The sequence below is a fragment of the Loxodonta africana genome, unplaced genomic scaffold (genome assembly GCF_030014295.1).
Source record: "Loxodonta africana isolate mLoxAfr1 unplaced genomic scaffold, mLoxAfr1.hap2 scaffold_298, whole genome shotgun sequence".
Classification (NCBI taxonomy): domain Eukaryota; kingdom Metazoa; phylum Chordata; class Mammalia; order Proboscidea; family Elephantidae; genus Loxodonta; species Loxodonta africana.
Genome location: NW_026975018.1, coordinates 86,349 through 158,437, shown reverse-complemented (window position 1 = coordinate 158,437; position 72,089 = coordinate 86,349). Strand labels below are relative to the sequence as shown.

The window sequence follows — 72,089 nt, the reverse complement described above, 5'->3', positions numbered from 1 at the left end:
ATCGGTTCCTGATCATTTCCTACCTCTTGAAATGGTTGACCGCTGACTAATTCTTTTTGGTGTAATGACTCTGTGTATTCCTTCCATCTTCTTTTGATGCTTCCTGCATTGCTTAATATTTTCCCCATAGAATCCTTCACTACTGCAACTCGAAGCTTGACTTTTTTCTTCAGTTCTTTCAGCTGGAGTAAAGCTGAGCATGTCCATTCCTTTTAGCTTTCTATCTCCAGCTCTTTCTACAAGCCGCCCTTTGAAGTCTTCTATTCAGTTCTTTTACTTTGTCATTTCTTCTTTTTGCTTTAGCTGCTCGATGTTTGAAAGCAAGTTTCAGAGTCTCCTCTGACATCCATCTTGGTTTTTTCTTTCTTTCCTGTCTTTTCAATGACCTCTTGCTTTCTTCACATATGATGTCCTTCATGTGATTCCACAACTCATCTGTCCCTCGGTCATTAGTGTTTAACGCATCAAATCTATTCTTCAGGTGGTCTGTAAATTCAGGTGGGATGTACTCAAGGTCATATTTTGGCTCTTGTGGATTTGCTCTGATTTTCTTCAGTTTCAACTTGAACTTGCGTGTGAGTAATTGATGGTCTGTTTCAGACTCAGCCCCTGGCCTTGTTCTGACTGATGATATCAAGCTTTTCCATCTTCTTTTTCCACAGATGTGGTCGATTTGATTCCTGTGTATTCCATCTGGTGAAGTTCATGTGTATAGTCACTGTTCATGTTGGTGAAAAAGGTATTTGCAAAGAAGAAGTCGTTGGTCTTGCAAAAACCTACCATTCAGTCTCCAGCATTGTTTCTATCACCAAGGCCATATTTTCCAACTTCCAATCCTTCTTCTTTGTTTCCAACTTTTGCATTCCAATCACCAGTAATTACCCATGCATCCGGATTGCATGTTTGGTCAATTTCAGACTACAGAATTTGGTAAAAATCTTCAACTTCTTCATCTTTGGCCTTAGTGGTTGGTGTATAAATTTGAATAATAGTCATATTAATTGGTCTTCCTTGTAAGCATATGGATATTATCCTATCACTGATAGCATTGTACTTCAGGATAGATCTTAAAATGTTCTTTTCGACGATGAATGCAACACCATGCCTCTTCAAGTTGTCATTCCCGGCATGGTAGACTATATGATTGACCTATTCGATATGGCCAATACCAGTCCATTTCAGCTCACTAACACCTAGAATGTTGATTTTCATTTTTGATGATTTCCAATTTTCCTAGATTCATCCTTCTTACATTCCAGGTTCCCATAATTAATGGATTTTGCAGCTGTGTCTCCTCATTTTGAGTAGTACCATATCAGCAAATGAAGGTCCCGAAAGCTTTACTCCATCCACATCATTAAGGTCGACTCTACTTTGATAAGGAAGCTCTTCCCCAGTCATCTTTTGAGAGCCTTCCATCTTCTGGGGCTCATCTTCTGGCACTATGTCAGACAGTGTTCTGCCACTATTCATAAGGTTCTCACTGGCTAATTCTTTTCAAAAGTAGACCTCCAGGTTCTTCTTCCTAGTCTGGAAGCTCAGCTGAAACCTGTCCTCCATGGGTGATCCTGCTGATACCTGAGTACCGGTGGCATAGCTTCCAGCATCACAGCAACATGCAAGCCCCCACAGTATGACAAACTGACAGACACATGGGTGAATGAGATGGATTAGTGGCAGTTATACTGATGAGATCTACAAGATTAGATAGTGTCTTAAGCCAATCTCTTTTGAGATATAAAAGTAATGAGCGAAGAGACATGGGGACCTCATACCACCAAGTAAGCAGCACAAAGAGCAGAGCACGTCTTGTGTACCTGAAGTTCTTGTGCTGAGAAACTCCTAGACCAAGGGAAGATTGATGACAAGGGCCTGACAGAAAGAGAAGTCCTTCCACTGGAGCCGAAGCCCTGAATTTTTTCTTCCAGCCTAAAGACTATAAGAGAATAAATTTCTCTTTGTTAAAGTCATCCACTTGTGGTATTTCTGTTATAGCAGCACTAGATGTCTAAGACACTCCCCAAATAGAAGCTCTTAGTATATCTGTCTATCATCTATCTATCTATCTATCTATCTATCTATCTATCTATCTATCTATCTATCTGTCTGTCTGTCTGTCTGTCTGTCTGTCTATCTATCTATCATCTATCTTTCTATCATCTATCTATCTATCTGTCACCTATATATCTATATAGATATATAGATAGTTGTAGTTAGGTGCCGTCCAGTCGGTTCTGACTCATAGCGACCCTGTACACAACAGAACAAAACACTGCCTGGTCCTGAGCCATCCTTACAATCATTGTTATGCTTGAGCTCATTGTTGCAGCCACTGTGGCAACCCACCTCATTGAGGGTCTTCCTCTTTTCCATTGACATATATACATATATATTATATATATATATACACACACACACATCTCTCTCTTAACCAATTACAGGTATTTGTCTCTGTAGAAAATCTTTCATATTGTACTCTCACAAATTCAAGATGTTGGTTTTTTTCCAATCATTTTTACACATTTAAACTATAGTTTCTTGATAAAGAATAAATATGAAGGGTTTCGTTTCCCGTATTTTGCATAATAATGTATGCAAGAAGAAATCATTTCCATGGTTTAGAGGACATATGCACAGATTTCTAGATACTTTATTATTTAAAGGTATTTTATTTAATTTCAATTATATAATTAAGTGCTTTCCAAAACATCAGTTATGCCATTTCCCCTGGTTACCATATTAGCATATAATATTTCAACAAAATATTGTTTTTAATTTGAAATTTATTGCTATATAATAAATATTTCATTGTGAGGAGGGTAAAAAAATAGTATATCGGGCCTCAGTAACATATATTATGAGCTAAGTGGTGAAGATTCAGAAGACTAAAGATCATAGACTGTGTTGTCATTAGACAGAGGCCAACATCACTATCTTGATTCTCCTTTTCAAATGGAGAATGAGAGAGCTCTAGTTTCTTCTCTTTGGACCAGTCTCAGCTCAGATACACTGAAAAACTTCAAGTTATAATGTTGTTTTTTTTAGTTGCCCTCCAGTCGGTTCCAACTCTTGGCAGCCCCATGCGGGCAAAATAGAACTGCTATATAGGGTTTTCAAGGCTATTTTCCGAAGTAAATTACCTGATGTATCTACCGAGGTGCCTCTGGATGGGTTCCAATCACCAACCTGTTGGTTAGTAGTCAAGTGCTTAACAGTTTGCACCACCCAAGGTATCCCTTTTAATTCCCACTGTGGGAATTAGACTCCACTTTAACATTTTTTTTAACATTAATGCTTCAGATTTCCCAAGAGATCCCATAAAGATACTTAATGATGTTATTTATTTATTTATTTATTTTAAGTTGATGATAAGGATGGCCAATTAGCATCTTCTCCACAAGAATCTCCAGGGCCTTATGCCAGAGTAAATATCCTCTTTGTTTACTATCCTTAAATCTACTGTGGAGTATTCAAGAGAGATTCAGAAAATCTATTGAAAAAATACTGTTATTGATTCTGTGTAAATAGCTTAATTACTAGGCTGTTAGGATGAACGCATTTGAAGAAACGTCAGAAAAATATCTCTGTAAAAGCCCCCCTGTGTGCTGATTAGAAAGAGAAAGAGATCCAACAAGGCTTACATTTGTTATTAAATGTTCCTGGATTTTAATGTGAGCAAGGTCTCCAATGACATTGAGAAAGCAAAGAAAAATTATGGGTGTGGAAGATACAAGTATTTTATTGCAAAATTCATTCCTATTACCTTTTAGGTTAGTGATACAGAAGAAACAATTCACAATGTGTCTGTAAACAAAACTCTTGTGGAATTCATAGACAGTAATTATTTTTAGTATTCTCTTGTTTTGTGTACAAAGCAATTACTACAGAATCCATTACATTGTGAGTGCTAGACCATAGTATTAAACCAATTAAATTCAGAATTACAGCAAAAGAAAACGTTTGTGTGAGTCATGATAAAGTTTCAATGAACATATCTGAAAGGGCATTTGCGTTTGTCTAATAGAATAACTCCGTGAACAAAAATTCACAGTAATTTTCATTAAAAATTCCACTGGCACACATTCATGCATTTAATAAAGGCTTGGGTACATTATTGGTGCTCTGATGGCACAGTGGTTAAGAGCTCAGCTGCTAACCAAAAGGACAGTGGTTCAAATCCACCAACTGCTCTTAGGAAGCCCCATGAGGCAGTTCTACTGACTCGATTCAGCTCGATTTGATTTGATTTGGGTCTATTCGGCTCGATTTCGCCGTATTTGGTCCTATTCGGCACATTCGGCTCTATTCAACACTTTTCTACTCTATTCATCTCTGTTCGACTCCATTCCACACCATTCTACTCCATTCTACACTATTCTATTCTACAGAACCCTGCCCCACCCTTCCCTATCCTAATCTAGTCTGTTCTTTTCTATTCTGTTGTATTCTATTCTCGTTTTCTATTTTCTCTGTTCCATCCTATGCTACTCTACCATACCCTACACTAAACTAACCTGCCTTGACTTACGCTGTTCTACTCTATTTTCTTCTCTCTGTTCCACCGTATGCTACCCTACCCTATGCTACCCCACCGTACCGTACCCTACTACTCAATAAGGGTACTAATTAAGGGTACTAGTTCGGGCGAAGGGACTACTTAAGGCAAGGGTACTAGTTCAGGCTACTAGTTAAGGCCAGGGTACTAGTTAAGGGTACTAGTTATGTAAGGGTATTAGTTAAGGGTACTAGTTAAGGCATGGGTACTTGTTGAGGGTACTGGTTAAGGCAAGGGTACTAGTTAAGGCAACACTACTAGTTAAGAGTACTAGTTAATGCTAGGGAACTAGTTAAGGCAAGGGTACTAGTTACGACTACTAGTTAAGGCAAGGGTACTAGTTAAGATTACTGGTTAAAGCAAGGTACCAGTTAAGACTACTATTTAAGGCAAGGGTACTAGTTAAAACTACTAGTTAAGGCAAGGGTACTAATTCATTCTACTAGTTAAGGCAAGGATACTAGTTTGGATTACTGATTTAGGGTACTTGTCAAAGCAATGGTACTATTCAAGGCTAGTTGTCTAGGCTACTGATTTATGCCACTACTCTAGCTGACTGGTCCAGCTTACTAGTCTAGGCTACTACTCTAGCCTTGTGTACTCTACTGTAGTCTACTTTCGCCTACCCTATCATAAATTACCCTACCCTAACCTATTCTATTTGATTCGATTCAAAGCATTTTGACGTGATTGGACGTGATTATGCTTGAATCGGCTTGATTCGGCAACATCAGCTCGATTCAGTTCGAATTGCTTCTATTCTGCTGATTTCAACTTGATTTGGCTCGGTTCAGCCTTATTCAGCCCTATTTGGCTCGATTCGACTTTTTTCTACTCTATTTGTCTCTTTTTGACTCCATTTGACTCCATTCTACACTATTCTGTTCTACCCTACCCTACTCTAATGTAATCTATGCTAATCGATTCGATTGGACACGATTAGAAGCAATTCGACGCGATTCATCTCGTTTTGTTTCCATTTGGATCGATTCGGCTAGATGTAGCTCTATTCAGCTATATCCTGCACTATTTGACTCTATTCGTCTCAATTCTACTCTACTCTTCTCTGCTCTACCCTACTGTACTATATTCTATTCTTTCTATTCTGTACTGTTCTTTTCTATTCTAGTCTACCCTCCCCGCTCCTAGCCTACCCTTCTCTAGTCTATTTGATTAGATTCGATTTGACGCATTTCCACGCAATTCAAAGCGATTAGGCTTGAATCAGCTCGATTTGGTTCGAATAGGCTCTATTCGGCTCGATTTGGTTCCATTTCGCTCCATTCGGCTCGATTTGGCTTGAATTGCATCGATTCTACTGGATTCTGCTCGATAAGGCCAAATTTGACACTGTTTGGCCCTATTCTGCTCTATTCAACTCTTTTCTACTCTATTCATCTCCATCCGTCTCTGTTGGACTCCATTCAACTCCATTCCACACCATTCTACACTATTTTCTATTCTACCCTTCCCTACCCTAATCTATTCTAATCCATTTGATTTGATTTGAGCCGATTCGAAGCAATTCGATGCAATTCATCTTCTTTTGTCTCCATTCGGCTCAATTCAGCTATATTCTGCAGTATTTGACTTTTTTCTACTCTACTCTATTCTATTCTGTTGTATTCTTCTATTCTGTCTCTCCTATGCTGTTGTACTCTCTTCTATTCTACCCTACCCAAACCTACTGCACCCCACCCAAACCTACCCTGCTTTAATCTATTTGAATCAATTCGATTCAATTCGACACGATTTGACAGGATTCGACTCTATTTGACGAGATCTGAAGGCATTTGAAGGGATTTGAACAGATTTGACGAGATTCCACGCGATTTGACGTGATTCAGTAGGATTCTATGAGATTTGACGCAATTCGAAGTTATTCAACCTGATACAATGGGATTCGACACGATATGAAGCAATTTGACCTTGTTTGATGCAAAACAATGTGACTCGACTCAATTTGACGTGATTCGATGCGATTAGACACTATTCGGCGACAGTCAGTGTGATTCTGCTTGATTCAGCTCAATTAGGTACGATTCAGCACTATATGGCTCTTTTTGGCTGTATTCTGATCCATTCAGCTCTATTCGTCTCTATTCAGCCTATTCGGCTCTATTTGATTCTACTCTTTTCCCCTCTATTCTATTCTATTCCTTCTGTTCTAATCTCTTCTATCTTACTCTACTCTGTTCTATTCTACCCTCCCAACCCCTACTCTTCTCTAATCTATACGTTTCAATTGGACTTGACCTATTTAACGCGATTCGACGCGATTAAGCTTGAATCAGCTTGATTCGGATGGGTTTGGCTCTATTCGGCTCAGTTAGGATCCATTCACCTCATTTTGGCTTGAATCGCCTTGATTCTGCTTGATTCGGCCTTATTTGGCCCTATTCTGCTCTATTCGACTCTTTTCTACTCTATTCATCTCTATTCGACCCCATTCTATTCCATTCCACACCATTCTACACTATTCTCCTCTATTCTATTCTACCCATCCCTACTCTAATCTATTCTAACTGATTCGACTTAATTGGACCCGATTTGAAGTGATTCAACGCGATTCGTCTCGTTTTGTCTCCATTCGCTACGTTCTACACTGTTTGACTCTTTTCTACTCTACTCTATTCTATTCTGTTGTATTCTTTCTATTCTGTTCTGTTCTCTCCTATTCTGTTGTACTCTATTCTATTCTACCCTATGCAACCCTACTGCACCCACCCAAACCTACCCTAATTTAATCTATTTGATTTAGTTCAACGCGATTTGACAGGATTCGACGAGGTTCGAAGGGATTCAAAGAGATTTGACGAGATTCCATGTGATTCAACGTGATTCAGCAGAATTCTATGAGATTTGATGTAATTTGAAGTTATTTGACGTGATGTGATGTGATTAGCCATGATTCGAAGACGTTCAACACATTTTGACGCGATACGAAGCGATTCGACCTGGTTTGATGCAAAAAGAGGTGATTCGGTGTGATTCGACATGATTCGACTCTATTTGGGGACGGTCAGTGCGAGTCTCCTTGATTCAGCTTGATTAGGTGCAATTCGGCACTATACGTCTCTTTTTGACTGTATGCAGCTCCATTCAGCTCTATTCGTCTCTATTTTCTCTATTCGGCCTATTCGGCTCTATTCGACTCTATTTGACCTTACTTTTTTCCACTCTATTCTATTCTGTTCTAATATCTTCTATTCTACTCTACTCAATCCTACCCTTCTCTAATCTGTACATTTGGATTGGATTTGATGCATTTAACGCTATTCGACGTGATTAAGCTTGAGTTGGCTCGATTCGGATCAATTTGACTCTATTCGGCTCATTTAGGCTCCATTCGGCTCGTTTTGGCTTGAATCACTTCAATTCTACTCGATTCTGCCTTATTCAGCCCTGTTCTGCTCTATTCAACTCTTTTCTACTCTTTTCGTCTCTATTTGACTCCATTCTATTCATTCCACACCATTCTATTCTACTCTACCCTACCCTACACCACTCTAATTTACTCAAATCGATTGGACGCGATTCCTCTCATTTCGTCTCCATTCAGCTCTATTCAGCTCTATTCGACTCTATTATACTCCAGTCTACTCTGTTGTGCTCTAGTCTACTCTTCTCTATGCTATTGTATTTTTTTCTATTCTGTTCTGTTCTATTCTACTCTGTTCTACCCTACCCTATGCTACCCAACTCTAATCAATTCTAATCCATTTGATAGGATTCGATTGAACCCATTTTGACGAGATTTGGCTCGATTTCGCTCTATTTGACTCTGTTCGAATCTATTCTACTCTATTCCCCTCTACTCTACTCTAGCCTATGCTTTTCTGTATTCATTCTGTATTGTTCTTTACTATTCTATTCTGTTCTACTCTATTCTACCCTACCCTACCATACCTGAACCTCCCCTACACTAATCTATTCAATTCCATTCAACGAATTTTGATTCAATTCAGGTTGAATCGGTTCGATTTGTGTCCATTCGACTCCATTTGCCTTGAATAGTGTCGATTCGGTTGATTAGGCTCGATTCGGCTCCATTAAGCTCGATTCACTGGATTCAGCTTGATTTGGTTCAATTCGGCTAGATTCGGCTCTCTTCAGGCTTTTCGGCACTATTCGGCTCTATTCGGCTCTTTTCTACTGTATTTGACTCCATTCGATTCCATTGCACACCATTCTACTCAATTCTACACTATTCTACTCTAAATCTAATTTACAGTAATTGATTCAATGGGATTCGATGCGATTTGTCTCGTTTCGTCTCCATTTGGCTCGATTCAACTCTGTTCTACTCTACTCTATTCTACTCTACACTATTCTGCTCTGCTCTACCCTTTTCTACTTTATACCCTTTTCTATTGTATTCTTTCTATTCTCCTCTACTGTGATCAATTCTATTCTACTCTATTCTATCCTATCCTACTCTAATCTATTCTGTTGGATTCCATTCCATGCATTTAGATGCGATTTAGCTCAAATCAGCTCCATTGCACTCCATTCATTCCCCTTTGGCTCAAAAATGTTCGATTCATCTCTAATCGGCTCCATTCGGCTCTAGTCGGTTCTATTCGGCTCTAATAGGCTCTATTCAGCTCTATTCACTTCTATTAGACTCTACTCAACTCTATTATCTCTTTTCGACTCCATTCAACTCCATTCTACACCATGTTCCTCTACTGTTCTCTATTGTATTGTATTGTACTCTACCCTATTCTAGTCTATTCTAATCGATTGGATTTGATTTGAGTTGCATCGATGGGATTCAATGCAATTCGACGGGATTCGACACGATACGGCACGATTCCGCAGTACTCGGTGCCATTCGTCTTGATTTCTATCGCTTCGGCTCTTTTTGGCTCTATTTGGTTGTATTTGTCTCTATTCGGCAATATTCGACTCCATTCTACTCTACTCATCTATACTCTATTCGACCCTATTCTATTCTTTCAGTTCTGTTCTATCCTGTTCTGCTCTACTGCATTCTATTCTACCCTACCCTACCCTAACTTACTCTAATCTGTTCGATTCTATTGGACACACTTGAACACGATTCGGCCTGATTCGGGTCATATCGGCTCGATTCAGCTCCTTTCCACTCCATTAGACTCGATTCGGTTCTACTCAGCTCTTTTCCACTCTATTCGGCTCTTTTTGGCAGTATTTGACTCTATTTGACTCTAGTGTACTCTATTCTTTCTGTTCTGTTCTAGTCTACTCTATTCTATTCTACCCTACCCTACCCTAACCTTACCTGCCCTACACTAATCTATTTGATTCGATTCGACACATTCCCACGCGATTCGACATGATTCATCTTGATTCACCTCGAATTTGGTCGATTCGGCTATATGCAGCTCTGTTCGGCTCTTTTCGGCTCTATTCAACTCGATTTGACTCTATTCTACTGTACTCGACTCTCCTTAATTCTATTCTTTCTATTGTGTTCTGTTCTGTTCTATTCTAACCTCTCCTACCCTACCCTCCTCTACTCTATTCGATTCGATTCAATGCATTTCGACATGATTCCATGTGATTAGGCTTGAATCGGCTTGATTTAGCTCTATTTGGCTTGAATCAGGTCAATTCGGCTCGATTCTGCTCCATTCAGCATAATTAGGCTCGATCGAACCTTATTTGGCCTTGTTCGGCTCTATTCAACTCTTTTCTACTTTATTCGTTTCTATTAGGATCCATTCGACTCCATTTCACACCATTCTACTCTGTTAGACTCCATTCTACACTATTTTACTCTATTCTATTCTGTTCTACCCTACCCTACTCTAATCTGTTCTAATCGATTCGATTCATTGAGATTTGTCCCGTTTCCTCTCCATTCAACTCAATTCAGCTCGAATTGCATCTATTCATCTATATTCTGCACTACTCGACTCTGACTATTCTACTCTACTCCATTCTACTCTTGTATTCTCTTCTCTTCTACTCTATGCTACTCTATTCTATTCTTCTGTGCCTTACACTACCGAATCCCAGCCTAACCTACACTATTCTAATTGGTTCAATTTAATTCGATTCCATTCAATTCGACCTGATTTGACACAGTTCGACGGGATTCGGTAAGATTCCACGAGATTCAATGGGTTTTGGTGGGATTTGATGGAATTCGATGAGACTCAATGCAATACGATGCTATTAGGTGCGATTTGGCTCGATTTAGCTCAGCTCATTTTGTTTGTCTCTATTTGGCTCGTTTCAGCTCCATTCAGCTCGAATCCACTCGATTCGGCCCGGTTCATCTCTATTCGGCTTGATTCAGCCCTATTTGGCCCTATTCGGCGCTATTCGGCTCTATTCAACGCTTTTCTACTCTATTCATCTCTGTTCGACTCCATTAGACTCCATTCCACACCATTCTACACTATTCTATTCTACAGAACCCTACCCAACCCTACCCTATCATATTGAGTCTGTTCTTTTCTATTCTGTTCTATTCTATTCTCGTTTTCTATTTTCTCTATTCCATCCTACGCTACTCTACCATACCCTACATTAAATTAACCTCCCCGACCTATGCCATTCTATTCTATTTTATTCTTTTTTGTCTGTTCCACCGTATGCTACCCTACACTATGCTACCTCACTGTATCATACCCTATTATTTAGGGGTACTCAATAAGGGTACTAATTAAGGGTACTAGTCCGGCCAAGGGTACAACTTAAGGCAAAGGTACTAGTTCAGGCTACTAGTTAAGGTCAGGGTACTAGTTAAGGCAAAATTTCTAGTTAAGACTACTAGTTAAAGCAAGGGTACTAGTTAAGACTACTAGTTAAGGCAAGGCTCTTAGTTAAGATTCAGCTTGATTTTGCTCGAATCGCTTCGATTCAGCTCGTTTCGACTCGATTCGGCTTGGTTCAGCCTCATTCAGCCCCATTCGGCTCAATTCGACTCTTTTCTACTCTATATTTCTCTATTTGACTGCATTTGACTCTATTCTACTCCTTTCTACTCTATTCTGTTCTACCCTATCCTACTCTAATCTATGCTAATGGATTCGATTCGACGCGATTCGTCTCTTTTTGTTTCCATTAGGCTCAATTCGGCTAGAATTGGCTCTATTCAGCTATATCCTGCACTATTTGACTCTATTCGGCTCATTTCTACTCTACTCTTCTCTACTTTTCTCTGCTCTACTCTACTGTACTATATTCTCTTCTTTCTATTCTGTACTGTTCTATTCTATTCTACTCTCCCCACCCCTCCCCTCCCCTTCTCTAATCTATTTGATTCGATTCGACGCATTTCCACTCGATTCGATGCGACTAGACTTGAGTCAGCTCGATTCGCTTCAAATCGGCTCTATTTGGCTCCATTTCACTCCATTCAGCTATATTTTGCTCGAACTGCATCGATTCTGCTGCATTCTGCTCTATTAGGCCTTATTTGGCCCTATTCTGCCTATTCGACTCTTTCCTATTCTATTCATCTCTATCCGTCTCTATTCGACTCCATTCCACACTATTCTACACTATTCTCCTCTATTCTATCCTACCCTTCCCTATCATAATCTATTCTAATTCATTCCATTTGATTTGACCCGATTCGAAGCGATTCAACGCGATTCGTCTCGTTTTGTCTCCATTTGGCTCATTTCGGCTATGTTCTGCACTATTTGACTCTATTCTACTCTACCGTATTCTATTCTGTTGTATTCTTTCTATTCTGTTCTGTTCTCTCCTATTCTGTTGTACTCTATTCTATTCTACCCTACCCAACCCTACTGCACCTCACCCAAACCTACCCTACTTTAATCTATTTGACTCAATTCAATTCAGTTCGACGTGATTTGACAGAATTCGACGGGATTCCACGAGATCCGAAGGAATTCGACGGGATTCAAAGAGATTTGACCAGATTCTATGCAATTCGACGTGACTCAGCAAAATTCTATGAGATTTGACGCAATTCGAAGTTATTCGACGTGATACAATGCTATTCACCGTGATTCGACAACATTCGACCCAAATTGACGTGATATGAAGCGATTCGACCTGGTTTGACACAAAACGCTGTGATTCGATGTGATTCGATGGTATTCGGTGACAGTCAGTGCGATTCTGCTTGATTCAGCTCGATTAGTTGCGATTCGGCACTATACGGCTCTTTTCAGCTGTATTCAGCTCCATTCAGCTCTATTCGTCTCTATTCGGCCTATTTGGCTCTATTCAACTGTATTCGACCCTACTCTTTTCCACTCTATTCTATTCCTTCTATTCTGTTCTAATCTCTTCTATTCTACTCTATTCTACCCTCCCCTCCCCTCCCCTTCTCTAATCTATACGTTTCTATCGGATTTGATGCATTTAACGCGATTTGACGCAATTAAGCTTGAATCGGCTCGATTTGGATCGGTTTGGCTCTATTCACCTCAATTAGGCTCCATTTGGCTCGTTTTGGCTTGAATCGCTTCGATTCTGCTCGATTCGGCCTTATTTGGGCCTATTCTGCTCTATTCGACTCTTTTCTACTCTATTCGTCTCTGCTTGACTCCATTCCACTCCATTCTACTCACTCCACACCATTGTATGCTATGCTACTCTATTCTGCTCTACCCTACCTACACCACTCTAATTTAATCGATTCTACACGATTCCTCTCATTTCGTCTCTATTCGTCTCTATATACTCTAGTCTACTCTGTTGTACTGTAGTCTACTCTTCTCTATTCCATTGCATGGTTTCTATTCTGTTCTATTTCTATTCTGCCTTGCCATGCTGTGCCATTCCCTGCCATGCCGTGCCCTGCTCTGCCCTGCCTTCCCATCCCCTCCCCTCCCCTCCCCTGCTCTGCCCTGCCCTGCTCTGATTTTCAGCGCGAATTGGCATGAATCAATGCAATTTTACCCAATTTGACGCCATTTGGTGTGATTCGACTTGGTTCGACTAGATTCTATTCTATTTTTCTGATCTCTCTGTTCCACCCTTTGCTACCCTACCCTACCCTGCCCTAATCTAGTCTGTTCTTTTCTATTCTATTCTCTCTATTCCACCCTATGCTACCCCAGCATATGCTACCCTAGCATGCGCTACAACTACCCTACTCTATCATTACCCTACCATACCCTACCTGAGGAGTCAAGTCTACTAGTCAGGGCTAATTTCACTCAGCATAATGCCTTCCAGATTCGTCCATGTTATGAAATGTTTCACAGATTCATCACTGTTCATTATCAATGCATAATCTCCCATTGTGTTACTATGCCATAATTTATTCATCCTTTCATCAGTTGATGGGCACCTTAGTTGCTTCCATCTTTTTGCTATTGTAAACAGAGTTTCAGTGAACATGGGTGTACATATATCTGTTCGTGTAAAGGCTCTTATTTCTCTAGGATATATTCCAAGATGTGGGATTGCTGGATCATACGGTATTTCTATTTCTAGCGTTTTTAAGGAAGCGCCAAATCACTTTCCAAAGTGGTTGTACCATTTTACTTTCGCACCAGAAGTGTATAAGTGTTCCAATATCTGCACAGCCTCCCCAACATTTACTGTTTTGTGTCTTTTGGATTAAACCACCCTTGTTGGAGTGAGGTGAAATCTCATTGTAGTTTTGATTTGCATTTCTCTAGTGACTAATGATCTTGAGCATTTCCTCATGTATCTGTTAGCTACCCTTCTTTAGTGAAGTTTCTGTTCATATCTTTTATCCATTTTTTAAATTGGGTTATTTGTCTTTTTGTAGTTGAGTTTCTGCAGTATCACGTAGATTTTAGAGATCAGGCACTGATCAGAAATTTCATAGCTAAAAACTTTTTCCCAGTCTGTAGGTAATCTTTTTACTCTTTTGATGAGGTCTTTGAACGAGCATAGGTGTTTGATTTTTAGGAGCTCCCAGTTATCTAGTTTTTCATCCGCATTTTTAGTAATGTTTTGTATACTGTTTATGCCATGTATTAGGGGTCTTAACGTTGTCCTTTTTTTCTTCCAGTGGGATGCAGACCCCAAATTCTCATAAAAAGACCAGACGTAACAGTCTGACTGAGACTAAAAGGACCCCAGTGGTCATGGCCCCCAGACCTTCTGTTGGCCCAGGACAGGAACCATTCCCAAAGCCAACTCTTCAGACAGGGATTGGACTGGACAATGGGTTGGAGAGGGATGCTGGAGAGGAGTGAGCTTCTTGGATCTGGTGGACATCGGAGACTATGTTGGCATCTCCTGCCTGGAGGGGAGATGAGAGGGTAGAGAGGGTTAGAAGCTGGAGAAATGGACACAAAAAGAGAGAGTGGAGGGGGGGAACACGCTGTCTCATTAGGGGGAGACCAATTGACAGTATGTAGCAAGGTGTATATAAGTTTTTGTATGAGAGACTGACTTGATTTGTAAACTTTCACTTAAAGCACAATAAAAATTAAAAAAAAAGATTGGAAAAAAATCTGCGAGTGGTCATCTAAGATACTCCATTCGTCTCACCCCTTCAGGAGCAAGGAAGAATGAAGAAAACTAAAAATACAAGGGAAAGATCAGTTCAAAGAACTAATGGACCACATCTACCATGGCCTCCACCAGACTTAGTGCAGTAAAACTACTTGGTGCCTGGCTACCACCACCACTGGCTGCTCTGATAGGGATCGCAATAGAGAGTTTTGGACACTCCTGAAGAAAAATGTAGAAAAATATTCTAACTCACAAAAAATACCAGACTTACTGGCCTGACAGATTGCAGAAACCCCGAGTGTATGGCCCCCAGGCACCCATTTAGCTCAGTAAAGAAGTCACTCTTGAGGTTCACCCTTCAGCCAAAGATTAGACAGACTCACGAAACAAAATGAGACTAAAGGGGCTCAACAGCCAACGGGCAAGGACTGGAAGGCAGGAGGCGGCAGGAAAGGCAGTAATAGGGATCCCAAGTTTGAGATGAGACAGTGTTGACATGTTGTGGTGTTGGTAACCAATGTCATAAAACAATATATGTATTAGCTGTTTAATGAGAAGCTAGATTGTTCTGTAAACCTTCATCTAAAGTACAATAAAAAACAAAGGTGGAAACAATCCAAGTGTCTATCAAAAGATATTGAATATGCAATATGTGACATAGAAATACGTGTGATATGTTGCAGCCATAAAGAGCAATGATGTTCTATTATTTGTAATAAATTGATGGACCTTGAATAGACTCTTCTGAGTGAAATAACTGAAATCCCAAGAACAATTACTGCATGATCCCACTTATACGAAAATCTACAGTAAGCAAAATACACTGTAGATTAAAGGCTAGGATGGCTAGAGGCAAAAAAGCATAGGGAGTAATTGTTAAAAACAAAATAACAGCAACAAAATGAATATTCCTAACCAAATGAAAAGGAACCTGTGAAATATTGTATTTAAACTAGGTGATATATTACTATACAAAGGCAGGCCAACCACCATTCTGCCAACAAAAGAGCACATAAAAACTATAAAACGGAGTCATCATGTTGGAAATAACATACACAGCAGGCTGGTTAGGCTACAAGTAATCCATTTGTACTACAGAGAAGCAGTTACTGGATCATTCCAGAAAGAGGTGGCAGTATACTTTGGGGCAGTAGAATCCACTAAAAGGAAGGAGACTCAACATAAGGCACAGCAATCCTTGGGTGGGTACAAGTGAGGTAGGAGGCCTGTGTGGAGTCAACTGGGGTCCATAATGGTCACCTGATACCCTATGGTGTGTCTGTAGCTGCACATTAAAAAAAATAATCATGGGGGAAAATAAAGAAGGTCAAGTCACCCTATCAGAAAAAACAGAACGATGACATGAGCCTCCCAGTGCCAGCAGCATCCTAATGGCTTCAGAAAAGAAAGGAGTCAGGAAAGTAAGAGTCATTTCTATTCACAGGTGGGCTTCCCCATGCTCTCTAGATCCACCCTCCCCACCCTCTCTCAGGGCCAGTGCTTCCCCATGCCCTCCCTTGTCACTTATCTGACCTTAACCCTTGCCTTGCTTCTTCCACTCCCATTGAACTGGCACCAAGCCTACCAGGGAAAGTGGAGATCAGCACCAAGAGATGAGACACACCACAGAAAGTGAGTACATTCTCTCTTTGGGGTACTAAGGCCTCCTGTGACAGAAGAGACAAGGGGTGTGGCTGGGAAGCCCTACTACAAGAGGGATCTGTCATATTCTTCCAGATTGTTCAAGGAACACACACCCAGTTCCTCATCTCCCTTACCTGTCAGATCCCTGAGCCACCAGAGTGAGGCCCAGCCCCACATACCTGCTCAGGTTTCACTGAGACCTTCACCTGGATCTCAGGTCTCCCAGCACAGGAGCACATCAGAAGGTTCACACTGCCCACAGCCATGGCTGGAGAAATTCTGGCTGTGAAGGTCTGTATCTGGCTGTTTTTCAGCCAACTGAGGTCCCCTCAACTCAGGGTTCTTGGGCCCTCTCTTCCCAGTCCCAGGTACTAACATTATATTTTCCTACCTCCTGGTTACTGGTGCTCTCTGACTCTAGAAAGGCTCCCCAGCTCTGAGGGGCAGCCTTTTGGTGGGACTTCCAAGCCAGGCTTGCCACAGGTGCACCTTTCTTACCAAAGTGACCTCTTTCATTTTTATAACTTTAAGGGAGTCTTTTGCAGCAGATCTGCCCAATACAACACGTCCTTTGATGTCCTGATTGCTGCTTCCTTGGTTACTGAATGTTGATGAAAGAGTCACGAAATCCTTGACAACTTCAAATATGTCTCTATTTCCTTTGTTAGTCCAACTTGACAATTTTCATTTTCTTTATGTACAGGTGTAATTCACATTGAAGCTGTGATCTTTGAACTTCATCAGGTAGTTCTTAAAGTTTTCTTCATTTTCAGCATGCGAGGTTGTGTCGCCTTCATATCCCAGGTTGTAAATGACACTGCTGCAATCTTGATGTCCATTCTTCTTCATATACTCTGGCTTGTCAGATTATTTGTTAATCATAAAAAAAAAAAATCATAGAGATAGCACACATATGCTCCATCTACTATCCCAAGTTAACAGGAACTGATTCCAGCATAACTGATCTACTTTCTTATGAGTATATACACACACTCCACCTGCACCACGAGAAGAACCCTTAACTCCCACCCCTAATATGTAAACCAAATATCGCTATATACATCCAGAACACACAACTCACAACTCCTGAACAAACACATACAAATACTAGCATACCCTGAATATATATACATACCACCTTTTACTGCCTAGAGTTTTACTGAAAATCTATGGTCCGTGAATATTCACAGCCATTCCTACAACTATATATGTGCTCTCCACACTTGCCTGAACAGGCACATGTACAACCAAGAGTACCCATGTATACTCAGTGACCACTGTACACACAATCAAACTATCTATCACCATCAGGGTCAAAATGTCATCTCATAAGCCACCGTAATACAGACGACACAAAATTCCACATCTCTAAAACACATATAATACACAATTCCCAAAAAGCATGCACAATTTATGTAAACCCTCTCAGTTTCCAAATATACATACTTAACCTCCTACATCCTCCAGAATAAACACCCTAGAAAACCAATGGAACCAAATACAAACACAGCCACATACAATATATATAATAAATATATATAAATACACCACACAAACACAGAAAATGCAAATACAAGCTATACCACCAAATTCTGCAAGAATTAGGCCAGAATAGGCACAAAGAGGAACTCTGACTGCTTTCATACAGACAAAACCCACATACACTCACCCAAAACTCAACCATGGGTGTACGCCCCACACATTCAGAGATGCAGATAAAACTCTAAAACACCGCCAATCCTAGCACTGTAGCTAATATACGCACACAACCTACTCCCCTACGTACCCTGGTGTGCACAAATACCAGACGCCACACACATGCACACACACAGACACAAATATCCCCAATTCCTCAAAATATACATGACCCAAAACACTATAGCACATCTCTAGAACATAGGCTCACTTTCCCAACATCCACATATACCCAAACACACATAGACGTACCCTAACATTCTCCAAAGAAATACAGGTAGAATACTCCAAGAATAATTCACGCATCCACTCATGACTTACATACACCAGTATATACTCCCCACTCACAATGAAATAGCTCTTACACATCCTATAGAAATACACTGAAACTCCATTCCAGGTCCCATATCCCATGTTTCTCAAAATCTCACACATAACCATATCAACATGCTTCTAAAAAAAATGTGTAAATACAATTCCCCACTCTCTGTGCAAATACAGAACCCCATCTTTTCGTCATATACACCCATCCTCATTTCCCAGAAAATACCATACTCCCTACTGAAAAATGTTACACATAGCCCTAGAAAATAGTCATCTAAACTGCCATGCCCCTTCATGAAACACACAAACTCATTACATATACAGCTGTCCTCATACCCCAATTATAGCCTAAAGTATCCAGGATACTAAACCTATGCTAAAATATGACCCTGTATCTTCCAGTACTAATGTAACCTCACAATGCCTGCCTATACATAATCCAACAATTCGAAATACTCAAACAGAAATCAATCCCCAATTTTCCAGAATACAGAATCATAGAAACCCCAAAATAAACATGGAAGGATGCATGTGCAACTCCAGAAAAGCACCCAAAGCAACACAACCATACGACATGCCCTGAGTACACACCAGTGACTCTCCCTCATTCCCCAAATATAGAAAAAGAACTGGTCCTACACCCAAACTAATATACACAGGTACACTCCCTCAAATTCCCCAATGGAAAGCAGAGAAACCCATTCCAAACCTGCCATTATGTACACACAAAGACCCAGAATTCATGGCAGAAGAGCCAGACCCAAAGTGTTCCCCTGAGCCACAATTTGTAAACAGCTCACCTCCAAGTCTTTGAGTGCACATGCCTGTATCTCATGTCCTGCACACTCCCACAAAAATACACTCATATTGCACCCCAAATATTCATGTAGACACCACCAATGCACACACTTAATACAAATACAAACTTCCCGAGAACCCATTCAACACATACACAGCCTCCAAACTGTGAATTCATATAGACACATTTCTAACAGAGCCCCTATAGGGGAGTAAAGCATAGTAGCAAAATTACTAAGGATGAGTTTGAGTAGCCTTTACCTTTGTTTGTAAGGGAATTGACAGGAGAAAGTGGAAGAGCAGTACACTGTTGTCTGCAGGGTCTGAGGTCTCGCCCTCGACAGCCCAGCCCAGCCATTAGACCTACCCTTAGGGACCCTGCCATTCCCTGCTCATGCCTGCGTGTCTCCCTGAAGAGGACCTTCTGCAACTGGTGCCTGAGGCCTTTAGAGTGTAGAAGTTCCAGTCTCAGGAGAGGGTGCGCATGTGTGACCTCCTAAAGCAAGGCGGGAATGGGATCACCTGAGCCCTGCTGGTGCATTAGCTAAGTGCTAGGGCTGCTAACCAAAAGGTCACCAGTTTGATTCCACCAGCCATTACTTGGAAACCCTATGGGGTTGTTCTACCCTGTCCTATAGGGTCGCTATGAGTCGCAATCGACTCTAAGGCAATTGGTTTATGGAGAGCAGTGCAGGAGCAGAATACAGAGCATCTGGGGCGCATTCTGAGGCTTCTTGGAAAGTAGACTACACCTCCTCACCCGGAAGCTCCACGTTAGCCCTTCCGCCAAAGGAGGATGTCTGAAGCCACCACTCATGCTTTGTAAAAATAGTGGTCATTGCTGTTTTGTGCCATGGAGTCGATCCCCCCTCACAGAGACCCTATAGGGCAGAGTAGAACTGCCGATTAGGGTTTCCTAGGCTGTAATCTTTAGGGGAGCAGATTCCCTGCTCTTTCTTCTCTAAAGCCAGAGCCTCAGTTGCTGGTATTTGGTTAGCAGCCCAGCGCTTAACCTTGCACCATCAGGGCTCCTTACCTAAAGCATAGCCTTTGCCGTGTAGTCCATTCCGAGTTACACCAATCCTATAGGACAGAGTAGAACTGACCCATAGGGTTTCCAAGGAGTGGATAATGGATTTGAACTGCCAAATTTGGGTTAGTAGTCAGGCTCTTAATCACTTGGCACCGCTTAAAATACAGTATCCTCGAATTGGGAATAGTGCTCTTACACATTTAGATACACTTTGGACCACATTTGTTTCTTCTTCTGAATGGACTTTCAAAAAATACTGTTTCTTTTTCCTATTCACTTTGAAAGTTCTTTTACACAACAGCACAGCCAAAGAATTTTAGATCTGGGAAACACTGTAAGATATGCTTTCTTCTGACTCCATTCTTAGGTTTTTCCTACTGTATTTACTGTCACACAGTATTTTTCATGCTGCATTTATTTAATACATAGACATTTCACAATAAATATTGATGTACCAAGGTTTTGTCTGAAATGTACTTGTTACCTTGACTAAGACAGTTGAGGGGCAGATCCCAGAAAGTAGCCCCTGGCCTCGCCTAGGTCCTTGCTCCTCACAAGCTGAATGGCTTAAGATGCATCCTTAGCATATACAAGTCGGATAATAAAATTTATGGAATTTTTATTCCAAAATAAATATTTATGAAGTGAAAACAACTCCATTTACAATAGCATCTAAGAGAATAAAATATATAGGAATAAACGTACCCCGAGATGTAAAAGGCTTCTACAGTGAAATTATAAAATACAGCTGAAAGATACTAAAGAAGACCTAAATAGATGGAAAGACATTCTGTGCTCATGGATTGGAAGACTTAATATAATCAAGATGTCAATACTACACAAAGTGATCTACAGATAGAACAAAACCCTAATCAAAATTCCTAGACCACTCTTTACAGAAATGGAAAAAAAAATTCCTCATTTTTCTATTGAAAGACAAGAGATCCCGGATGGCGAAAGCAATTTTGAAAAAGAATGAAATAGCAGACCTCACATTTCCTGACTTCCAAACATATTACAAAACTACAGTAAATCAAAGCAGCCTGGTACTGGTTAAATGACAGACACACAGACCAAGGCAACAGAATTGAAAACCCAGAAATAAATCCAAACCTCTATGGTCAACTGATTTTCAGCAAGTGAGCCAAATCCATTTAAAGGAAAAAGAGTAGTCTCTTCAACAAATGGTGCTGGCTAAACTGGATTTCCCCAAGCAGAAAAATAAAACAAGAACCATACCTCACACCATACACAAAAATTAAATCAATATGGATCAAAGACCTCAATTTAAGCCTAAAACCATACAGTTCTTGGAAGAAAATATAGGAGTAAACCTTTTGGACCAAACTGATTTTCAGTGATAGATTATCAAACACAATAATGAATGCACAAGCATCAGAAAATATGTAAGTGGAACCTCACAAAAAGTTAAATACTTATGCTCATCAAAAGACAATAAAAATAGGGAAGAGACAGCCTACAGGCTGGGAAAAATTATTTGGGAAAGATATAAGTGACTGGAGTCTAATATCTAAAATACATAGCAAACTTCTACAACTTAATAACAAAAAGACAAATAACCATATAAAAACTGGCCAAAGAACATGAAAAGGCATTTCACCAAAGGGAATATTCAGATGGCCAACAGACACATGAGAAGATGCTCAACTTCATTAGCCATCAGGGAAATGCAAATCAAAACCACAATGAGATACCATTTCACTCCCACTAGGATGACTAAGATTAAAAAAAAAAAAACACTAAAAAATGGAAAATAACAAGTGTTGGAGGTGTCACGGGGAAATCTGAACCCCTCGTCCATTACTGGTGAAAATATAAAATGATACAGCCATTTTGCAAAACAGCCTACTGGTTCCTTAAAAAACCGGAAGTGGAGCTGCTATATGACCCAGCAATTCCACTGCAGATATATGCCCTAGGGATCTGGTAGAAGTGACACAAACAGACAGAACGACACCTTTTTCATCGCAGCACTATTCACAATAGCAAAATGATGGAACAACCCAAGTGATCATCGATCAATTAATGGATAAGTAAACTGTCATACATATGTACAAGGAAATACTACTCAGTAATCCAGGAGTTCCTGAAACACCTTGGAACATGAAGGAACCTGGAGGACATTACCTTGAGTGAAATAAGCCAGGCACAAAAAACAAATATTGTATGTTATTACTTTTTTGAAATATGAACAAATAAAAATATATAGAAAATAATGTTCATTAGTGTTACCAGAGATGGGGTGGGGGAAAATGAAAATTCACTCACTAGATAGTAAACACTTGTTATTTCTGGTGATGGAAAAGGTAACACCAAATGACAGTGAAATGTATACAGCTTGATGAAGGCAAACCATGTCAGTAAAATGTACATAAGGAAAAACTTGTTGGTGATAGCATGTAATACATAATTTTGAAAGATAAGCAAAAACAACCGAAAAATATATATGCAAGTGTGTGTATATATATATACATATATATATATATATGCATGTAGGCATATATGTGTATAAGTAAGTATATATAAGTATACATAAGTGTGTATATAGGTGTAAACATACATGTATATACATCTATTGGATTCTATGCACACATATTAATATATATAATAAATCTCATAGAGGAAATAGTAATAAATATTTCTTAGTTATAATCGAACACTTCATGGAATTGTTTTTCTGGATTTGAAGTGTTAGGACCAGAGTCTCGCAGAACATCTTGGTCCACTGGCATGACATAGCTCATAAAGTTATATTTTACCTCTTAGTTTGCTGAATAGTGTCTGGGATTTCAAAAGCTTGATAGCGGCCTTCTAAGTTACAACTATTGGTCTCTACTACTCCTCTGCAGCAAAACAGAATGTAGGAAGCCAAAGACTCAAAGAAACTTGTCTACAAGACAAATAGTCTACAGAAACCACGGCCTCATCTGCCCTGAGACCAGAAAAACTAGCTAGTGCCCAGCTATCACTATCATTCCTTGTGATTAGGGCCACAATAGATGGATTATGACAGAATGGGAGAAAAATGTGGAACAAAATCTCAAATTCATTTAAAAAAAGAAGTTTACTGGACTGGTTCAGATTTGAGGACTCCCCGAAATTATTGCCCTGAAATACTCTTCAATTTTTGAACTGAATCAAACCCCTGAGGTCACCTTGTACCTGAATAACAGACTGGCTCCCAAAATAATGAACATCACCTGTAAACACTGTGCTCCTTAAAAATCACCTATATGGGACCTAACGGTCAACAATTTAAACAAAGATGAGAATGTCAGAGTCCGGGAAACGAGATTATAGGAAACAGAAAAACCAGAACGTAAATAAGGACAATGTTCAAGAATTGCAAAGAATGTAACCAATGTCACCGAAAAAATTGTGGAGAAATTGTTGAATGGGAATCTAAAACACAGTAAAATATTATTTTTTAAAAAGTAACACACTAAGAAACAGACAGTGGTGGTGCTTGTACAACATGATGAACACAGTGTCACTGAATTGTGCATGTGAAGAAGGTGGGAATCACACGTGTGTTGTTACATATATATTGACCACAATAAAAAGAAAATTTAAAATATTTATGGAATCAAATAAAGCTCCAGGATTCGTTATACTTTCTGATATATAAGACCTAAGCAAATAAAAAAAAAAAATACACTCCCATTTAAGAAATGCACACTTAGTCCAAATCCAAAGATTGTCGCTTAAGAGGCCGTTCCTAAAATGAGAAATAAACTCGATTGAAATGTGAACCCTCTCAAGCTTGCTCTTTGTAAAGCCCCTGATTCCAGATTTAACCTCCCAGCCTTCCTACCAGACAGGGCAGACAGCTGTGCTGCTTCTAAAAAGGAAGAAATCTGTCACCCAAGGGCCAGTTTTGCCTCAGGCAGCCCTGCTGTTCATTCAAACATCCTAGGCTGCCTTGCAATAAGAAATGCTCGATTTTCACATCACCTGCCTTTGGCAATTCCTACTACGTTGTATTAGCATTTTTACATGCACTATATCATACTCTCAGTGTTCCCTGGCTCTACAAATCTTCTAGGAATGAATGAAAGAGATCTCCTAAGGAAAAGGTCCTCAATATATGCCCTTCAGTTTACTTTTTCTTCTGTGTTGTGATTAGGAATACATGACAGCCAGTGTTATTTCCTTAATGCCTACACACTAGGTAATGTGGGAACAACATTTGGTTGCCAAGACAAAGGTGCCGGGAGAGGAGTTGTCACTGAAGAAGCTATCTGGAACTGTCTGACTTTTGAAATAATTATGTACAATTATTGAATTACATTCATTGTCAGAAATACAAACTTAAACACAAATGTAAAATGAAATAACCCGAGAAGCAACAGGAATCTACTTTTGGTCATGGAATTAGAGGCTGCTGGCCTTCCTTTGAGGCAGTGGAGCTTATCCGGAAAGAGGATCATGAGTAAGGCTGGTCAGGCTGGAGCTCCCAGAGCCTTCAGTAGTGGACAGGAATTTTGGGACACAAGGACTGCTTCCTAAACAATGATGTTGTAGGTGAAAACATCACAAAGTTTAGTAAGAGCAAAAAGAAAGTTTTTTTCGGCATACATTCAAAGAGGCAAAAGTTGAAAAGCAGCCAAGCATGCTGGCAGAGCCATGTCTGCCCAAGTCCAAGGAAATATTCCAGAATAAGCAAGAATGGGAAAATGGACAAGCATGCTGCCACAGCCATGCCTATCTGAGTCCAAAGAACATTACAAAGTCATCTGTATATATTAACACTACAACATGGGCAAAACCATTGAAAGCTTCACCTGTTCACAGGTTGGCTAGAAATTGTGATCCTACATTGTGAACTGTCCCTCTCAACAATCATTGGTACAGGTTTCAGTATTGACAGTTAGGCAGGTCTTCATTGGTCCAACAAATTTCTATTCACTGTTTTTTTTTATGTTAATAGAAAACGATAAGAGTGGAAAGTCTTTTCTGTTTTGGCTTTTCCAAAAGTCTCCCTAAAAGATATTTTCCAAGATTATCTTAGCTATTGTCTTCATGCCTCAGGGCACAGTTGATATGTCCTTGTGAGTCCTTGCAAGCCCTTGTGAGCCCAGCTCCAGCTGGGTCACTTTTTCTGTACTCAAGGAGAGGGAATAATGACTCCAATATTATTCCTAAATCAATACACACACTGTGTGCATACACACCTGAAACATAATGGAACTTCTGAGACAATCCTAATTTCAAACACTGAGTTTCCTTGTTGCCATGTGGACCCCAGCCTTCATTAGACAACGTTTCCCAAATTTTGTTCATGAAGTATTGGTGCCCTTGTAATAATGCAAGAATCTACCACCTTGAGCTAAGGAGCAGGGTGAGTTTAGGGGCACAAAAGTAGATACGTTGATAAGAAGTCTAGAGTAGACTTGTGCTGTGGATAAGAAAAAGAACCCAAAAATGGCCCTAAGAGGTTCATACCAGTTGTGTTGGCAATGTAATTTGAAGGAAACAGACGGTAGTGGGTTTTTTTGGTAACATTTTGCCTGTCAGGTCCCCTTCAGGAATGTCTCCTCATCCCAACATGCCCTCCGCCCCTCCCCCACTGTAGAATGTCTTGAGTCCTACTTTCTACTCCTGTCTAGATTGAAACTTCTCCCTCCTTTCCTTGGATTTCTGAGCATCTGTTGGAGCCAGATCATGCTGAGTCCAGGACGTGGCAACTTCACATGCTGAAAGTTGCCAGACAGCTGTGGTCGGTGACCAAACCTGTGGAGATGACTTCAGCAGGAGGTAAGATGGTGGGGAGGGAGTGTGTTATCAGACCCCTGTCACCCCCTCAACCTTTGGAAATTCAAATTTGACACTTCCCTTGGGGACAAGCTCTCTGAGCAGGAGTAAGGAGTAAACCCTTGATACCACCAAGGACATCCCACCAGGGGAGAATGAAGAAGCAGATGGGAAAAATGAAACAGGATGCTGGCAAAAAAGGAAAGGGGTTTTATACCGTGCATCATGAAAAGAAACGCTAGGTAGCAGATGGGGAAACCACTCTTTTGAAGGCTCAGTCCTTCAAGAAAGTCTGGAGGATGTCTTTCACTTTAGAAGGTCCCTTTCCTGCTATTGAGCTTGCTGGGGGCATTTCAGACAGAGTGGATGTCAACCCTGTTCCATGTGTTGGAAAGAGCATATGAGGATGGCAGGGTGTCTGTCAGGGATTCCTGAGACAGGCTCTGAGAGTCAGTGACACCTTGGGTCTTTTATTTCTGGGTACTCAGAGGCCTGGGGGTCTGGTTGAACTGCTCACAAGTTCTCTACTGGGAAACTTCTCAACTGGAGGGAAGGAACATAAAATTCACTGCAGGGACTTTTCCAATATTTACCATTTCCTCCTTCCATACTGCCACTCATCACTTGAGATTCATTGCGCTAATTCCCAGTGACCAGGCAGGGAATTCGGATGACCTAACACCTGGTTGCCTTTCCTCCACCTCCATTTGCACTTTTCCTTTGTCACAACAGCAACTCCAGTGCTGGGACCGAATATGACCATGAATCCTGGTGCCTCCACATCTCCTTTCACTGCACTGCCCTTTCCCCAGCCCACTCTCGCACACCCACACCAAACACCCTGGGAGCAGGACCCACTAACCGTTATGACTTTATCATGCCCTCACCCTGAACTGCATGTCACTGTTCCAGTGTTCCTATTCCCTGTTGACTGTGCTTTTCTAAAGGCAGAAAGAATGTCCTTGTCTTCACTTGGACTAGGACATTTACGCAAAACAACAATAATATTTCTATCTGCTATCATTTGCTGAATATTTCATGCAAGATTTTTCTCAGTGATTGTTAAAGATATAGTTAAATGTCAAAATTATCTAATGATTTAGAGACCATTCCCATTGTACATATGGGGAACAATTCATCCAAGGTCACGAGTCAGTAAGAGGAAGCCAGGTTGGTTCCAAAAGAAAAAAAAAAAAAGCCAGTGTTGTTGGGTTAATTCTGACTCATGGCGATCCCATGCATTTCACAACAGTGTTCCATGGGGTATTTAGTGGTTGAGTTTCTTAAGGAGATCACTGGACATTTGTTTCAGGAAGCCTCTGTGTAGGCTCAAACTACCAACCTTTCGATCGCTAGCCAGCTCCTTATTCTTTTGTGCCGGGGACTCCCCATGTTTTCAAATTGTATAGACTTTTACTGTTACAAATCAGGCATTGACACAGTTAAAAAAAAAGAATTCTTTCCGTTACAATTCATTTCCTCTGAAGTGTAATTTGCGTGCAATGGAACTTGCCCATTTCAATTTATAATTTAGTGAACTTCAGGAATTTTAAATATCATCGTGTAACCATCTTCTCAACCAAGATTTAGAGCATGGATTCAGATTCTGCTTCAACTCCCTGTTGTCTTTCAGGTACTTAGTGAGGAACAGCTTCAGAGTCTGCTGATTTTGGCAGTCACCATTCGGAGGCCACAGGGTAGAGCTGGTGAGAAGCCCCTGAGGACTTCTTATATTTTTGAACAGGAAGGGGATTGACATCTGTCTCTGTGATGAGACCTCTTTACCCAGGGTCTCATTAAATGGCTGTGTGGGGAGTTCTTATTATAAAAAGGCACCTCCACACTATAGATGAGCACTGTGATGTTGGGAAAGTAGCTTCATTCAGAGAACATGCCGGCCCTGCCCATCTCCCAAAACTGTGATGCTATGGACTCTGCTACCTTGACCCTCCTTGTGCCCTTGATGGCAGCCAGGGACATGCCGGCCCTGCCCATCTCCCAAAACTGTGATGCTATGGCCTCTGCTACCTTGACCCTCCTTGTGCCCTTGATGGCAGCCAGGGCACAGCCAAGCATGTTTCACTTTTCTCCATCGTAGGAGGACTTGGTTCTTCAGGGTACATTCTCTCTCCAACCCATGACATAGACCTCACAAAAATGAGCCCCAGATCTCCCAGCTCTGTTCATCACCAGCCCTTCCGGCAATCTCCTTCATGCCATCTTAATGTGGAATTTTCAGTCCTGGGTCGAGATGCTGAGAATCTCCTATTCCTCTCTCCTAAATCCCAGAATTCATGTCTTACCACTTACAAATTCAGTAAAACAGAGAAAAAGAAACACGCAAGAACTCAAAAACATCTACCAAGTCTGTATAACAGAAATATTGCAAACACACAGGGCTCTGAATATACAAAACAATTTTAGAAAAGAAGAAGAAAGTATGGGGCTCACACTTCAAGATTTAAAGTATCACTACAAACACACAGTAAACAAAACAGTTTTGTACTGGCATTAGGATAGACATAGAGACTAAAGGAATAGGGTGCCCAGAAATGAATTCATACATCTTTGCCCAATTTGTTTCAACAATGATGCAAGCCCATTCCATGGGCAAAGAATAGTCCCTTCAACAAATGATGCTGGAACAACTGGATCTCCATATTTAAAAGTATGAAGTTGGACACATACTCTACATCAAATACAAAAATTAACTCTAAAAGGATCGATGACCTGAATATGAGAGCTAAAACCATAAAACCCTTAGAAATATAACCCAGGGTTATATTTTAGGGTTTTTGTCCCACATTTTCGTAGATGTGACACAGGAAACAATAGATAAATTTCTCTCGGTGAAAATTTAAATATTTTGTGCAACAATGAGCATTATCAAGAAAGTGAAGACAACTACTGATTGTGAGAATGTACTCGGAATCTCTACTCTGTTTAAAGGTTTCATATCCAGATACATAGACTGCCTGAGCTAAATACAAAAACACCAACAATCTATCTTAAAAATGGACAAAAGACGTTAAGGCATTATTCCAAAGAAAATATACAAATGGCCAGTAAGCACATGAAAAGATGTTCAACATTATCAGTCAGAGAGGTGTCATTCCTTACCACATCGATGGATGTTGCCAGAATAAAAACGAACAAACAAGGAAAAAAAAAAAAGATTTGGTGAGGACGTGAACAAACTGGGAGTGCATTGCTACTGGGGATATAATGTGCTGCAGCCACTGTAAAATACAGTTTGGTGGATCCTCAAATAATTTAACATAGAATTATCATATGACCTTGTTATTCCACTCCCAGGCATGTACACAAATGAACTGAAAGTAAGGAAACAGGTACTTGGACACTCATGTTCATTGTAGCATTATTCACTGAATGAAAAAGGTGGAAACAACCCAAGTGTCCATCAAAAGATGATTGGATAAGCAAAACATGACAAATAGATACATGCAATATTAAGCAGTGACAAGAGCAGTGGAGTTCTGTTACTTGCAATAAATGGATGAACCTTGAAAACATTGTTCTGTGTGAAATAACTGAAATCCCAAGAACAATTATTGCTTGATCCCGCTTACAGGAAAATCTACAACACACAAAGATATAGAGCAGATTAATGGCTAGGAGAACTGAAGACACAAAGCATAGGGAGTCACTGCTAAAAACAAAGCAACAAGAAAAAGAATATTCAAAACCAAAGGAAAAGAAACCTATGAAACCTAGCATGAATTATTAAATATCGTATTTAAAATACGTGGTATTTTACAATATAAAAGGAGGCCAAGCACCATTCCGCCAAAAAAAGAGTACATAATTACTGCAAAGTACAGTTGTCATGTTGGGAATAATGCTATACTGAACATATAAAGCAGACTGGCCAGGCTACAAGGGATCCATTTGTAGTACAGAGAAGTTACTTGATTATTCCAGGAAAGAGGTGTCAGTACACTTTTAAGCGGTAGAATCCACCAAAAGAAAAGAGAGTCGCCATAAGGTGCAGAAGTCCTTGAGTGGGTACAAGTAAGGTAGGAGGCCTATGTGGAGTCAACTGGGGTCCATCATGGTCACATGACACCCTCTGGTGTGTTTGATGTTGCACACGACATGGGGGAAAATAAAGAAGGTCAGATCACCCTATCAGAAAAAGAGGACACTGAGATGAAACCAGCAGGATTGGCTTTCTGGATTTGAAGTTATTAGGACCAGAGTCTCATAGAACATCTTGGCATGATATGGTTCATAAAGTTATGTTTTATATCCTCATTTGCTGGTAGTGTTTGTGGTTTTCAAAGCTTGTGAGTGGCCTTCTATGATACAACTATTGTTCTCTACTCATCTGCAGCAAAAGACAATGTAGAAAACCAAAGACTCAAAGGAGAAACTTGCCTACAAGACAAACAAAGTCTACACAAACCTCGAGCTAATCTATTCTGAGGCCAGAAGAACTAGATGGTGCCCAGATACCACTACCATCCCTTTTGATCAGGGCCACAATAGATGGATTCTGATAGCATGGGAGATAAATGTGGCACAGAATTTCAACTCATTTAAAAAAAATTGGGGGGGACCAAGATGGCTGACTAGGTGGAAGCTCCAGCTGACCCCTCTTGCAAAAGATTCAGAAAAACAAGTGAAGCAATTACATACATGGCAATCTAGGAACGCTGACCATCAAACTGAGAACTAGGGAATTGACCTGAGTGACAGGGAAGTGAGAATCCACGCGCTGAAGGAAGGAGCAGTCCCGGAGTCAGGCTAGCTCCTCCCCAGCCCTGAGCCCTTAGGGGAATGAGAAACCGCTCGCTGAAGAAGCGACCAGTTCCAGGGCCGGGCAAGCCACGTCCCAGACCTGAACCCTTGCGGAGTCTTGGAAGCAGAGCTATGGAGATGATCGTGGCTTCCTGAGACAAGGCAAGCAAGGTTGCAGCGCTAACCCCCTGGGCAATCTCCGCAGGGACCTAGCCAGCACACACAGGCTACACACTCCTCCGGAATCTCAGATAAAACAGTCCTCATGAAACAAGAGAAGTAAGTTTATCTAATTTTTTTTTTATCTATCTGATCCCTCCCCTCCCTGCCCCAGGCAGCTTCATTAACATTGGAATTCCCTGGGCCAGAGATTGAAGTGCTTTGCAGGTTTTTTTTTTCTTTTCTAACCCATCCTGGCCTGGAAAAGCAGCAACTAACAATCAGGTGAAAAATCCTTTCCTGATTTCTCTAAACTGGAATAGCATTACAGAACAAGCACCATCCAGGTATAAGAGATCCACAGTCTTTGGCTTTCACCCCTACCTGGAACCAGGTGGCTATTTTAATGCAAAGGCAATTCTTTTAGAGATCAGCTGTAATTGTTGTAGCTGACCAGTGGGAAGGCAAGTTTTGGACCACTCTACCTATTAAACAGAGAGCTCACTGATCTGTAGCATGGAACTGAGGGCTGAGGTTCCATCCACACCACCTAACCAGCTGCTAAAGGGGTCAGAGGATAGCAATGCCTACCAATTTTTAGAGGTACAAGCATTGGGTGCCTAAGGTACAGCTGCAGAGCCCACCTACCAAAGTGCTTTAGGAATAGAGACACACCTACCTCACTGGCACTTGGGGGAAGGCTGTCAGCACCCTGCCCTCCTCAGAGTGTGACCCCCTGCTGTTACAAGAAACTGGTACATACAACCATCACCACTACTCCTCTAAGTCAGTAGCAGAGAGCCTACACCACACACTAGCTGACCCACTATCAGAACACCTGAGCTGATTCGATTCAAGAATAGTGAATAGATACATACGCTCATATACTGGGTAACAGCTCAAACCAGCTGGTAACAGGAATAAGCAATTCAAAGGCTCCAATAATTAAGTTAGCTCACTCTAGTAGCCCATCTGTGTGTATTGAAACAAAACGAAACAAGAAGATAAGACACAGTAAGCAAATATAAAATAAATCATTACAATAACTTATAGATGGCTCGGAGACAGCAGTCGATATCAAATCACATAAAGAAGCAGACCATGATTGCTTCTACAAACCCCCAAATCAAAGAATCAAAATCTTTCCCAAATGAAGATACATTCCTGGAGTTGCCAGATATAGAACATAAGAAACGAATGTACAGAATGCTTCAAGACATCAGGGATGACCTCAGAAATGAAATAAGGCAATCTACAGAAAAAGCCAAGGAACACACAGATAAAGCAGTTGAAGAAATCGAAAAGATTATTCAAGAACATAGTGAAAAATTAATAAGCTGCAAGAATCCATAGAGAGACAGCATTCAGAAATCCAAAAGATTACCAATAAAATTACATAATTGGACAACTCAGTAGGAAGTCAGAGGAGCGGAATCGAGGAATTAGTTTGCAGAGTGGGGGAGTTGGAAAATAAGTCAATTGATACCAATATAATTGAAGAAAAATCAGATAAAAGAATTAAAAAAAATGAAGAACCCCTAAGAATCATGTGGGACTCTATCAAGAAGAATAACTTGTATGTGACTGGAGTTCCAGAAAAGGGAGGGATAACAGAAAATACAAAGCGAATAGTTGAAGATCTGTTGGCAGAAAACTTCCCTGGCATTGCGAAAGATGAAAAGATATATATCCAAAAGTTCATCGAACCCCATACAAGACAGATCCCAAAAGAAAATCACCAAGATATATTGTCACCAAATGTGCAAAAACCAAAGATAAACAGAAAATTTTAAAAGCAGCCAGGGATAAACGAAAAGTAACCTACAAAGGGCAATCAATAAGAATAAGTTCAGACTACTCAGCAGAAACCATGCAGGCAACAAGGCAATGGGATGACATATATAGAGCTCTGAAGGAGAAAAACTGCCAGCCAAGAATCATATATCCAGCAAAACTCTCTCTGAAATAAAAAGGTGAAATTAAGACATTTACAGATAAACACAAGCTTAGAGAAGTTGCAAAAACCAAACCAAAGCTATAAGAATTACTAAAGAAAATTATTTGGTCAGAAAATCAATGATATCAGATACCAACACAACACAAGGTCACAAAACAGAACATCCTGATATCAACTCAGATAGGTATATCACAAACACAAAATAAAATTAATTATAAAAAAAGATCAAAACAGGGAACCATTGATGTCATTACGTAAAAGATTACAATAATCAAAAAAGAGGGACTGAATACAGGAGGCATAGATCTTCCATATGGAGAGGAAACCAAGGCGATATAGGATGATTCAAGTTAGGTTTTTACTTACAGACATAGGGGTAAATATTAAGGTAACCACAAAGAGGTCTAACAATTCCATACTTCAAAATAAAAACCAAGATAACCATAAAAACTCAGCAAAAATAAATTCAACTACTATGAAAATGAGGAACACACAATTTACAAAGAAAAACTTCTCAGCACAAAAAAAGGAAGTGGAAAAATGAAATAGTCAACAACATACAGAAAAAAGCATCAAAATGACAGCACTAAACTCACACTTATCTATAATTATGCTGAATGTAAATGGCTTAAGTGCACCAATAAAGAGACAGAGAGCCACAGACTGGATAAAAAAACATGATGCGTCTATATGCTGCCTACAAGAGACATGCCTTAGACTTAGAGACACAAATAAACTAAAACTCAAAGGATGGAAAAAATGTGTCAGGCAAACAACAATCAAAAAAGAGCAGGAGTGGCAATATCAATTCCTGACCAATTAGACTTTAAATTTAAATCCACCACAAACGATAAAAAAGGACACTACATAATGATTAAAGGGACAATTTACCAGGGAGATATAACCATATTAAATATTTATGCACCCAATGACAAGGCTGCAAGATACATAAAACAAACTCTAACAGAATTGACAAGTGAGATTAGACACCTTCACAATTATAGTAGGAGACTTCAAAACACCACTTTCAATGAAGGACAGGACATCGAGTAAGAAGCTGAACAAAAACACCGAAGATCTAATTGCCACAATCAACTAACTGGATCTCATAGACTTATACAGAACACTCCACCCAACAGCTGCAAAGTATACTTTCTTTTCTAGTGTACGTGGAACATTCTCTAGAATAGACCACATATTAGGTCATAAAGCAAACCTGTACAGAATCCAGAACATTGAAATATTACAAAGCATCTTCTCAGAGCATAAGGCCATAAAAGTAGAAATCAATAACAGAAAAACCAGGGAAAAGAAATCAAATATTGGAAACTGAACAATACCCTGCTCAAAAACGGCTGGGTTATACAATACATTAAGGAGGGACTAAAGAAATTCATAGGATACAACGCAACTTAAAACACTTCCTATCAAAACCTTTGGGACACAGCTAAAGCAGTGCTCAGAGGTCAATTTATATCAATTAATGCACACATATAAAGAGAAGAAAGAGCCAAAATCAAAGAACTGTCCCTACAACTTGAACAAATAGAGAGCAACAAAAGAAACCTTCAGGGACCAGGAGAAAAAAATAATAAAAATTATAACATAATTGAATGAATTAGAGAACAGAAAAACAATTGAAAGAGTTAACAAGCCCAAAAGCTGGTTCTTTGAAAAAATCAACAAAATTGAAAACCATTGTCCAGGCTGACTAAAGAAATACAGGAAAGGAAATAAATAACCCAAAAAAGAAATGAGATGGGCCATATCACAACAGATACAACTGAAATTAAAAGAATCCTATCAGATTACTATGAAAAATTGTACTCTAACAAATTTGAAAACCCAGAAGAAATAGATGAATTCCTAGAAACACACTAACTACCTAAGCTAACACAAACAGAAGTAGAACAACTGAATAGATCCATAACAAAAAAGAGATTGAAAATCAAAAAACTCCCCCCCCCCCAAAAAAAAAACCCCTGGTCCTGACGGCTTCACTGCAGAGTTCTACCAAACTTTCAGAGAAGACTTAACACCACTACTACTAAAGGTATTTCAAAGCATAGAAAAGGATGGAATACTCCCTAACTTATTCTATGAAGCCAGCATATCCCTGATACCAAAACCAGCTAAAGACAACACACACAAAAAAAGAAAATTACAGACCTATATCCTTCATGAACATAGATGCAAAATCCTCAACAAAATTCTAGCCAATAGAATTCAACAACAGATCTAAAAAATAATCGACCTCAACCAACTGGGATTTATACCAGTTATGCAAGGATGGATCAATATTAGAAAAACAATTAGTGTAATCCACCATATAAATAAAACAAAATACAAGGACCACTTGATTTTATGAATTGATGCAGAAAAGGCATTTGACAAAGTCCAGCACCCATTCATGATACAAACTTTCAACAAAATAGGAGTAGAAGAAAAACTCCTCAGCATAATAAAGGGCATTTATACAAAACCAACAGCCAACATCATCCTTAATGGAGACATTCTAAAAACATCCCCCTTAAGAATGGGAAACAGACAAGGGTGCCCCTTATCACCACTCTTATTCAACATTGTGCTGGAGGTCCTAGCCAGAGCAATGAGGCTGGATAAAGAAATGAAGGGCACCCAGATTGGTAAGGAAGAAGTAAAAATATGTCTGTTTGCAGATGACATGATCTTATACACAGAAAACCCTAAAGAATCCTCAAGAAAACTACTGAAACTAATAGTTCAGCAGAGTATCAGATTATAAGATAAACATACAAAAATCACTTGGATTCCTCTACATCAACGAAAAGAAGATCAAAGAGGAAATCATCAAATCAATACCATTCACAGTAGCCCCAAAGAAGATAAAATACTTAGGAATAAATCTAACCAGAAAAGTAAAAGGCCTATACAAAGAAAACTACAAGGTACTACTACAAGAAACCAAAAGGGACATAAGTAAGTGGAAAAACATACCTTGCTCATGGATAGGAAGACTTAACATTGTAAAAATGTCTATTCTACCAAAAGCCATCTATATATACAATGCAATTCTGATCCAAATTCCAGCGGCATTTTTTAATGAGATGGAGAAACAAATCACCAACTTCATATGGAAGGGAAAGAAACCCTGGATAAGTAAAGCATTGCTGGAAAAGAAGAAGAAAGTGGGAGGCCTCACTCCACCTGATTTTAGAACCTATTATACAGCCACAGTAGTTAAAAGAGCCTGGTACAACAACAGACACATAGACCAATGGAACAGAATTGAGAACCCAGATATAAATCCATCCACATACGAGCAGTTGATATTTGACAAAGGCCCAGTGTCAGTTAATTGGGGAAAAGACAGTCTTTTTAACAAATGATGCTGGAATGATTCTGGCATAACTGGATATCCACGTGCAAAAAAAGGAAACCAGACCCATACCTCACACCATGCACAAAAACTAACTCCAAATGGATCAAAGACCTAAACATAAAGTCTAAAACGATAAAGATCATGGAAGAAAAAATAGAGACAACGTTAGGAGCCCTAATACATGGCATAAACTGAATACAAAACATTACTAAAAAAACTGAAGAGAAGCCAGATAACTGGGAACTAATAATAATCAAACACCTATGCTCATCTAAAGACTTCACCAAAAGAGTGAAAAGACCACCTAGAGATTGGGAAAGAATTTTCAGCTATGACATCTCCGACCAGAACCTGATCTCTAAAGTCTACATGATTCTGCTAAGACTCAACCACAAAAAGGCAAACAACCCAATTAAAAATGGGAAAACGATATGAAGAGACACTTCACTAAAGACGACATTCAGGCAGCTAACAGATACATGAGGAAGTGCTCTCGATCATTAGCCATTAGAGAAATGCAAATCAAAACTACAATGAGATTCCATCTCACTCCAACAAGGCTGGCATTAATCCAAAAACACAAAATAATAAATGTTGGAGAGGCTGTGGAGAGATTGCAACTCTTATACACTGCTGGGGGGAATGTGAAATTGTACAACCACTTTGGAAATCTATTCGGCGCTTCCTTAAAAAGCTAAAAATAGAACCATGATAGGACCCAGCAATCCCACTCCTCGGAATATATCCTAGAGAAATAAGAGCCTTTACACTAACAGGTATATGCACACCCATGTTTATTGCAGCACTATTTACAATAGCAAAAAAATGGAAGCAACCAAGGTACCCATCAAAGGATGAATGGATAAATAAATTATGGTATATTCACACAATGGAATACTACACATCAATAGAGAACCGTGAGGAATCTGTGAAACATTTCATAACATGGAGGAACCTGGAAGGCATTATGCTGAGTGAAATTAGTCAGTTGCAAAAGGACAAATATTGTATAAGACCACTATTATAAGATCTTGAGAAATAGTTTAAACTGAGAAAATGCATTGTTTAGTGGTTATGAGAGGAGGGAGGGAGGGAGGGTGGGAGAGGGATATTTACTACTTAGATAGTAGATAAGAACTACTTTAGGTGAAGGGAAGGACAACAGTCAATACAGTGGAGGTCAGCACAACTGGACTAAACCAAAAGCAAAGAAGTTTCCTGAATAAACTGAATGCTTCAAAGGTTAGTGAAGCAGGGGCAGGGGTTTGGGGACCATGGTTTCAGGGGACATCTAAGTCCCTGGGCATAATAAAATCCATTAAGAAAACATTCTGCATCCCACTTTGAAGAGTGGCTTCTGGGATCTTAAATGCTAGCAAGCAGCCATCTAAGATGCATCAATGAGTCTCAACCCACCTGGATCAAAGGATAATGAAGAACACCAAGGACAAAAGGTAATTACAAGCCCAAGAGACAGAAAGGGCTACATGAACCAGAGACTACATTATCCTGAGACCAGAAGATCTAGATGGTGCCCGGCCACAACCGATGACTGCCCTGACAGGGAATACAGTGGACGACCCCTGAGGGAGCAGGGGAACAGTGGTATGCAGACCCCAAATTCTCATAAGGGCCCCGATGATCATGGTCCCCAGAACTTCTGTTGGCCCAGGACAGGAACCATTCCAGAAGCCAGCTCGTCGGACATGGATTGGACTGGACAATGGGTAGTAGAGGGATGTTGGTGAGGAGCGAGCTACTTGGATCAGGTGGACACTTGAGACTATGTTGGCACCTCCTGACTGGTGGGGAGATGGGAGGGTAGAGGGGCTTAGAAGCTTGTGAAATGAACACGTAAAAAGAGAGTGGAAGGAGGGAGCAGGCTGTCTCATTAGGGGGGAGAGTAATTGGGGGTATGTAGCAAGGTGTATAGGAAACCCTGGTGGAGTAGTGGTTAAGTGCTACAGCTGCTAACCAAAAGGTCAGTGGGTATTATAAGATCTTGAGAAATAGTATAAACTGAGAAGAACACATACTTTTGTGGTTACGAGGGGGGGAGGGAGGGAGGGAGGGAGGGAGAGGTTTTTTTACTGATTAATTAGCAGATAAGAACTGCTTTAGGTGAAGGGAAGGAGAATACTCAATACATGGAAGGTCAGCTCAGTTGGACTGGACCAAAAGCAAAGAAGTTTCCGGGATAAAATGAAGGCTTCAAAGGTCAGCGGAGCAAGGGCGGGGGTTTGGGAACCATGGTTTAAGGGGACTTCTAAGTCATTTGGCAAAATAATTCTATTATGAAAACATTCTGCATCCCACTTTGAAATGTGGCATCTGGGATCTTAAATGCTAACAAGCGGCCATCTAAGATGCATCAATTGGTCTCGACCCACCTGGATCAAAGGAAAATGAAGAACACCAAGGTCACACGACAACTAAGAGCCCAAGAGACAGAAAGGGCCACATGAACCAGAGACCGACATCATTCTGAGACCAGAAGAACTAGTTGGTGCCCGGCCACAATCGATGACTGCCCTGACAGGGAGCACAACAGAGAACCCCTGAGGGAGCAGGAGATCAGTGGGATGCAGACCCCAAATTCTCATAAAAAGACCATACTTAATGGTCTGACTGAGACTAGAGGAATCCCGGTGGTCATGGTCCCCAAACCTTCTGTTGGCACAGGACAGGAACCATTCCCGAAGGCAACTCATCAGACATGAAAGGGACTGGACAGCGGGTGGGAGAGAGACACTGATGAAGAGGGAGCTAATTATATCAGGTGGACACTTGAGACTGTGTTGGCATCTCCTGTCTGGAGGGGGGATGGGAGGATAGAGAGAGTGGGAAGCTGGCAATATTGTCACGAAAGGAGGGACTGGAAAGGCTGACTCATTAGGGGGAGAGCAAGTGGGAGTGTGGAGTAAGATGTATATAAACATACATGTGACAGTCTGACTTGATTTGTAAACGTTCACTTGAAGCTCAATAAAAGTTAATAAAAAAAAAAAAGGTCAGTGGGTCGAATCCACCTAGGTGCTCCGTGGGAACTCTATGGGGCAGTTCTTCTTTGCCCTATAGGGTCCCTATGAGTCGGAATCGACTCAATGGCAGTGGGTTTGGTTTTGGTAGCAAGGTGTATATAAGTTTTTATGAGAGAGACTGACTTGATTTGTAAACTTTCTCTCAAAGCAAAATAAAAATTAAATAAAATATATATATTTATCATCAAATACAGAAAAAGAGGGGGGCTTACTGGACTGGTTCACACTTGAGGACTCCCTGAAATCACTGCTTTGAGATACTCTTCAAACTTTGAACTGAAACTAATGCCAGTAGCTAAATAACAGATTGCCTCACAAAGTAATGAATACCTCTCATAAGTAATGTGCCGCTTAAAAAAAATCATCTATATGAGAGCAAATGGTAAACAATTACTTTAAAACAAAGATGAGAATGTAAGAGTCAGGGAAATTAGATTATTGGAAGCTTGCAATTGCCTATCTAGGATACAACTGTTGGTCTCTACTCATCCAGAACAAAAGAAAGAAAGAAACCAAAGGCTCAAAGAAGAAACTAGTCTACAAGACAAATAGTCTACACGAGCCATGACCTCATCTACCTTGAAACCAAAAAAAAACTAGATGGTGCCCGGCTACCGCCTCCGACCATTCTGATCAGGGCCACAGTAGATGGACCCTGATAGTATGGGACAAAAATGTGGAATAGAACCTCAAATCCATAAAAAACTAAGCAAAAACCAGACTTACTCGACTGGTTGAGACTGGAGGACTACTGTCCTGAGATACTCTTTAAACCTTGAACTGAAACTAGACCCTGAGGTTATCTTTTAGCTAAATAATAGATAGGCTCCTAAAATAAAGAATACCACCCATGACTGCTGTGATCCTATAAAAAATCGTCTTTATGAGAACAAATAGTCAACAATTACTTTAAAACCAAGGTAAGAATGCAAGGAGGCAGGGCAACTAGATTAATGAAAGTGGAACAATCATAACAGAAATATTGAGAAAGTTCATGAATCATGAAGAATGTACCCAAAGTCACTGAACAATCTGTGCAGAAATTGTTGAATGAGAACCTAAACTGCTATGTAAGCCTTCACTAGAAACATATTATTATACTAAAAAGAGTATTTTCTAATTTCCTTTGTGATTTCTTCCTTGAACCAAGAATTATTTAGAAGTACACTGCTTAATTTTCTACTATTTGGAAAATTTATAGATATTTTATTGTTATTGGTTTCTAATTTCATAGCATTGTGGTCAGATAACATACTCTATGATGCCGATCCTCCTTAATGTATTGAAAGCTGTTCTAGGGCAGTGGCATAGTGGTTAAGGGATGTGGCTGCTAACCAAAAGGTCAGCAGTTTGAATTCACCAGTGGCTCCATGGAAACTTCATGGGGCACTTCTACTCTGTCCGATGGAGTCACTATGAATCAGAATCGACTCAACAGTATAAGGTACTTAAGGTCCCCTGGTGGTACAATGGTTAAGCACTCGGCCGCTAACTGAAGGCTTAGAGGTTCGAATGCACCAGCCACTTTGTAGGAGAAAGATGTGGCAGTATTCTTCCATAAGACTACAGCCTTGGAAACCCTATGAGGCACTTATACCCAGTACTAGGGTTGCTATGAGTCAAAACTGACTCAATAGCAATGGGTATCTAAAGTCCTTAGGTGGCACAAGAGGTTTGCTTTTGTCTACTAACCTAAAGGTTGGTGGTTCAAATCTACCCAGTGGCACCACAGAAGAAAGGCCTGGCAATCTGCTTCCATAAAGATTAGAGCCAAGAAAACCCTTTGAAACAGTTCTACTGTAACACATGGGGTCACTGAGTTAGAATTTGGGTTATACGGTCTAGTTTGATGAATGTTGCATGTATACTTGCAAAGAATTAGACTCTGCAATGGTTAACCTAACCTGCAATTAACCTAATTCCCACTCCATAAATGGCAATTAGGTTAATTTGGTTGATAATGCTATTCAAACCTTTTATAGCCTTACTGATTCATCTATGTGTTCTAACAATTAATAAGGAAGAGGTGTTACTATCTCTTTTTGTTTGACTTTCTGTAATTTGAATATGATATGCCTGGGTGCAGATTTTTTCCTATATATCTTGCTTTGTCGCTATGAGTCGGAATCGGCCCGACAGCAACGGGTTTTGGTTTTGAATTTATCTTGCTTAGTGTTTTCTGGGCCTACTGGATTTGTAGTTTGGTGTCTGTCAACAATTTTGGAAAATTCTCAGTCCTTACTGCTTCAAGTCTTTCTTCTGTTCCTTTCTCTCTTCTCCTCTTAGTATTCCCATTATGCATATGTTACATGTTTTGTGATTGCCCCACAGTTCCTGGATAGTCCTTTTTTTTCCTCCAATCTTTTTTTCTCTTTGACTTCCAGTTTGAGAATTTGCTACTGAAATATCTTCAAGCTCACTGATTCTTCCCTCAGCTATTTCCAGTCTACTAGTAGGTGCATCAAATGCCTTATTCATTTCTGTTGCAAATTTTGATTTCTCACATTTCCTTATTGTTCACAATTTTTTTGGTTAGACTACTCATCTATTCTTGCATGTTGTCCACTTTTTCCATGAGAGCCCTTAACATATTAGTCATAGTTATTTGAAATCCCCAGTCTGATAATTCTAACACCTCTGGCATTGTCTGAGTCTGCTTGTGATACCTGCCCTTTCTCTTCAGATTGTTTTTTGCTTTATAGTATGCCTTGTAATTTTCTGTTGGAAGCCAGCATGATGTATAGGTAAAAGGAACTGTACTCTTTTGGATGTAAAGTTTTGTTAATGTTCATGCAGAGGTAAAGTGTGGTGGAAGGGAATGCTTGTATGGAACATAAGTCATATTATGTCACTCTTCTACTTAAACTTTGCCTTTTCTCTCAAAGGAAAAGTCAAAGTCCTTTAAGTGGCTGACAATTCCTACATGATCTGGCTTCCATTACTACTTTGGTATCACCTCCTACTGCATTCTCCCCTTGCTCCATTACAGCCTCACTGGTTTCCTTACTGTTTCTCAAACACATCAGGCATGCTCTTGCCTCAGGACCTTTGTACTTGTGCCCTCTCCTGAAATGGTCTTCCTTCAGCCATTCCCATGGCCTGTGCTCAACTCATATGTCACCTTATCATAGACACCTTCCCTTCCACCCTACATTAAAAGCAATCCTCCTTCCCCCATCTAACTTCTCACCCTCTCCTAGAATTCCCTTTCCTCTTATGCAGCTTCATGTTTTTCTCCAAAGCACATTTCACCATCTTATTTGTCTGTTTATTTACTATCTGTCTTCCTGACAATAGGAGGTATGTTCCATGAAGGCAGAGTCTTGCCGTTTTTCATTCACTGCTGGATACCTACTGCCTAGAACAGTGCCTGGTACATAGCAGCACTCAATAAACATTTGTTGAATAGAATACTAAAGAACAGACTAATCAATGGAAAGATGCAATTATTGGGCAGCACTGAGAACTGGAAAACCTGCTTTAGAGCCTTGATTCTGACTCCATAAAAACTTTCCCAATGACTTCCCCTTTCTGCTTCCCTAGACCTCCTTGCTACAGCCCCATCTCTTTCATAGCCTTTCCAGCTTTCAACCCAATGCTGGAAGTGGCAGTGCCTGAAGCAGATGGTCCACCGGGCACAGGTAGGACACAAAGTGATGGGGCAAGAGCAGGGAAGGCAGCTGCGATAGCTTATCCATATCCATACCTTAGCTTTGGTTGGCTGCACTGAAAAAGAGCCACGTAAATCCTGTAGGATGGCACTAGACAACATAATAGACAATTTGCCATAAATAAGGAAGAGTTCACTGACTCAGCTGATAAGACATTGAGACTCTTCATCTTGGAGTTGTCCACTCATTCAGGCACTGGGCACAATCTTTAGTTCAGAAAGAGGCCATGGTATAAAAGATCTATCTTTGAAAACAGATTGTCTGGGCTCAGATCCTGACTCTGTCACTTACCAACTATGGTATCTTGGAAAATTTGTGTCATCAAACTGGGTCAGTTAACGGATATAATAATATCAATCACATACAGATTTTGGAAGGATTAAGTAAATGTGAAGTGGTAAGTACAGAAACAGGCACAGAGGGAGGGCCCTATGAAAGAGAGCTATTGTTACAATTATTAAATATTACCACCACCACCCCAGTACATACAAACTGAACTTCAGTATGTTCAAGAGTGGGAAAATGAATATACAGAAAAAAAAATATTTTTAATGCTCTTTTAACACAGATATCATCTAAGTCTTCGTAATTTCACCATGTGATGCAAAAAGACCAAAACTGTCTAAAAACCTTTGATGAAGAAAATCCTCTTAATTTCAGAAAGAATGAAATATCTTTATAGTTTTCTTTGTATAAGTCTTTTATATCCCTGGTTAGATTTATTCTTAAGTATTTTATTTTTTTAGGGAATATTATAAATGGTATTGTTTTCCTGATTTCCTTTTCATCATTCTCTTTATTGGTGTATAGGAATCCAACTGATTTTTGTATGTTTATCTTGTATCCTGTGCCTGTACTGTATCTTTGTATTAGTTCCAGTAGTTTTCTCATGGAGGCTTTTGTGGTTTCTATGTATAGTATTATATCATCTGCAAAGAGGGAGCATTTCACTTCTTCATTACCAATTTGGATGTCCTTTATTTCTTTTTCTTGCCTTATTGCTCTAGCTACAAGTTCCAGCAAAAAGTTAAATATGAGTGGTGATAAAGGGCATCCTTGTCTTGTTCTTTTTCTCAAGGGAAATGTTCTCAGCCTCCCTTCAAGACAACAGGAAGGAAATGAGGCAATATGCAGAACAAGCCAAGGAACACACAGATAAAGTAATTGAGGAAATTAGAAAGATTATTCATGAACATAATGAAAAGTTTAATAAGGTGGAAAAATCCATAGAGAGACAGCAATCAGAAATTCAGAAGATTAACAATAAAATTACAGAATTGGATAACTCAATAGAAAGTCAGAGGAGCAGAATTGAGCAAATAGAAGCTAGAATTTCTGAACTCAAAGATAAATCACTTGGTACTAATATATTTGAAGAAAATCAGATAAAAGAATTTTAAAAAATGAAGAAACCTTAAGACTCATGTGGGACTCTATCAAGAGAAATAACCTACGAGTGATTGGAGTACCAGAACAGGGAGGATAACAGAAAATACAGAGAAAATTGTTGAGGATTTGTTGGCAGAAAACTTCCCTGATATTGTGAAAGATGAGAAGATATCTATCCAAGATGTTCATCGGACTCCACATAAGGTAGATCTTAAAAGGAAGTCACCAAGACATATTATAATCAAGCTTGCCAAAACCAAAGATAGAAACAATTATAAGAGCAGCAAGGGATAAAAGAAAAGTCACCTACAAAGGAGAGCCAATAAGAATAAGCTCGGACTACTCAGCAGAAACCATGCAGGCAAGAAGGTAACGGGATGACATATTTAAAAAATTGAAGGAAAAAAATTGCCTGCCAAGAATCATATGTACATCAAAACTGTCTCTTAAATATGAAGGTGAAATTCAGACATTTCCAGATAAACAGAAGTTTAGGGAATTCGTAAAAACCAAACCAAAACTACAAGAAATACTAAAGGGAGTTCTTTGGTTAGAAAATCAACCAGAAGTCAACCCAGACAGAGAAATCCAAAAAAACAAAGCAAGATCAAAAAAAAAAAAAAAAACAAAGCCCAACACAGGGTAACAGCAATGTCTCATTGAATCAGTTCTGACTCATAGCAACACTATGCACTACAGAATGAAACACTGCCCGGGCCTGAGCCATCCTTAACAGTCGTTGTTATGCTTGAGCTCATTGTTGCAGCCACTGTGTCAGTCTACCTCATCGAGGGTCTTTCTCTTTTCTGCTGACTCCGTGCTTTGCCAAGCATGATGTCCTTCTTCAGGGACTGATCCCTCCTGATAACATGTCCAAAGTACGTAAGACACAGTCTCACCATCCTTGCTTCTAAGGAGCATTCCGGTTGTACTTCTTCTAAGACAGATTTGTTTGTTCTTTTGGCATTCCATGGTATATTCAATATTCTTCACCAACACCACAATTCAAAGGCATCAATTCTTCTTCGGCCTTCCTTATTCATCATCCAGCTTTTGTGTGCATACGATGTGATTGAAAATACCATGGCTTGCGTCAGGTGCACCTTAGTCTTCAAAGTGACATCTTTGTTTTCAACACTTAAAGAGGTCTTTGCAGCAGATTTGCCCAGTGTCTTTTGATTTCCTGACTGCTGCTTCCATGGCCGTTGATTGCGGATCCAAGTAAAATGAAATCCTTGACAACTTCAATCTGCTTGCAGCCAACCCCTTTGTTACCAGTTTCAGGCACCTGTTCAACCCTGTGAAGCCTGCGCGTGGTGGCCAGGAGCCAGACTGACCACGACTCTCAGGATTTTTACCTCCTATAACTCCAACAGAACAGTTTTTTCTTTCCCAGCTAACGCTGGAACCATCAAGGGAACTCTTTTAAAAGCACCTCGCCAGATTGCTTTCATGGGTGTTGGAAACAGGGGTCAGTGTGTGGACATAAGTGGGCTTCAAGTAGCCTTAGCTGAGTGCCAGTCAGAATTGCCAACGCAGAGTAAAGCTAGCTTCCCTAGCATTCTCAGTGACCCAGACCTCAATTCTTCCATTTTTGGATTTGACAGTTTGGTTGCCTCTCAAAACACAGAAGCTTTAGTCAGTGGACCAAAACCACCTATTGAAAGCCATTTTCGGCTAGCGTTTTTCTAACACCTCCACTCCATGTTTGTGAGGATGAGTTGGCATGGCTAAATCCAACGGAGACCGACCATGCAATTCAGTGGGATAAGTCAATGTCTGTTAAGAATAGCACTGGTATAGAGATGAAGCAGATAATGGCCAAAGCCTTCAAACACCCCTTATCTTCTCCTCAACAAACACATTCCTTGGTGAGTTGAAAAAAAATGCAAAACTTGTTTATCATATTGACCTGACTCCAGCCAATCCTCCTGATCTCGTGGAAAACAAGTCTCTAGCTGCTATAGAAATGTTGCTGAAATTAATGCAGTTGAACCAGATAACCGAGTATTTTTAAGTGCTGGTCAATATCGACATGTCCTTACATTCAATGGAAGTTGTAAATCAGTTAACTACAGCTGTTGATCTACCTCTTGAATTTATCCACCTTTATATATCCAATTGCATCTCTACTTGTGAACAATTTAAGGGTCATTTGGTGCACCTTGTCTGTGTCTTCCTCCAATCCTTGATCTGTAACGAAATTATTAACGTGCAGGACTTGTTTATAGAAGTTCAGGCATTCTGTATTGAACCCCTTAGGATATGAGAAGCTGCTGATCTTTTCTGGTTGTTGAAGACGTTGGATACTGGGGAAACCCCTTCTGAGACTAAAATGTCAAAGTAATACCTCATCGAAACTACACCAGTCATTGTTCACTCGTACCGTGGTTTAATTTTTAAAACTGTTAAAACCCTGAGTGGATTGCGTGGTGTAGTGCATATAAACAATACTTTATCTACTTAAAGTTTTACTTTCCTGGATGACTTTTTACCTTTAGATGAACTTTTGGTAAGAAATTGAAAAAAATGTGTCTTTTAGGTGTCTTGTTATCCATGGGAGGATCGGTTATCTCAGAAAACTATTATTGCAAAAGAGCAGATAAGCACTAAAGAGCAAAGTGCCTGTTTTTGTTTAAAAGCCACGTTGCAGACTTCTGATAATTCATGAATCCAGTTTTCCTGAGGTTTCAGTGCTAATGTATTTCATGATAGTAAATTAAGATAGTCTTAAAAATTTGTGATCCTGTCCTTGATGTGACATTAGGTGAGTATTTTGAATCCTCAGAGGACCAAGAGAAATCTGGTTCTTGAGCCCAGTTGCACAGGTAGCTCTTAACTTCTCATTAAACACCATCTGAACCAAGGGCACACTTCTAAATTTATCCCTTCTTATAGTGGGGATTACTAGACAACAGAGGAAATGTATTCCTTGGGACTCTTACAAAAACTTGGGAACTACTAGAAAGCTTTTTCTAGGCTGGAATAGCTGGTACAGTTTTCTGTTTGTTTTTTCTCCCCCTCTCTCAAGACTAGTTCTTCTGTAATTATTGTTAGTATAACATAATCTTTTTTTAAGTTTTATTTTTTATTTGTTTTTTTTTTAAGGAAAAACACCAGTTAGTGCTTTGAGAGGAATACCATTTCAAATAGCTTCCTGAGTGGGTGCTATTATTACCCTCATGTCTGTGGTAGGGTAAATGATGTGTTTGAGAAACATTATAGTGAGGTGGTATCGTGTGGACTTTTACTCTTCATTTAACTCTTGGACAACAGTGCCTTACACTGAAGTTCTTTTTTTAATGAAAAAATAAGTGTGTGTGTATATATATATATATAAAACCTCATATATATATATGGAGCACTTGTGGTACAGTGGTTAAAGCGCTTGGTTGGTAACCAAAGGGTCAGCAGTTGGAACTCACCAGCCGAACCCACCAGCCTCTCCAGAAGAGAAAGATGTGGCAGTCTGCTTCTGTAAATATTTGCAGCCTTGGAAACCCTATGGGGCAGTTCTACTCTGTCCTATAGGGTAGCTATGAGTCGCAATTTACTCAACAGCAATGAGTATGAGTAATGTAGTCAATCATCTGAACATATATAAAACTATATGTCAGGAACAGGTCTCTGGGTAGTGCAAAAGGTTGAGTGCTAGACTTCTACCCGAAAGATTAGGGGTTTGAACGTATTCAGAAAGCTTTGGCCTGGAAATCTGTTTTGAAAAGACCACAGCCTTGAAAACCTCTGCTCTGCACACAGGAGGTAGACATGAGTCAGAATCAACTCAATGGCAACAAACAATACCATGTCATGATTTTTTTTGCTTAGTGTAAAGATCTCAGAAGTTGTAAAGAATGTGTTTTAATGCTTTACTATTGCTATATTATTAAAATAGATTATGCATATTTAAACTTCTTAATTTTAATTCTTTTACATTAATTCCATTAAACTAGACCCTTTCAATCATAAGTATACTTTCCAGAGTTTGTATTCAAAAGTAAATTAATTCAGAAAGGAAAAGAATAAATATAAAGAAAATAGAACAATTATAGGTAGATTTCCTTGGAAAACTTTTATTATGTAATTCATACTGAGGTTTACAAAATGTGTCACCTACAGTTGAATAAATATTGACTCTAGTTCTAGTAGGATGAATTATTCTTTGGGGACCAAAGAGCGTGTAGGAGCTGCTGTTCTTCTCTTGACTGTTTGCTTGGTTGTCTTGGGCATTGAACATGTCATGGATTATAAATAATAGGATTCAGAGTCTGGCGGATGAGTTGTCCCTGACAGATACCTTCCCTGCTAACTGCAGTAACTATGATGGTCAAGGTTGTGTATCAACTTGCCTGGGCCATGATTCTCAGTGGTTTGGCAGTTGTGATGTAGTTTGGCAGTCGTATTATGATGTGATCACTTCCACAGTGAGATCTGACATAATGTGAACACCTCCATAATAGGATCTGCTGTGAGTAAAAGGTTGGTCAGGTGGACTGCATTGAATAGAACTGGACATTCTGGCAAGATTCCTGGTCTTCTGCTGGCTTTATATCCTGCAGCTGGCTCCTGTTTGTCTGACTTCCAGTTCTTCGTGCTCAAGCTAGCAGCTTACCTTTGGTCCTCCCTGCTGATCTTGGAGTCCATCAATCTGTACAGCCTGTGAACAAGAGCTCTGCTCTCTGTCCTGCCAAACTTGGGTTCTCCAGCCCCTGTAGCTCCCTGAATCAGGAGAACCAAGCCTCTATCCTGACCCATGGACCTGGAATGTTCCAGCTTCTATAAACGTGTGAGCCATTTCCTTGATGTAAATTTTCCTCTCTCTATATATTTGTAAGCTTTACTGGTTTTGATTCTCTAGAAAACCCAGCCTAAGACAGTAATTAAAACATCAACTGCAACCATAGGTACAACCTGGGAAGGCACCAATTGCAGTATGCTTACATGGAGGTGGGTGATGGGCTGACTGTTTTTATGTATTATCTCACTTAATTATTACTCCAGCCTTTAGAGTTAGGGTTTACTAAACCAGATTTATAGATGAACAACCTGCAGCTTACAGCAGAGTGTAACAGCTAAGACCACATGCTGGGAAGTGGTAGAGCTGGGATTTGGCTTCTTTACCCAGGTCAGCCTCAATGTCCAGCTTAAAGGTTGTGGACAGACATTCTGAATTTCTCTTTTGAAGCATGCAGGGGAGGTAAATGTTTCACCTGCAATTGGCATAGCAATTGTTAGCATTTGCAAAATGGCACTGATGCAGGTAAAGATTACATTGTAGCTGAAAAAGACAGAAAAGATTAAATGATTCAGAGCTGGCATTTCGTTTGCTAGCAAGAGAGGAAATGTTACCAAATCTGAGAAATACAGTGGCATTATAATTGACTGAACTCACCAAGGTATTTGAGTTTTCTATAGTATTTTCATTTGTGAAAATAAACAAAGGCCACTCAAGTGAGAACAAGCAAAAGCACTTTATTCGAAGCTGGCTATGACAAAGGAGTCAGCCACCATCACGTGTATTTTACAGAGACTCAAAGGCAGGCAGTGGAGAGGGAAAGTTTAATAGTGGAAAAAAAAGGCTGCATAGGGTGTGCTCTTATTGGACATTGTTGGCATGGGAAGTTGGAGGAAGACTAAAGAGAAGCGGGGCAACCTACATAATTGGTCAGGGGAGTATGTTTCTCTGATCCCAAGTTGGGAGTGAAGGCAAAAAATTAAGGAAGCTGGCAGTTATTGACCAAGTCCTAACCATTTGAGGGCTGATTACTGCAGAAACTGTGGTTTGTAGAACTACCTCATAGGGTTTCCAAGGAGCAGCTGGTAGATTCGAACTGCTGAACTTTTGGTTAGCAACCAAGCTCTTAACCAGTCTACCACCAGTTCCAAACTGACTTGACAGGAACTGGTACCTACCTTAAACTTCCATGCAGAGAGGGGTGCTATCTTTCTGTTATTTACATTTCAAAGAGATGGATCCTAGGTTCTTGAGAAAACCTTCCTGGGTTGTAAAACTGGCAAGTTTATTTAGTCCTTTAAAAGAATATAAGAGCTTGGCAGAAAACCAAAATGTCCTTGGCAGTTCAAAGCCACAAGCCACTCCTTGAAAACCCTTTGGGGCAGTTCTACTCTGTCCTTATAGGGTCGCTAAGAATTTCAACTTGCAAGCACTCTAAAGAAATGCTGTTAGAAAAAAAAGAAAAGAAAAAAGAGAGACTGGTACTCTTTTTCTTTTTGCACAAGGGTGGGCAGAAATATATGTGTCTGTTTTTTGTTTTTTTCCTTGTTTTTGGTTTGTATTCACCCCTACAGTTATTAAGCATGATGCAATGTTTAAAAAGCAAAATAAAAATAACTAGGCAAATGTCATTCTTGACTGAATTAATTACTCACGTCTTTCTTATATCTGGTCTATTCCATGTATTTGTACCTTTTGCAGGTCCCAGGCATCGAGGAGAGTCAGTCATTCCACTGAAAGAGGATCTTAGAAGGCAGCAACTCTCTATGCTCCCTAATTTAATTACTGTTAAATAATGTAGGCTCTGTATTCCACTTTCTGGGTCATGTAGCTTAATTTGCGAGCTTAAGATGCACAGAATTTGGTAAATCACCCCCAAAACACTGCATTATATTTTTGCATAGAATTAAGATAATTTTAACTCTTTTCAGTAGATTTCAAAAAGAACTTAGAGCCCTTAGGTCTTGTTTTCAGAACATAAACTGATAGGTCCCTTCGATGGGACTGGATTTGTCTCTTAAAAAGCAACATTACAGTTTGTGGTGTTATAACTTTTCTGCAGCATCTGGTGAAAACAGGATGATAAATCAGATTAAGACTATGTTGCAGTGATTCAAAAAAAAGGGAACTATAAAGCTTCAAGGGCAGAAACTTGGGCCTTTGAATCTGAAATCATAAGGAACAATTGCAGTTTTCAAACATTTGACCTATTAGGAAACTGTTGTTCCATGAAATCTACTGTCAAAGAGAGAAACTGAGAGTAGATATATTGATTTTTAGGATTTTCTAATGCACAAAACTAAATACTCACTATAAGAAAGTTCCTGACCAGGATTGATCATGCCAGCTACTCTTCTTTAACCCAAAGTTGCTAGTCTTTTCTTTCCTGTTCAAAGCCTGGCTTGCTGAATGTGACTTTCAAAAGACATCTTTGGGTGGAGGGCCAGAGACAGCCTTCTTACCTGATGTCAGTTGATCTCAATAAAAGAGGGAGGGAAGGGTTCAGTCACTCATATTAAGATTAGCCAATGGTTGATCTTCTAAATTTCCTCCTCCTCTTTTCTTTTTTAGCCTCATTGTATCTAGCTTCTTTGTACCACTGTTTTTTCTGGAATCAAAATGGTATCCCTATACCAGAACAATTAGGCTAGATAAAGAAATAAAGGGCATCCAGATTGGTAGGGAAGTAGTGAAAGTATCTCTATTTGCAGATGACATGATCTTATATACAGAAAACCCTAAAGAATCTTCAAGAAAACTACTGAAACTAATAGAAGAGTTTAGCAGGGTATGAGGGTAGAAGATAAACATACGAAAATCAGTTAGATTGCTCTATACCAACACAAAAAGAACACTGAAGAGGAAATCACCAAATCAATACCATTTACAGTAGCCCCCAAGAAGACAAAAGACTTAGGAATAACTCTTACCAGAGATGTAAAAGACCTACACAAAGATAACTACAAGACACTACTGTAAGAAACCAAGAGACCTACATAAGTAGAAAAACATACCTTGCTCATGGATAGGAAGACTCAACATTGTAGAAATGTCTGTTCTGCCAAAAGCGATCTATAGATACAACGCAATTCTGATCCAAATTCCAATGACATTTTTTAATGAGATGGAGAAACAAATCACCAACTTCATATGGAAGGGAGAGAGGCCCCAGATAAGTACAGCATTACTGAAAAAGAAGAATAAAGTGGGAGGCCTCGTACTACCTGATTTTAGAACCTATTATACCGCCACAGTAGTCAGAACAGCCTATTACTGGTACAACAACAGATACATAGACCAATGGAACAGAATGGAGAAACCAGACATAAATGCATCTATATATGAGCAGCTGATATTTGACAAAGGCCCAAAGTCAGTTAAATGGGGGAAAGACAGTCTGTTTAACAAATGGTGCTGGCATAACTGGATATCCATCAGCAAAAAAAGACACATAACACATACCTCACACCGTACACAAAAACTAATTCAAAATGGATCAAAGATGTAAATATAAAATCTAAAATGATAAAAACCATGGAAGAAAAAATAGGGACAACATTAGGAGCCTTAATACATAGCATAAACAGCATACAAAATATGACTAACAATGCACAAACACCAGAAGAGAAACTAGATAACTGGGAGCTCCTAAAAATCAAACACCTAGTCTCATCCAAAGACTTCACCAAAAGAGCAAGGAGATTATCTAGAGACTGGGAAAAAGTTTTTCGCTATGACATTTCTGATCAGCATCTGATCTGTAAATTCTACATGATACTACAAAATCTCAAAAACAAAAAGACAATTAACCCAATTAAAACATGGGCAAAGGATATGAGCAGGAGCTTCACTAAAGAAGACACTAGGGTAGCTAATGCGTACATGGGGATATGCTCACAATCATTAGCCATTAGAGAAATGCAAATCAAAAGTACAATGAGATTCCATCTCACTCCAACAAGGACAACATTAATCCAAAAACACAAAATAATAAATGTTGGAGAGGTTATGGAGAGACTGGAACACTTATACACTGCTGGTAGGAATGTAAAATAGTAGAACCATATTGGAAACCGATTTGGCGGTTCCTTAAAAAGCTAGAAATAGAACTGCCATACAATCCAGCAATCCCACTCCTTGGAATATATCCTAGAGAAATAAGAGCCTTTACAAAAACAGATATATGCACACCCAAGTTCATTGAAGCCCTGTTTACAATAGCAAAAGACAGAAGCAACCAACGTGCCTATCAACAGATAATGGACAAATCAATTATGGTATATTCACACAATGGAATACAACACATTGATAAAGAACAATGATGAATCTGTGAAACGTTTCATAACATGGAAGAACCTGGAAGGCATTAAGCTGAGTGAAATTAGTCAGTTGCAAAAGAACAAATAGTGTATGAGACCACTATTGTAAGAACTCAAGAAATCATTTAAACAGAGAAGAAAATATTTTTTGATGGTTATGAGAGTGTAGAGGGAGGGAAGGAAAGAGGTATTCACTAAGTAGATAGTACACAAGAACTATTTTAGGTGAAGGGAAAGACAACACACAATACAGGAGAGGCCAGCACAACTGGGCTAAACCAAAAGCAAGGAAGTTTTCTGAAGAAACCGAAGGCTTTGAACACCACGGTAGCAGGGGCAGGAGTTTGGGGACCATGGTTTCAGAGGACATCTAGGTCAATTGGCATAATAAAATCTATTAAGAAAACATTCTGCACCCCACTTTGGAGAGCGGCGTCTGGGGTCTTAAATGCTAGCAAGTGGCCATCTAAGATGCATCAGTTTGTCTCAACCCACCTGGAGCAAAGGACAATGAAGAATGCCAAGGACACCAGGTAATTATGAGCTCAAGAGACAGAAAGGGCCATATAAATCAGAGACTACCTCAGCCTGAGACCAGAAGAACTAGATGGTGCTTGGCCACAACCGATGACTGCCCTGGCAGGGAGCACAACAGAGAGCCCTTGAAGGAGCAGGAGAGCAGTGGGATGCAGACCTTAAATTCTCATATAAAGACCAGACTTAATAATCTGACTGAGACTAGAAGGACACCGGAGTTCATGATCCCCAGACCTTCTGTTAGCCCAAGGCTGGAACCATTCCCAAAGCCAACTCTTCAGACAGGGATTGGACTGGAGTATAAGATAGAAAATCGTACTGGTGAGGATTGGGCTTCTTGGATCAGGTAGACACATGAGATATGTCGGCAGCTCCCGTCTGGAGGGGAGATGAGAAAGCAGAGGGGGACAGAAGCAGGCTGAATATACATGGAAATACAACAAGGTGTATATAAATTTTTATATGAGAGACTGACTTCATCTGTAAAATTTCGCTTAAAGCACAATAAAAATTTAAAAAAAGAAACTAAAGCAAAAAATGGTCTCCCTGTGTGCATATACAATAACTGCTCACAATAAACCTTATATTCACATTTTGTTGAATTTTTGTTATTTTTAATACTTACTCACCTTTTTATGTAAAATGCACAGAATATCTTCAGAATCACTAGTACAGAGAGATTTGCCAAGTTCGCAGAAAAGGCTTATTAGGAATAGACCCTGTGTGTTAATGTTGATGCTGTATTTTCTAAGTTTTCCCTTCCCTCTGTCAAATAAAAAAGAAATCCTGACATAGTAAGGAGAGGCTTTATTCAAAAGTATAATTTCAAAGCAGAAATAGGTACTATTGCAATAGGGGAAGTGGGTCTATTGCAACAAGGAAAAGAAAACACTCTGAGAATTACTTCAGGAAGCTTCTCAAGAGTTAAGCAAAAACCAAATCAGTTGCCCACGAGTCAATTCCAACCCCCGGTGATCCCATGTTTGTCAGAGTAGAACTATGCTCCACAGAGTTTTCAATGGCTGATTTTTCAGAAGTCAATCATTTGGCCTTTCTTCTGAGGTGCTTCTGGGTGGGCTCAAACCTGCAACCTTTTGGTTAGCAGCCAAGCTATCCATTTGCACCACCCAGGGACTCCAGTTAGCAAAAGGCGTTTTTCTTTTATACATAGAAGTAGAAAAGTCTAGAAAAAATCAGGTGTGTGAAAGTGGGATGAGGAGGGTGCTGTCATCAGGTAATGTGTTACCTTGAGGCCAGCCTGGTGTCAGGAGGGGCTGTATGCTGGCTCAGGCTGAGGTGGCCCAAACTTCAGGGATCTGGGGGAAGGAGAGAAGCGTAGCTAAAGTTTGGTTAGCAAACATTTTATCGTAATTGATCAGTGGGGATAGGCAGTTCAGCCAATCAATTATGAGCCTACAAGTGGGACTTTGAAGGTCTGTACCTGGCCTTGTCATAGATAAACATGGGGGCCATCTGTGAGTGTCATTTAAGTCAAATGGTGGGTCTTTGTAGGAAGCCATATCCAGGAACACCAAAGGTGGAAGGATTTTTCTGGGATCACAGGCTCAGGTGAAGTTCAACATTGTCACTTCTGAAGGAGCATATAGTTTTATCTTATTTACTAATCAAGTCATCAGTGAGAGATCTATGTGAACCTGTGCATACGGTAATTTCTACCCTTTCTTGGCATACATGCTAATTGTTCTTTAAAAAATATCCTAGAGTAACTATTCATCTCTGATTAATGTAAAATTGAGAGATTTACTGAAAGAAAAGAGACAGCTCTAGCTGGGAATAGACTGAACTCCGTGATGTGGAATTCAATAATCCAATATGGTGATTAAACAGTAACATTTTATAAGTGGGGAAAAAAGGTCCTGAGTACAGTACTTGATTGTTATTCACAAACTTAAATCATTGAAAGGCATCACTTGATTGGTCATTACAGGCTTATATCATCCCAAGGTGTTACTTGATTGGTAGAAGATTATTTTAAGGTGGGACTTCCTGTGTCAGGAACTGTTAAGACAGGACTTCTGGTGGCAGGAACTCCTAAGGCAAGACTTCCTGTAGTGCAAGCTTATAAGGTGATTGCCTTGAAAGGATATAAGCCTCTTTCTTTGATTAGTTATAGTGTGTTGATTATAAGGGCCTGTGATGGGGGCGGGGAGGTCACAGTGTAGTTACCTCATGATTACCGGACATTCCTCTCTTAGAAACCATAGGGAAAATGGCTGTTCCTAGGGTGGACGTGGTACTAGCCACAGAGGAGGAGCGCCCAAACCTCAAATCAGACACTTCAGATCTTCTCAGGTATCTTGTTTTAAAATTCCCTTACGCAAAAATATCAACAGAAAATGGATGCAAAAATCATGTAAAAAACTTCCTTTGCTCTCATTATGCCCTTGTGTAGTTAGAGCCCAGAGACTGCTGGGAAACGCATTCCTCCCTCTGAGGCAGGTAATGTGGTCGTGTTATCCTTGATTTCTCCAGAAGCTACCTGCAGGTACCTTTAGTTCTTAGGTGCTGCATGAGACGGGCCTTGCTGGGAGCAGCCTTGTTTGTGGGGACTGACTGATTCAAAAACACTGAGATTGAAATCTAGTCCTGGCTGTGCTAAGTGCTGCCTTACCTACCTCTTCAGAGAATCTTTTACCTACCTAGATTTTGGTTTTGCGTTTATAAGTTGTTTTGAACTACAACACTTTTCATGTCCCTCTAGCTCTCAAATTCTAGGGTCTAGGGTTCTTACTGTAACCTGATGGGAATGGGTCCTGCCTGGTGTGACCCCTCGAGTCAATTGACAGAAACCAGGCCTTTGCGAAAGAGAAAGGGGACTTTATTACAAGCAAGTCAAGCAAGCAGCTTAGAGTCTAAGCCTCAAATCAAGCTCCCTGTTGTTGGGGATTTAAGGGCAGTTATAGGATTCAGGATAGGGAACTCTTATGCATAATTCATGAAGTTTTTGGAAATAGCGGGCAATTTCCAGAACTAATTAGCATGTATGGGGGTGCAGTGGGGGTGCAATATGACATGTTGAGGTTATGACACATGAAGTTTATCTAAGGACAGCTTTCTGGCATATCGCTCATGTGTGAATGGGGGGAGCTGCTGGTGAGTGAGTAGTGAAGCTGATGTTGAGCAGAGAAGCAGTAAGATGACCTTGTGTTGTTACACAGAATGTCTTACCAGGAACTCGCAGGTCTGGGAGAGGGGGTCGTGGGAGGAGTGGGAACGGTTTAACCCTGTCTGTTACATTACTGCATGTTTTTTGCAAGTTACTATTCTGATTAATTATACTTAATGGTGTGATTACATGGGAGTATCCTGATTAATCTGAGATTAGGAAAAAATAATTTAGTTTTTGTTTGCTTTCTAAAAGCAAGCCTTTTGAGGGTACCATGTATATAGCTAATGGCAAAATAACTTTGATTTTCCTGGAATCCAGGTTTTTGTGTTCATGGAATTGGAGTGACCCACACAGGCCAGCCAACCTTAGGCGTCCTTTTGAACCTTGATGGAGTTGGTTCCCTGGAGTCACCTTCAGGTCAAATAATAGCTTAGTAGGAACAGTTTAGCAGAGAAGTTTGGCCTTGGGCATTGGATTCCTTTGGAAAATTACCTACATGCAGCCAACTTCAGAAGCAGAAACTCCAGCATCTGACTAAAGACTGTTTTAGGATGTATAGCATGTCTTGGTGACTGTTTCTGTAATCTACGCTGTGCTTTGATCTTATCTTCTGAGAAATTAACCTAATGATGACCTATATAATCTGTTTTCACTGTCCCCTCTTTGGAATGCCTTCCCAACATGTTCAGGTGGCACTACCTGAATCAAATCTTAGGTACTCACAATAAATATATTCCATTATACTAATTTTTGGTGTTCCACTAAACAAGAAGGTCGGCAGTTCAAATCGACTGGCTGATCCTTGGAAACCCTATTGGGCAGTTAGTTCTACTCTGTTCTATAGGGTACCTATGATTTGTTTTTGTTTTCGGTTCTAAGCAATTTAGGTTTTTGATGCTGGTTTAATGGTACCAATGAAATTTAACCAGTTACTCCAGTTGACTCCACCTGATGGCAACCCCAGTGTCAAAGCAAAACTGTGCTCCATAGAGTTTTCATTAGCTGATGTTTTGGAAGTAGATCTCCAGGCCTTTCTTCCCAGGTGCCTCTGGTGGACTCCAATTTCTGATTTTTCAGTTAGTAGCTGATCATGTGGACCTGTTAATTGTTTGCACGACCCAGGGGCTCCATGAAATTTAAACTACCTTGGAAATAAGGAAGCTTAGACAATGGTAGCTAATCCCTGAATTAAGGGTAACTTGTCACATCTCTGTTAAACACCAGCAGTTTTGTTAAAGAAGGCAGCACTTTGCATGTTAACAAAATGAACCACGCATTGCTCAGTGTCGTGAGAGGTGACAGTGTGAAGAGGATATTCTGCAAATACAGTGATCTCTTTTGTCTATTTTCTCCCAGCCTTTTCTAGGGAACGCCAGAGCAGACAGTGTGGTGCTCTACAGACTCCAGCCTCCCATGGAAGCCAGATTCCTGCACTTGTTCCTTGTAGCCTGGAATGCTAAGCTCTGGATCGAGATGCTGATCGAAGTGTAGGGTTGTGCATATCATAAGTGCTGTTTCTTCCTCTGGAAGCTCTGTTTGGGTAGTGGTTAGGAGCTTCGGCTGCTAACCAAAAGGTTGGCTGTTTGAATCCACCAGGTGCTCCTGGAAAACCCTATGGGGGAGTTCTATTCTGTTCTATAGGGTCACTGTGTGTCAGAATCGACTCGGCGGCAATGGGTTTCCTCCTCTAGTGATATCATTGTCGGCATGAGATGTTGTAAAAGTTGCATTGCCAGCTTAGTTTGATATTCTTCAGCCTTTTAAATTGCTGTGCAAGTAGAACTGGTTTTTATGGAAAGCCTTTCATGTCCACCTATGGCTACACTGTGTTTGGAGGAGACTTGAACTGAGTCTCATTTACCTTTAGATTCCCAGAGTTGAGCAGAGTACCTACTCTATAATAGGTATTTAGTATAACTAGTGAAATTTAAATGAACACTCATGACTGATGGTGCTGTTTTCTGACACGAAGATGATGGTGCGGGGACACAGGAGTGCCTGCTAGCTGTAGATGTCTCCTGTGTCCCCTGACTCAGTTTCCCCTCTACCTGCCTTTATGTGCATCTCTCTGCAATTTTCATTTGCAAAAAATAAAATCTTCATTTGCTCTGTAAGTTCATTTCACTTTCACTTGGTAAGAACATCACTCATAGTATTGCATTGACCTCTTTTCTATTTTGTTTTCTCAAGTAAAAGTAATGAAATTTCAAGTAAACATGATTATAAGCACAGACATAAATGTAGGCAGTGAAATGAAATGGCAAGACTGAATTCCATAGTTCCCATTGGGATGATCCAGAGTATATGAGATTCAAGTTAGTATCTAAATGAAAAAGCTAAATATTCCTTTAAAGAACTGGAGAATAACCCCAAAATAGGCTGGGGGTGTGTTCTGAGGTTTGATTTTTGGTGATGTGGGCCTCATCACTTGTCACCATGATCATGCCTCACTCACTACCTCGTTAGATTATTAACCTTCCAGAGTATTAATTTTCTAAGACAGAATAATAACATCAAACCTTTAATGTCTCAGATTCTGTTCTTTACAGACATCTTAATATTTAACCATCCAATATCACAATTAATTCAGTTTATTAGATTTCCCATTCTTCAGAAAATCATAAAGCCTGTTGCCATCGAGTTGATGCCGACTTATGGTGACCCCACGTATGACAGAGTGTTCTGCTCCATATGGTTTTTGTTGCTGTAATGTTAACGGAAGCAGATCACCAGACCTTTCTTTCACGGTACCCCTGGGTGAGTTTCTACTTCCTACCTTTAGGTTAGGAGTCAAGCACAAACCATTTGATCCACACAGGGACGTTTCTTTTTCGGAAAAGCAAACTAAACCTTAGAGAAGTTAAGAAATTTGCTCGACTTTGCACAGCAAAAAAGAATTGAATATAAGATTTTAAAACAGATCTGTAATTTCCCAGATGCCCTTAACTCTGAACTCTTCATTCATATACTTATTCATTCATTCAGTTATCAATCATGTGAGAATTTATTGGACACTTGTTATTTGCAAGACATTGTGCTGGGTGTTGGATATGGGGGAAAATGAAAACATAACTTTTCTGTATTTTCTTTATCAAGATGAGCACGGAAAATATAAATGTGTACAAAGCAAGTGCAAAAGATTGCAGCAGGAGCCTAGGGCCTAGAGGATAAAGCAGTAATGCAGCTGTGGTGATGTAAGTACAGTTATACCCGTAGGTGTTGGGTGTCAGGTGCTGATTGTCGGGGAGGGAGTTCAACGGGGAAGTGGTGCACAAGGTACAGAACCAGGGACCTAGGGGATTCTGCTGGTGCAGGGATGGAGCAGTAGGTGCTATGGCTTACAGTGAGTAGTTGAAAAATCCAGTAGGCCCAGAAATTATGGGAGTTTTCTAAAAAATGAGGCTCAAATAGGAAATTCCAGGCTGAATTAAGGGATAGTGTTTCCCTGTGACTTCATTCCCCCTTCCTAATGACATCTCAGACATGTTCACATTTTCACCCAGTTTCCTAAAACTACCTTTTATGTCTAATGTTTATATTTCCGTGGAATATTAAACATAGAAAGTATTGCTTTATTTTCAACCATCATTTTTTCCTTCCCCTGGTCATTTCTTTCCACTTCTGTGTCTCTTGGACCAGCAAATATGCTCACTGCTGCAATGGCTAAGATGCTGATGTTTAGAGTTTCTCTTTGATTCCATGAAATCAGCGTTTTCTCCCTTTACTGTGGAAACAACTTCACTTTTACTGACTTCAAAGCAGAACTTGCCCTGTGATGGAGATTTGCCATTAGCTTGATGGTCCCACATGGGGAGATATTACTCCAGCTCCCTGGGTTAGGGGTCGGGATCGGGAGGGTTAAAGCTGTTGCCTGATCCATGGAAGAACTAGTTGGCCCTGCAGCTGTCATGAGACCTGCTCCCATCATAAGAGCAGCAAACACAAGCTGCCAGGCACAAAAGGGCCCTGGCATAAATATTCAGACACTACTTGAAAACTAACTGAAAGTAGCGTCTCTGTATTATCTTTATTTTTGTTATTAAGTGTTATTAAGTGTTCATGCATAGCACTTTGCATTTTTATTGTTGACAGTAGTATAATACTATATGGTTTATTACTAAAAATAATTATTATTCTTCATGTACACTACACTACGTTTTTTATTTTGCATGCTCATTTTTTCTTTTGTTTTTTGTTGTATTTTAGATGAAGATTTACAGAACAAACTAGCTTCTCATTAAACAGTATAGATTTTTATGACATTGGTTAACAACCCCACGACATGGTAAGACTCTCCCTTCTAAACCTTGGGTTCCCTACTACCAGCTTTCCTGTCCCCTCCTGCCTTCTGATCCTTGCTTCTGGGCTGGTGTGCCTCTTAAGTCTCGTTTTTAAAAAAATTTTTATTGTTCTTTAACTGAAAGATTAGAAATCAAGGCAGTCTCTCCTAGGAAAATTTATACACACCTTGCTATGTACTTCTAGTTGCTCTCCCCCTAATGAGACAGCACACTCCTTCCCTCCATTCTATTTTCGTGTCCACTCAGCCAGCTTCTGACCCCCTCTGCCCTCTGATCTCCTGTCGCCTAGACAGGAGCTGCCTAAATAGTCTCATGTGTCTACTTGATCCAAGAAGCTCACTCCTCACCAGTATCATTTCCTATCCCATAGCCCAGTCCAATCCCTGTCTGAAGAGTTGGGAATGGTTCCTCTTTGGGCTAACAAAAGGTCTGGGGACCATGACCTCTGGGTTCCTTCTAGTCTCAGTCAGACCATTAAATCTGGTCTTTTTACAAGAATTTAAGGTGTGCATCCCACTGTTCTCCTGCTCCCTCAGGGGTTCTCTGTTGTGTACCGTCAGGGCAGTCATCGATTGTAGCTGGGCGCCATCTAGTTATTCTGGTCTCAGGCTGATGTAGTCTCTGGTTTATGTGGCCCTTTCTGTCTCTAGGTCTCATAATTATTTTGTGTCATTCGTGTTCTTCATTCTCCTTTGCTCCAGGTGGGTTGAGATCAGTTGATTTGTCTTAGATGGCTGCCTGCTAGCACTTAAGTATCTAGATGCATTCTCCAAAGTGGGATGCAGAATGTTTTCTTAATAGATTTTATTATGCCAGTTGACCTAGGTGTCCCCTGAAACCATGGTCCCCAAACCCCTGCCCCTGCTATGCTGGCCTTTGAAGCATTTAGTTTATTCAGGAAACTTCTTTGCTTTTGTTTTTTTTCCAGTTATGCTGACCTCTCCTGTATTGTGTGTTGTCTTTTTCTTCACCTCAAATAGTTCTTGTCTACTATCTAATTAGTGAATGCTCCTCTCTCTCCCTCCCTCCTACTCTTGTAACCATCAAAGAATATTTTCTTCTATATTTAAACTGTTTCTTAAGTTCTTACAATAGTGGTCTCATATGATATTTGTCCTTTTGCAGCTGAATGATATCACTCAGCATAATGCCTTCCAGATTCCTCCATGTTATGAAACGTTTCATGGATTCATCATTGTTCTTTATCGATGTGTTGTATTCCATTGCGTGAATATACCATATTTTTTTAATCCATTCATCCGTTGATGGGCACGTTGGTTGCTTCCATCTTTTTGCTATTGTAAACAGGGCTGCAATGAACATGGGTGTATATACATCTGTTCGTGTAAAGGCTCTTATTTCTCTAAGGTATATTCCAAGAAGTGGGATTGCTAAATCGTATGGTAGTTCTATTTCTAGCCTTTTAAGGAAATGCCAAATCGATTTCCAAAGTGCTTGTACCATTTGACATTCCCACCAGCAGTGTATGAGTGTTCCAGTCTCTCCACAACCTGTCCAACATTTATTATTTTGTGTTTTTTGGATTCATGCCAGCCTTGTTGGAGTGAGATGGATCCATTGTAGTTTTGATTTTCATTTCTGTAATGGCTGATGATCGTGAGCATTTACTCATGTATCTGTTAGTTAACTCTATGTCCTCTTTAGTGAAGTGCCTCTTCATAACCTTTGCCCATTTTTAATTGGATTATTTGTCTTTTTGTAGCTGAGTTTTTGTAGTATCGTGTAGATTTTAGAGATCAGACGCTGATCGGAAATGTCATAGCTAAAAGCTTTTTCCCAGTCTGTAGGTAATCCTTTTACTCTTTTGGTGAAGTATTTGGATGAGCATAGGTGTTTGGTTTTTAGAAGTTCCCAGTTATCTAGTTTCTCTTCTGGTATTTGTGCACTGTTAGTCATGTTTTGTATACTGTTTATGCCATGTATTAGGGCTGCTAGTGTTTTCTGTCTTTTTTCTTCCATGATCTTTATTGTTTTAGATTTTATATTTAGGTCTTTGATCCATTTTGAGTTTCTCATTATGCATGGTATGAGGTATGGGTCTTCTTTCATTTTTTTGCAGATAGATATCCAGTTTTGTCAGCAGCTTTTGTTAAAGAGACTGTCTTTTTCCCCATGTAATTGACTTTGGGCCTTTGTCAAATATCAGCTGCTCATATGTGGATGGACTTATGTCTGGATTCTCAATTCTGTTCCATTTGTCTATGCGTCTGTTGTTGCAGTACCAGGTTTTTTGACTACTGTGGCATCATAATAGGTTCTAATATCAGGTAGTGTAAGGCCTCCCACTTTGTTCTTCTTTTCAGTAATGCTTTACTTATCTGGGGCCACTTTCCCTTCCATATGAAGTTGGTGATTTGTTTCTCCATCTCATTAAAAATGTCATTGGAAATTGGATTGGAATTGTATCTATAAATCGCTTTGAGTAGAATAGATATTTTTACAATGTTAAGTCTTCCTATCCATGAACAAGTTATGTTTTTCCACTTAGGTAGGTCTCTTGCAGTAGTTTCTTATAGTTTTCTTTGAGTAGGTCTTTTATGTCTCTGGTTAGATTTATTCCTAAGTATTTTATCTTCTTAGGGGCTATTGTAAATGGCATTGATTTGGTGATTTCCTCTTTGACGTTCTCTCTGTTTATGTAGAGGAATCCAACCGATTTATGTATGTTTGTTTTGTATCCTGATACTCTGCTAAACTCTTCTATTAGTTTCAGTAGTTTTCTTGAGGATTCTTTAGGGTTTTCTGTGTATAAGATCATGTCATCTGCGAACAGAGATACCTTCTTCTTTACTAATTTGGACGCCATTTATTTCTTTATCTAACCTAATTGCTCTGGCTAGGTCCTCCAGCACAATGTTGAATAAGAGTGTTGATAAAGGGAATCCTTGTCTGGTTCCCATTCTCAAGGGGAATGCTTTCAGTCTCTCTCCATTTAGGATGGTATTGGATGTTGGCTTTGCATAAATGCCCTTTATTATGTTGAGGAATTTTCCTTCTGTTTCTATTTTGCTTAGAATTTTTATTAGGAATGGGTGTTGGACTTTGTCAAATGCCTTTTCTGGATCAATTATAAGATCACGTGGTTCTTGTCTTTTGTTTTATTTATATGATGGATTACATTAATTGTTTTTCTAATGTTGAACCATCCCTGCATACCTGGTATGAATCCCACTTGGTCATGACGAATTATTTTTTGATATGTTGTTGAATTCTGTTGGCTAGAATTTTGTTGAGGATTTTTCTGTCCAAGTTCATGAGGGATATAGGCTTGTAATTTTCTTTCTTTCTTTTTTTTTTTTTTTGTGGTGTCTTTACCTGGTTTTGGTATTAGGGTTATGCTGGCTTCATAGAATGAGTTTGGGAGTATTCCATCCTTTTCTGTGCTCTGAAATATCTTTAGTAGTAGTGGTGTTAACTCTTCTATAAAAGTTTGGTAGACTTCTTCAGTGAAGCTGTCAGGGCCAGGGCTTTCCTTTGTTGGGAGATTTTTAAATTACTTTTTCAATCTCTTCTTTTGCTATGGGTTTGTTTCAGTGTTCTGTATCTGTTTGTTTGTGTTTGTTTAGGTAAGTAATATGTTTCTACAAATTTGTCCATTTCCTCTAGGTTTTCAAATTTATTTGAGTACAGTTTTTCATAGTATTCTGTTATGATTCTTTTAATTTCTGTTGGGTCTGTTGTGACATTGCCCATCTGATTTCTTGCTCAGGTTTTTTCCTTCTTCTCTTGTTTCTCTTTTGTCAGTCTGGCCAGTGGTTTATTGATTTTGTTAATCTTTTCAATAACCAGCTTTTGGTATTGTTAACTCTTTCAGTTGTTTTTCTGTTCTCCATTTCATTTAATTCTGCTCTAACTTTTACTATTTGCTTTCTTCTGGTGCCTGAGGCTTTCTTTTGTTGCTCTCTTTCTATTTTGTTCAAGTTGTAGTGATAATTCTTGGATTTGGCCCTTTCTTATTTTTGTATGTGTGCATTTATTTATACATAAATCAACCTCTGAGCACTGCTTTAGCTGTATCCCAAAGTTTCTGATAGGAAGTGTTTTCATTCTCATTGGATTCTTTATTCCATCCTTAATTTTGTTCTATAATCCATTTGTTTTTGAGCAAAGTGTTATTCAGTTTCCATGTGTTTGATTTCTTTTCCCTGATTTTTCTGCTATTGACATCTAGTTTTATGACTTTATGGCCACAGAAGATGCTTTGTAATACTTTGTTGTTTTGGAATCTGCTATGTCTTGCTTTATGGCCTAATATGTGGTCTATTCTAGAGAATGTTCCATGTGTGTTGGAAAAGAAAGTATACTTGGATGCTGTTGGGTGGAGTGTTCTGTATATGTCTATGAGGTCGAGTTGGTTGATTGTGGCATTTAGATCTTCCATGTCTTTATTGAGCTTATTTCTGGTTATTCTGTCCTTCACTGAAAGTCGTGTGTTGGAGTCTCCTACTATTATTGTGGAGTTGTCTATCTTGCTTTTAAATGCTATTAAAGTTTGTTTTATGTATATTGAAGCCCTGTCATTGGGTGCATAAATATTTAATATGGTAATATCCTCCTGGTATACTGTCCCTTTAATCATTATATAGTGACCTTCCTTATCCTTTGTGGTAGATTTAAGTTTGAAGTCTGTTTTGTCAGAAATTAGTATAGCCACTCCTGCTCTTTTTTGTTTATTGTTTGCTTGATATGTTTTTTTTCCATCGTTTGAGCTTTAGTTTGTTTGTGCCTTTAAGTCTAAGGTGTGTCTCTTGTAGGCAACATATAGACGGATCATTTTTTTAAATCCATTCTGCAACTGTCTATTGGTGCATTTAGTCCATTTACATTCAGCGTGATTATAGATAGGCATGAGTTCAGTGCTGTCATTTTGATGTCTTTTTTTGTGTGTTGTTGACAGTTTCATTTTTTCACTTAGTTTTTTGTCCTGAGTAGTTTTTCTTTGTAAATTGGGTGTTGCTTTTTTTCATTGTTGTTGATTTTGTTTTTGCTGAGTCTTTATGTTTTTCTTGTATTTTATTTTGATGTGTAGGACTGTTAGTCTCCTTTGTGGTTACATTAATATTTACCCCTATATTTGTAAATTTAAACCTTACTTGTATCTCCCTGTATCTCCTTGAGTTCCTCTACATATGGAAGATCTGTAACTACTAGTTCATGTAGTCCCTCTTGATTGATTTAATGTTGTCATATTTTACATAATGACATCACTGATTCTCTGAGCGTTTTTCTATCTTGTTTCATTTTCGTGACTTCCCTATCTAGGTTGATACCTGGTTGCTCTATCCTGTGTTCCAGTGTTAGGTTGATATCTGATATTATTGATTTTCTTACCAGAGAGTTCCCTTTAGTATTTCTTGTAGTTTTGATCTGGTATTTTGTAAATTAACTAACTTTCTGTTTATCTGGAAATGTCTTAATTTCACTTTCATATTTGAGAGACAGTTTTGCTGGATATATGACTGTTGGCTGGCAGTTTGTCTCCTTCAGTGCTTTATATATGTCATCCCATTGCCTTCTTGCCTGTAGTTTTTCTGCTGCGTAGTCTGAGCTTATCCTTATTGATTCGCCTTTGTAGGTAACTTTTCGTGTATCCCTGGCCTCTCTTAAAATTTTCTCTTTATCTTTGGTTTTGGCAAGTTTGATTATAATATGTCTTGGTGCTTTTCTTTTGGGGTCTACTGTATATGGGGTTCGATGAGGATCTTGGATAGATATCCTTTCACTTTTTATGATGTCAGGAAAATTTTTTGCCAACAAATATTCAAGAATTCTCTCTGTATTTTCTGTTATCCCTCCCTGTTCTGGTACTCCAATCACTCATAGGTTATTCTTCTTGATAGAGTACCACATGATTCCTGGGTTTCTTCATTTTTTTTAATTCTTTTATCTGATTTTTCTTTGAGTGTATTGTTGCCACAAGTTTCATGTTTAATCTTGCTAATTCTGACTTCCATCTCCTCTCTTCTATTCTGCTGACTTCCTACTGAGTTGTCTAATTCTGAAATTTTATTGTTAATCTTTTGAATTTCTGATTGCTGTCTCTGTATGGATCCTTGCAGCCTATTAAATTTTTCATTCTGTTCTTGTATAATCTTAACTTCCTCAACTGCTTTATCTTTGTGCTCCTTGGCTTGTTCTGCATTTTGCCTGATCTCCTTCCTGAGGTCTTGAAGAGTTCTGTATATTAATCTTTTGTATTCTACATCTGGTAATTCCAGGAATACGTCTTCATCCAGAAGAGTCCTTGATTCTTTGTTTTGGGAGTTTGTTGCAACAATCATGGTCTCCTTCTTTATGTGATTTGATATTGACAGGTGTCTCCGAGCCATCTATAATTTATTGCATTAATCAGTTTTATGTTTGCTCACTGTGTCCTAGCTTCTTGCTTTGTTCTGCTTTGATAGACCCAAATAGGCTGCTAGAGTGAGCTCACTTGATTATTGGAGTCTTTGAAGAACTAACGTCCTGTTACCCAATGACTAGAGCTGTTACCAGGTATATGAGTCTAGGAATCCATTCACTATTCTTGTATAGATTCAGCTCAGGTGTCCCAGTAGTCGCTCACCAAGTGTGTGGTACAGGCTTTCATCTACGATCCTAGAGGAGCAGTGGTGATTGGTGTATGCACAGGTTTCTGGTAGCTGTAGGGGGTCACACTCTGAGGAAGGTAGGGGGCTGACAATCTTCCCCCGAATGTCTGTGAGGAAGGCACATTCCTGTTCTCTAGAGAGCTCTGGTGGGTGGACTCTGCAGCCGTACTCTAGGCATCCAGTGCTTCTAACTGTAACGTCTGGTAGGCACCACTTATCCTTGGAGCCCCGTCACAGGTGGCTAGGTGGCATCCAGTCCTCAGACCCCTGCTGTGGGTAGGTGAGGGCCCTGTTTAATAGGCAGAGCGGTATCAAACGTCAAAAACTCTGCCACTCCACCGCACAGCTGAAACAGTTACAGCCAGTCCTCAAACAGATTCACCCTTGCAATATAACTGCTAGATCCTATCTGCTATAATGGGACCACATGGATCTATGCTGGGGTGAAGACAAAATCTATGGACCACCTGTGCCTGGACTGGGGCCACTTCTGCTCTGAGTTTCCAGATTAGGGGAGTCGGCAGAGTATTTTTCCCCCTTTGGTTAATTTGTTCCTTCTCCAAGGCCAGGGGAATGGCTCAGGGAGAGCAGAAGGACCTATCTCAGGCCCAGGGAAATCAAGTGTTAATGAAGCTGGCTGGGGCAGAGGGAGGAGGGATCAGATAGATAGAAGAGAGTTCTGTCAAAAGGAGGAGCTATTAGATCCACGTGGTAAATTAGAGAAAATCACTTATTATGTGCTGGGACCGCTGATTTATCTCAGATTCCAGAGGCATGTGCAGATGGTGTGCACTGGCTCCGCAGTCGCACCAGGGGGTGGGGCTGTGGCACCTCGCTTGCCTTCTTTCACTGAAGCAGCTGTGTCCTAAATGCCACCGCCAGCCCTGTGGCAGTCATGTGAGTGGGTTGGGGTGCCCCACTTCGCGTGCTTTCTGTTGCTGAAGCAGCGGTGTCCTGGAATACTACCACTAGCCTCGCCTCACTGCTTCTGCACTGTCTCTTCCTCCCCAGTCACTCAGTCCGATTTCTTAACTTTGCCTTTGACACTTAGGGTTTGTAGCTTGTCATATATATAACCGATTCACTTGTTTTTTCTGGTCTTTGTTGTAAGAGGGACCACTGGAAGTGTCTGACTAGTCTGCCATCTTGGCCCTGCCTCCCACATCTTTTGATTTCTTGACTACTGCTTCCCTGGGTGTTGATTGTGGATCCAGGTAAAATGAGATCCTTGACAACTTCAGTCTTTCCTCTGTTTATCTGATGTTGCTTATTGGTCTAGTTGTGAGGATTTTTGTTTTCTTTATGTTGAGGTGTAATCCATACTGAAGGTTGTGGTCTTTGATCCTCATCAGTAGGTGCTTCAAATCCTCTTCATATTCACCAAGAAAGGTTGTGTCATCTCCATAACGAAGGTTGTTAACCAGGCTTCCTCCAATCCTCATGGTCCGTTTTCTTCATGTAGTCCAGCTTCTCAGATTATTTGCTCAGCATGTAGATTGAATAGGTATGGTGAAAGGATACAATCCTGACGAACACCTTTCCTGACTTCAAACCATGCAGTATCCCCTTGTTCTATTCCAATGACTGCCTCTTGATCCATGTACACATTCCTCATGAGCACAATTGAGTGTGCCTGAATTTCTATTTTCTTCACTGTTATATATTATTTGTTATGATCCACACAGTTGAACACCTTTGCATAGTCAATAAAACACAGGTAAACATCTTTCTGATTCTGCTTTTCTTCTGTGAGCTTTCATTTTTGGTCTCTACTTAGCTGTTTCATTTCACCTGGATATACAATTGTCATTTTTTTAATTTGCTTCTACCATAAAAGTAGATTTGAATGAGTGAAAATAAATTTATAAAATGAGTACAGTTTATAAAATAAAATTTACATTAGAATTTGGACATTAACACAAAAATTTACATCCATAATAAAATAAAATAATTTTAAATTTATCACAAGCAACTCTAAGAGTGTTTTCAGCACAGAAATTCTTTCTTTTCCCTACCAGACTTTGAAACCACTCCCTGACTTGATAAGCATATCTGTCAGTCAGTCAATCTGTCTCTTTATTTTTCTCTATATATCTAGCTGTCTGTCGTTTTTCTGTCTATATCTGGTTCCTTCCTAAGAAATTCTGATTCCTTGTGTATAGCTTGTGATATGTTTTAATATCAGTAGGGTCACTATGAGTCAGAATCAACTCGACAGCAAGGGGTATAGGGCATTAGGTATAATTACTTTATTTCTCAAGGAAAAAAAAGGTACTGGGAAATGGGAATCTAGATCTGAGTTTTCAAAGTAGGGGTGCAGTTTAGTGAACTCTTTGATTTGAAAAATCATGCCTATGAACCCTGTTCTCTGCTGCAGCTCCTTCCTGAAAACGGGATATGTTATAAATTCTTGCTCAGAAGAAAACATAGAAAAATGAAATTAGGCTCGAAAGAGTTGAAACAAACAAGCAAAAAAAAAAGTGTTGAAACCATTCCCTCATCCCTCAATTTCTTATTAAGCCTCCTGTCTCTCAAGTACCCTTTCTCTTTCACATTCTTCTTCACTTGTCTGCAGGCATGGGCTTTTTGAGCCTTCCTGTGGTAGGATATGCACAATGTGTCTGGGATCCTATTAGCTCCTGGCAGGGACAGGGAACAGCAGGTCCACATCCTATGTTTGTGATGAAACAAACAAGCACACCATGGCTGCCTCAATGGTCAGTTGTGTGTTTCACACTGACTCCTGGACATTATCACTGGGTCTTTTGAAATTATTCCAAATCAGTTGTGTTAGGGGAGGAAGCACTGGCCCTGTGTGATTTTGGAAAAATTATTCTCCTCCAAGGAAGTCAGATTCCAAACTTTAAAATTTGATGTGGTTTTCTAAATGTCCTCTTTTAACCTATAGTGCTTTATTCAAATGAATAAACATATGGTTGTGTTTTGAGTGGGGTGAGGTCATAGAGGGGGCAAAAAGAAGACCCCAGGCATTTTAGCCTTTCCCTGGTAGCCATGTACCACAGCTCCAGGCTGGTCCTCACTAGAAGACCGTGGGGATCCTTTCACCAGCTACTAACCCAGATGAATCCTAACATCCTTCACAATTTTTGCACTCATTGGGTCTATGGGTCTATCTCCAAAATCTAATCCATCAACCTTAACCTCAGGTCAGTTGCTTCCTTGAACTTCCCTGTGTTCATTTGTAGTGCCACCCTTCACCCATGTGCCACTCTTATAGGAGGGCCAGACTCCTATAATTCTCCAGTGGTGCCCAATGGGAAGGGCATGCTGTCTACTCTTCAGCAAAATCTGGACATTTCTCCATCCACAGTCCCATACTGCCTCCCATCTTTCTCATCCCATTGTCCCCTTCTCAGCTCAGGCCCTCGTGGCCACAAGTCTGGACAGTCTTAATGTCCTTCTTAGCCATCTGTCTTTCTTCTCCTGAGCCCCACACAAGGCTCCCAGATTAAGGCTTTTAGAACAGAATTTTCTGTATGCCACTTTGCTCCTCACAACATTTCAACAGCCCCCAGCGCATGTGAAATGAAATTCTAACGTCTTGGTCCAGCATTTCAGGCTCAGTATCCTCTAGTTAGACCTACCTTATAGCTGTGTCCACTGTGGCTCTGACCATCATACTTCCCCTGCAGCCAGGATGTTATATGAATGCCTGCAAACAATTAGGAAGGGAATAATAAGTAGGGGGGAAGGGGAAAGCAGATGTGACCACACAAGGCTTAGGCCACTATTTTCTCATCATGTATAAGAAACCATCACCCATATTCAAAAGAAATTATGACATTTATTAATTTAAATGCTGAAATCTGGAATGTACAAATTAGAAAATTTTTCTTCAACTTGATACAAGTTGTGGTGTCAA

At 39.8% G+C, this 72,089-nt stretch overlaps 1 pseudogene; it reads left to right on the top strand.

Annotated features, from left to right (window-relative positions):
• Positions 1-28,125: 28,125 nt before the first annotated feature.
• On the top strand, positions 28,126-51,219 carry LOC135229450 (CCR4-NOT transcription complex subunit 11-like; annotated as a pseudogene).
• The last annotated feature ends 20,870 nt before the right edge of the window (positions 51,220-72,089 follow it).